At 43.1% G+C, this 72,089-nt stretch overlaps 2 long non-coding RNA genes across 4 annotated transcripts; one reads left to right on the plus strand and one right to left on the minus strand.

The window, feature by feature from the left end:
* Nucleotides 1-2,498: 2,498 nt before the first annotated feature.
* Nucleotides 2,499-7,168, minus strand: LOC142785220 (uncharacterized). Its single transcript, XR_012888874.1, has 2 exons — nucleotides 6,975-7,168; nucleotides 2,499-2,824 (listed from the first exon to the last, which is right to left on the minus strand). It is a non-coding gene; the product is annotated as an uncharacterized LOC142785220 (long non-coding RNA).
* Nucleotides 7,169-47,641: 40,473 nt separating this feature from the next.
* On the plus strand, nucleotides 47,642-49,437 carry LOC119162984 (uncharacterized). 3 transcript variants are annotated; one of them, XR_012888887.1, is made up of 3 exons: nucleotides 47,642-47,703; nucleotides 47,826-48,151; nucleotides 48,274-48,517. It is a non-coding gene; the product is annotated as an uncharacterized LOC119162984 (long non-coding RNA). The 3 variants fall into 3 exon arrangements; XR_012888888.1 differs by adding an exon at nucleotides 48,559-49,437 and having other exon boundaries at nucleotides 47,650-48,151; nucleotides 48,274-48,436; XR_012888886.1 differs by having other exon boundaries at nucleotides 47,650-48,151.
* Nucleotides 49,438-72,089: the final 22,652 nt, after the last annotated feature.

The raw sequence follows: 72,089 nt of genomic DNA on the forward strand, positions 1-72,089 counted from the left end.
AGGACACCAGGGCCGAAAGGGTTAAACGCTCTGGGAGCCAGACAATGGTTTCATAGGTTGCATCGAAAACGAAAGCGTATCTTTGTACGTACAAGAGCGCATTGCGTAGGCTTTCCAGACGTTTTGCGTTTCTGATTCTCTCCTTTTGACAGCAGTCCAAGCTCTTGTTGGTTTGCACGCACATGTGATCTATGATCTCTTCTAGCAGACACAATGACATGGTCGCTGATTATGCGTGAGTAAACCACAGCCGCACTTTCTAAACATACCCCACGAGCCACCATTCTGCCGACCGCCACTGCTGTACACAGTGCATTTTTGTATGGAAATAGAAGTAAAAAAAATAGAAAACTCTAATGCTTCGAATTTAGGAGTTGAACACGATAGCTACATCTTTTTCGTAGCTCGTACTTCAAACACTTAGTGCATGAAAACTTTTCGAATTTACTATTGATTCACTACGTGACCTTAAGGAAATAAGCGCAGTAGCGTGTGTGCCTTTTGTAGTGGGGTACTGGCTTTCAAGCATGGAGACATTACGATAATCGCATATTTTGACGCTCGTTGGCTATGGACGCTTGTACCAAGAATACTATGAATATTACTGCAATACTTCATGTTTCAGTGTCAAGCATGTATACAGGACGCGTGTGTTTTGAAGCATGCAAGCTGCCATCTCTGCATTTCCAAGCAGAGGAAGTTCTTTTCAATGTTTTCACCAGCAGAGGCGTGGCCGGGTGGTAGAACGTCCGCTGGCCGCGCAAACGACCCGGGTTCGATGCCCACTTAGACTTTTCGCAGACAACCAACGACGCCGACTCTGATGCCGAAATTTCTGCGAAACGAGGTCTTTTACGCTATACCTCGTTTAAAATGAACGTAGGTAGGCATCCAAATATCAGCTTGTCATCGTGAAATGTTTGATAATATTCTCAGCTTACGTATTTCCTTCATGGAAGCACGCCGCCAGTATCCACGGGAGAACATTTTTTACAAAAAAACTAAAACTTCTGTTGACCGGAGTAAAATTGACAATCTCTCCGTCTATAAACCCAGTGCGTTAGCATGGAACGCATGAAGAAAGCTTCATGAACCGCCCTTTTATTTCTAACATTCTTATTACGCAGTGCTCTTGCTCGTTGGACGGTGCTGCCACCTGGAAGCAGTAAAGGTAACACGTAGCCTCCACGATTAGTGGCGAGAACACGCTGTTGCTATACGGACATCACAGTCGGCGCGTTTCTAATAGGAGTAATGTAATTTTGTCAATGAGGTACATAACACACAGGTGCGGTAGCCCAAGCTTCGCTCCTAACATCAATCTAAATTAAAAAGTTGGCAGATCCCACGTACAGCGGCAATCGAAGATATGGGAAGCACGAATGAGAAAGGTTGGTATGTCACTTTAAAGTCAGCGCAACGTTACGAGGTGGAGGTAAATGACGCCGCACATGACTTCTGTGTCATGATTATCATGTTTGGATGTGTCGTTTGCCTTCGTCATCTATTCAGTCAAGTGATACCAAATTTAGTATTTGTGGAGCTAGCGAATTGACCGCGAGCACGCTATGAGCGTTGTATGTTGTCATGTTCTTACATGAAACGCATCTCATGATTATCATATTTGCACCAGTCACATACCTTCGTCATCCATTGAAGTCACGTAATACCAAATTTGGAAATATAAAGCTAGCGAAACGGCCGCGAGGGCATAATGTGTTTGGCATGTAGTCATGTTATTACATGACAAGAATGTCGTGATTACCATGTTTGTATGTGTCATTTACCTATGTCGTCTGTCTGCTTAACGTAATACCAAGTATGGTACATGTGTAGCTATAGAAACGGCCGCGAGCGCATCATGAGCGTAGCATGTAGTCATGCTGTTACATGACACGCATCTCATGATTATCATGTTTGCACTAGCCACACACCTTCGTCAATCATTCTTGCACTGTATTGCCAAATTTGGTATATGTGATGCTAGCCGAACGGCCGTGAGCTCATTATGAGCGTGGCATGAAGTCATGTTGTTACATCCCTACTGAAACGTTCCGTAAGATGCGGAGACCTCAAGTACGGAATTATTGGAATATGGAAGACGTATGATGCGGACTCCGCATCTTACGGAAAGACGTATCATGCAGAAATTACTGAAATGTGTGCATGTTACGTCTGAATCTAGTGCAAAGCAATATAATGTGTAAATTGAATAGACGTCCACATCTTCAGTACATGCAATAGTGTGTATAAATCACAATAATTCTTAAATGTGCATGATGAGGGATTGAATCATCGGCATCTTTCTAATTGTCGTGATGCGGAAGCAAAATTCCCTTTTAAATAAAATACAGTACAAAACTACTAAATTAACATGCTAGCGATCATTAATGGTGGTTACATTGCAACACATTAATGCAGTGTTCTATGCAAGACTTAAAGAACTTATAAAGTTATTATTATCAATAGAGAAGCATTATTATACACATCAGCCCTGCTACAATCAATATATTTTTTTTATTTGGCTGTATGCTCCAGCTGTGAATAGTGACATTGCAAAGTTGATCAAACATAAATGAGGTGACAGCACCGTAATTTCACGAGCTCCACCTAAGCCACAGGATGGTGGCACAAAACACAATTTAACAGCAATTTTAGAACGAAATGTTTAAACATAAATAATAATCAAAGCACTGTGAAAGTGTGGCGCTGTGTTTATCTCATGAATGCCTTGTGGAGATCGGTGAAATGCTGCTTGAGGCTCCGGCACCACTGTAAATTTCGAAGGTCACTGCCATAGAACTTATGTGTCCTTCATAGGCACCTGGAAATGAAAATAATTGGCACAAACAATGTCAGAGACACATGTTAGCACAATAGTTCACATGCACAAGAAATATAACACACAGAATGAAACTGAAAATGTAAGGCACACAATCCTTCATGTTATGCATATGTGAATAATAGAAGGAATGAGTGTATAAATTAGTTCTGCCACATCAAAAAAAAAACAGCATGCTTATCACAGTGAAAATACCTAGGTTGTCACGATTTTCAATGGTAGAGATAATCGATTAATATGTCCTTATGAAATTATGATTTAAATGCTTCCTGCACAGTAAAACTTTAGGAACTGCAAGTGAAAGCTCTCAATGTACATTTAATAGTGTGTGCATGTACATCTGCTGCCTTTATACAATACAGTTTGTGCACAAAATTGGCATCTTGAACAATTTTGAGAGTTAAACCTATGCAACTTATGAAGGTTAAAATCACCATGAAAGCAAGCAGGACCAGGCAGGTGCCATTAAAAATCTGTGCAAGCCAGATAACTATAACCGAACTGCACACATATAGGGGAGCAAGAGTAACAGAAATTCTGCTGCTGACCCGCATGTCGCAGTATCAAATCCCGGCTCCATTTCCGATGGAGGCAGAAATGCTGTAGGCACGTGTGCTCAGATTTGGGTGTACGTTAAAGAACCCCAAGTGGTCGAAGTTTCCAGTGCCCTCCACTACGGCGTCTCTCATAATCATATAGCGGTTTTCGGACGTGAAACCCCACATATAAATCAAGAATAACAGAAATAAACTTGCCAACAGAAAAGTTGGGTGCATGTGCTATCTGTAAGTGCTTACACCTTACTACATACAGCATGCTCATTCCATTTTAAATACCGATATTGAAAATAACTGCTCTATTAGGAATGTAAAAGGTAAGGTAGAACTGAACGACTCTACAAAAAGTGGCCCTATTATGACATCACGTTTTCTTATAACAAAATTGACTAAGACTCTCAAATATCATTATGCAAGGAAAAAATCTTCAAAAGAACAATCAAGTTTGAAATCATAATTTTTAATATGGCTACTATGACTATAACCAAGAAATCGACCTCAACATGGCTAATGTTAGTTTTTAAGGCCTATGTTCACTAGACAATGAACTATACCACAAAAAGCACAGCGTTCAGGCAAAGCACCACACAAAAAAGCAGTCCTTTTTGTTATTACCTACAATGCCTTTAAAATGGTATTTTTACCTCTACTTTCCGCTTTTTATCTAAGTAACTGGTGTGAAACAAGTTAGCTGAAAATGCACTGTGCCTCCAATACCTGTTGGTTGAATCTGAATTTTTAAAAAATGAAGCTTGCACTAAATTAGGCTCCACAAGCCTTGGAACAGCGAGACTACATGACTCTTAGGACTACTTTGGTTACTTGTGTTTTGTTTCTGGGCCTAAGCTTAAAAACAAGGGCTTAACTGAATTGCTGCTAACAAACAAATGCTTTCGAAATTGCCCGAGCATCAAAGGATGCTCAGCCATTTGTTGTTTTTCGCACTGGGCTATTCTACACCAAACATACAAACCATACTGCCTGGCGACCATCACAGATGTATAGTTTAAAAAATGACGGTAATTTACTCTTCTGAAAATAGTTATTTGCAGAAATGTTTTGAAGAGAAAAAAGTAGTGGTCACGTGGGCACCTTCAGAATTTCGCAGAATGTCGTGCGGGTGTTATTTGTGAGAAAAATTTCAAAGTACCGCTTTTTCTTGCCATATCAAATTCGATCTACATACTAAGTAAAGGTGCTTCTCAAAGTATTTGAAGCCGAGTAACATTAGTGCAATTTTTCCGCTACATAGGCTTTGAAGAATTCAGCCAAACTGTTTATCGTTTGCATTTCCTGTATGGCATTACTGCAGTTTGTATGAATATTTGAGCCACAAATACTCACTGCACAGAAGTTATATTTCGCGAAAAAAAAAATAATGTTAGGTCCAGATTACAAATATCACTATATAATCGTTTTTGTCCACATTGAGATGCAATTTGAGCTGTGTGTTTTTCTAATTAAAAATTACTTTTATGTGCAAGTTTAAAGCAAATAAACAGTTCTTGTTACATGGCAAGTGTTATCATTACAATTTTTGTTTAAATGAGGAAAATGATTTTTGAAGTCTCCTATTGAGGGCCATGGGGAACTTCAGAACGGAAGCTGTCGTATATCAAATGCAGAAAACAGCCATCATAAGAAAACTTCAAAAATTCATTTCTACTTTAAGACAAAGTGTAATCATATAACTTGCCATATAAAGAGAACTGCTTCCTTGCTTTTGATGTGGCAAAAAATTGCACTAATATTACTGAGCTTCATGCACTACACACATTCACCTTTACTTAATACCTAGACCGAATTCGGTGTAGAAGAGGCAGTATTTTTGAAACACTTTTTACTTTTTACAAACAACACCCAGACGACATCCTGGGAAGTCCAGAAGGCACCAACGTGGCCTTATATTTTGTTCTCTGCGATATACTTTAGCATTTTGCTGTTTTCAGAAAAATACAGTAAATGAGCACAATATTTTTTTTTCAAAACACATTTGGGACGGTTGGCAAAATGGCTGGGATGTTTGATGCGTAATTGCCTCACTGCCAGCATTTATTCTTCCGAAGCTCAAGCTATCACCTTTCTGTTACTGCCTCCCTCACATACAATGCCAGCATAGGAAAGGAAAAGAAAGGCAGGTCCGACAAAGTTCACAAGGCAAGATATTTTCATGTTGGATAAATTCATTACCATAAACAGCAGCAAAATAACATTCATTTTGAGTAGTCCAAGACACAAGCTATGTACCAGCATACTAAGAGCCAAGCACAAACTTTCCATTTGAACATGTGTGGTGATAGACAGGAAGCACTTATTGCAAGCCTGATCAGTCTGTAATTAACTGAATGAAGTACAATGTACTGTTCAATCCAACACCACATAGGCATCTTTGCTATAGCAAAGCCATGTGTCATTGATTCATGCACTAGATGGGACAATGCAAATGTAACAAATAAGGTGAAAAAGAAAACAAGGGAAAAAAAAGAAGAAAAGGGGGGATGCAAAGTAGGAGCAGTGTAGCACTACTTTTACTTTGCATTCCCCATTTCTTTCTTCTTTTTTCTTCTTTTCTATCATTTATCTTTTTTTTGCTTCACTTACCCCCAACCTCCGACCGGAGAACTCTTTGTATCATTGCAACCTAACATGAAAAGAAGCAAGGGCTGCACTCTTCTGCGTTATAGGTTTTTTTTTTTCAGACAAACATTTCCAACAGGCACACACGCCTACACCAAAAGATGATGTCATTACTGACCCCATTTAAACTAACACGCCAAGGATGACAAGGTGACTTCTAAAAAATAGGTCCTCCTATCGCAACATCGGCCAGCCTGTCTGAAGCACTTGTACTGTTCACCCTGATTACCCCACTAGATGTTTCCATCTGTCGACTCACATCTTCATTTTGGATAACACTAAGACGAGCTTACATTGATGAATATGCACGAAAGTTTAGTGATGTATCATGTATCAGATCAAGCAACTCTGTTAAAAAATTATTGATAGCTTGCTTTCAGGCTTTTTATACTGTAGCCTGAAACTTCGTAATGTCTTCTATGCACATGAACCAGATTGACAACGTAATGCACAGCATGCTTAAGAATACTGAGAGGAACAAGATAACGACAAAACGACCAGCCACCCAAATTTTTCGCTGTACATGTTTATAAAATGTTCATGTACCCCAAACGAGGTGCTTATGATACAAGCCGAAAAAACCTACAAGTAGGGCCTTGGAGTCTTCTGGAAGTAGACGTGTTGCATTTTTTCTGTAGAGGGCTTTACACCCATAAGTGAGGAACAAAACTCCTGTATAATGAAGAATGTTGGCAGCTATCAGTTATAGAAAAACCTAATGCAGCTAATCTTCCCCGACACATCTGTACATTTAGAGAGGTGACGTAGCTTCTGTGATTGTGGCAGTAACTCCAACAGGACCAGTGCGAAAATTGGCACTACTTGGCTAGACAAATGTCCAAACATGCCTGCCCGACTCCGTCTAGCCATCCTGGCTGAATCTGACACATGATTTTTTAACTGCTGGCTTGACAAAAAAAAACCACTGAAGCACTCACAATTCACAGCGTGAAGTTCCTCTGGAGTGGTCAACTTCGTCTTCTGCGATGAAAGAGCAGCACAGTGTACTGATAAGGCACTCCTTGCAATGGTTTTCAGTGCCACACAGTGACCTTGCTGCTCCTGTCGAAGAGAGCTTCGGGAGCTTGGAGGGTGCTTGCTCTTTTCTGGGGGCTGCGGCCGCTCCTCGTTTTCTGCCAAGGTCAACCTGCACAAAGTTGTAGACGAGGCTATAAGAGTTGTATATAATGATATACAAATTTTCGCTGAACACACATTTCCTCATGGCACACTGAGGAATTTCTTATAAAACTTAAGGCCTCGCATATGCAAACATTTACAATCGATCCGAAGATGCATTCGACTCTAAAGGAGCAAGTTTGTTATGTAGTGTATATAAAGAAAGGTCATTCAGCACAACCACAACTACAGTTGCACACGAAAACGACATTTTACACGATCCTGTTTATTTACATGGTCCATTTTATTTTATTTAGATCTGGTCTGCATAAACTCTTGAACCGGGCACCATATAGGTTGAAAACACACACAGAGTTTGAGACAAACCTAGTTTCCCGTGGAGCATCCTCTTGCACTATAACAACACATCTCAATCTAGTTAGTTGGTCAGAACGAGGTGAAAACAGCTCGCACTTGAAAAGCACGGGCAGAAGGAATGACGCCTGCACCTTGTGCTCCCTGTACATTCTCGTTGAGGGTGCAGTTTTCACCTTATCCTTATGCAATTTCGCATTTATAACATTGTTCGCTGCATAATCTTTGTGGCGTTAAAGTGTGTGATACCGTCATGTGTATCCCATGTAATATATAAAAATAGAATAAAAGATAGCTTGATTCAAAAATAACAAAGTGCATCCAGCGCCATGTCCTGTAGCCATTCTTTAGGCAAGTGGCAGAATGATTTATTCTTCAAAACATATCTTACTTGTAACCACTACAAGAGCTAACTCGTACACTGGCACATTCTGTTTGCCTCTTCAGATTGTAAGGTACCTTTTTTACACGAGAAAATCTTCAAGAAGAATAGAAGTGTTGTTATTGTGAAGAAAGAAAAGTAGAAGAAAAAAAAGATAACCTGCCCTGTACAGGGACCAAGCCTGCGAACTTCGAATAACATGTCCGATGCTCTATCAACTGAGCTACCATGGTGGCTATCCCTCTTCCATTTTGTACGGTATATATGTGCATTTATACACGGAAGAGTCAGTCAGCGCTGCCTGTTATCATTATGGCGAGTGTGGGGCACCTTTTTTGCCTACTGGCAATTACATTACGATTGCAATTACGTTACGATTACTTCCAATATCCCTACACTTCTTTGGCAGCATTATGCATCTGTCAGTTCTCAGAAAATCTGCTAGTCACAGGAGGAGGCAATAGTTCGCCCTCCCACCTGAATGCATGTACTTGAACAGATGCACAACTGATCAAAAAAAAAACAAGTTATACACTGCTAAGATTACTGAGATTCACTGTTTCAGATTCATGAGTAAAGGAAGGAACTATAAATTTAAGGGTTTGTTGTCTTTGTTGAACACATTATAATGAGAACTAGCAGAAAATGATGCCAAACAAACTATAGGGGAAGTTATCAAAAGTAACTTTAACAAAATTGTGAAAAGAAAAGTGAACAAAAACGTAATTTGGCAACGTTTTTTGACAATTGAATTGACATTACTTTTCATAACATCATTATATTTTACTGGGTAATGTTGTCGGATAGTTCTCATTATTAGAGTGGTCAGTAGGCTGACAAAGAAAGTATATGGCATTGATACTTCTTTTGAACACCTAATAGTTTGAGGACCTTAAAAGAGCGGAAGCTACTTTGAGTAGACAAGAATATTTAGTTGGAGCGAAAAAAAAAACGTACACACATTTTTACCCGGCTTTTTAACCTATTTTGAGACATAAAAGTGTATGCTGCCAGTAATGTTAAGTACCATTATTTTGTCGCACTATGCACGGTAGCAGGTGTAGTTAGAGTGGCGATAGTGAAGGATTAATCAAGCACGCCACCAATTGCGTTCACATCAATGGTCGCGTATTTTAAAAATAAACCTGCTGTATAGTAAAAAAAATTTAGAGCATTTATGATTTTATCCAAATCAAGTTAAACCGACTGGGTAAGCAAACCATTTGCATAAAATCAAAAGGCATAAAGTGATTTATGTATTATAACTATGTGAACAATTTCAGCAATGCAGGGCAAAGTGACAACAGTTCTATTAAAAACCCCTCTCATTATGACATGCATGAAAAGCACCACACCAGAATATTTTATAGTGCATGTAATATCGAGACTACTATACTGTCTATTGACCTTTTAGAAGAAGGGCATCTCCTTCACGTTCAAGGGGAAACCACTTAGCCTTTTCCTGAGCTTTTCTGTGAATATTTCCTGAATTTCAGATATCATTAGGATTGATTTAGAGTGAACAGATTTTGCTTACGCATTGAAACCTAGTTCTGTATGTAACTGCAATTATGGGTGCCAAACCACCTCCAATTAATTTTTAACATTTAACCCATTTTTTAACTGCAGCAGCACAACTAGCTGTGGGTGCCCAAAAAGTAGCTAGAAACAGTACCTTTACCTCTTTGAGCCTTTCGGAAGTGTTCAGCTTCTCAGTGCTCACCTTACAACATTTTTTTTTAAATACGTGTTTGTGTGCCCACTACTCTGGCTCGTTGTACAGTGAGGAGGAGCACATGGCAAGAAGAGACAAGAAAGAAGCATTGCGAAAAAAAGCGAAATAAGCGAGGACCTCTTTTGTATCGTACAATGTGTGTAACATTACTATTGCGACAACATATAGACAAATTATCACGGCTATGCATCCATTGTAGAGTTATACACAGCCACAACACCACGACTAAATTTTACCGTTATGTTGGTTTAGGATCCCTTTATAGTGGCAAGCTAATGATATCTGCATTTGTTTGGCACATACTAAGATGCAGTGAAATGTGATATGGCAATCTCATTTAGAATGCACGTCATGTGGCTTCATTGTATATGTGGCCACAAGTAACTCTGGTTGCAAAGCAATATGGCAGAGTCTAAACACACGTCACCGACCACTCCAATCGGAACTTGCCTTTGCTACTTGCCCATTATCATCCCAGCAAAAAATGAATAATTGAATATGCTACAGATATGTGCTAGCTTATGCTAAGGACCAAGTATGAAGGGTGTTTTGTCATTATTGAGATCAGTTATTTGTTCAAGAACACTTGCTGTCAAACACAAATACATTGCTGTCGAAGCATCAAGACTCAAATATAAAGCAAAAAGAAGTGCCTCTTTAAAAATTACAGGCCACAAGGCAAGATAAATATTTGATATACTTGGGATGTAAGGCACGCACAAGAGGTGCTTTATACTTTTCCTTGTGTTGAAACCTGCTTGCTTTACTCACCCAACACACCTGTAAAGATGCTGTGAAAACACCAAGGAGCTGATGCAGCAAGGTTGAACACATGTCCAGGGATTCCACCATTCCTAGGCAGCCCTACAGCCTCCACAGTCCTGCAACCATTTGTAAGATAAATATAGTTCTACCCAAAGTTCTTGGTTTACAGACACACATGCAAGACGCATAACCACTATATAGGAAGTGTGCATGATAATGCGCTGGGTAGCAAAACGGATACCAATATCAAGTATCCCGGCCTGCTGCTTCTTTCTTTCCGTTCTTCATTAATCCATGGTTAATAAATGTTTCCCCAATGTGAAGTGTACTGGCAGTCCGGTGAAGAATTGCAATGTATTTCAAACACAGTCCGATTCATGGCAAGTAAGCATGCAATAGGGTTTTGTCAGCTGTTCGAGAAAAGACCATGAAGTTTAGCTAAAACCCATGTTTTTATAAACACCATTCAATTTGATATAAAAGTTGTGAGCATTATGTAAAGGAAGACGGATTCATGTTTAATCAATGATTTCTTATAATGTACTTATATGAATGCAACTAACTGAATATGAAACGATAATTTTTGCTCGAGAATTTAGAGTTATGAACACTATCGCACTTGCCAGCTGCATCTTGTCCAAAACAGCGGCAAGATAGGCTAGTTTCTGTAGGTGAGCAGTAATGAGCAGTGCAAAGTAACAACAAGAAACACCAGTAACAACAGTATGGGGCAAGCACAGACTGCCAACTGTAGAATTTATTGCACAAAAGTTCGCTGAATATCAGTCAGACAACTCGTGCAAATGAAGGTCCAGTTGGGAATGAACAAGTTACGAAATCAACAATGCCTGCTTTCACTAACAGGACCCTCATTCACATAAAGTATGCAGCGATAGGCCCCTACTGAGGTACGTCAAAGCATGATGTCACTGGCACATGTAAAAGGTGTGGCTGGAAAACCACTCCCGCTGGTGGCTCAGCCCGGTACAGTCATGCGGTGTTTGGGGCAAGTTTTAATTTTTCAAAGCTTACACTTCACGTTACAATGTCGACATTAGCTGTAGTATGTGTCAGCAAACATTCAGCTGTGTGGTAAACTGTGTGGTAAAACATTTGCCATGCTGTCTGTTTATCTTGAAGTGAACACACGTGGTGGCCTGTGCGAGCAACAGCGGCATAGTCTTCAAAAATGTACACTGTTGATTGCGGCATGAAGTGTGCATTGAGAGGTATTGAGAATATCGGTTCACCTGAGAATACTGTGTGTGGTGTGTGCAGTGTCAATAACAATGTGTCTTGTTTGCGAAGACGTTAGCACTCATGGCAGGGACCGGTCGATGAAAAAACTTGATTTGACATTTTAGTCAAGGTAAATATGCACTTGACGCGACAATCTGCGAGTGGGTACATCTAGTTTGCGCTGTGTGCAGAAAAAAATTGCAAGGTCACCGGGCTGGAAGATACCATTTGCTGAAGCTGCATGTATGAATCGCCCCGACGAGTACACAAGCTCAATAAAGGTATAACTCATTTTATCGAAGGCCTCATATGTCTTCATGTAATAAGCAGAGATTCTTGTTTCACATATACTCAGTACCTTTACCGCTCGATATTCATGAAGTGACAATGCAAACAACAAGTTTGTTAGGTCCTAAGGGAGCAAGGTAATTATGCAAATAAGTTGTAGGTGTCAGACGCAGCGATGTAACTGCACAAAAGATTACGTATATATTAGGCTACAGGTTTAGAATCGCATACAACTCAGTGGTCTATCAGGAACGTCACAAACAACTTCCTTGCCAACCATCCCTTGGACAGAGGGAGGGAAAGGCTGGCACGGTGCTCAAAGTGACGTCACACTATTTGCAAACATAGAGAGGTTTCTTACTTAGGCAACATTTTGCACAATATATTTTTAGATGCAAGACTGTACTCATCCACATTGATCATACTGATGTCTTTTGTTGTTACTTTGTGCTGTGAGTTACTAGGCATTTAGTCTTCATGATCTTTAAAAGCAAATTTCAGTGTTCTCTCTCATATTGCTGAAAACTGTGTTGTTGCATAAATTGGGTAAAAAATCAACACAGAAAGGCTGTCACAATAAATACACCAACATGGGTATTCTCCTGCAAACAAAAGTCGGCACTGGTCCTGTCATTACCCGTCTTCCTTCTCTCTTTGCCTTGTTTTTGCTGAAACAGCCAAACACCTGATGAGTTAGATGAGAAATATTAACGCATCAAAATTATAAGTGCTTGCATCAGCAACTACACAACAGCGTGATAACCGCACCCCTGCCACACAGCAGCGAAACATATTTTGAACATGCTGGCAGTGTATTATTTTATAAAAAGCAACTCTGGCAGATTACAAAATCTCACATTGTGCATGCAAGTTTTCTTCAAAGTCAGGCGTACAATGTAGGTGCTGGCCGGTACATTATTAGTTAAAATCAAAGGCGTCTTGCAGGTACACATGCAGATTGCACGAACACCTCTCTCTCTCTACACTAGGCACACACATTATATCTTTTAACAAGCACACGCCACTGTTTAGGGGCATAATAACGCTCTACCGTGAACGTATGCTAATCAACCCCCTTAGGCGGTTGGCTAGGTGAATCGAGCCAAGTTACAAATTGTATCGCCCGCGAACGTAAACAAAATGCTGCTTTGCATCAAATGGCACTGCAGGCTTCGTTTAATCAACAACGTAGCAAGCGCCATGTGCGTCTTCCTCACTACATTGCACATATGAAAAAATCGATCACCATACACATGCATGTTGCCGTAGTTGTCTCGAATTAGCTCCAGTAAGGCCGCGCCGATGCACCATGGCTCTGCTGGCGTTAGCGTTATCAAAGCGAATCGGCAACCGCACTCGCAAAGGCGCGTAAGGTTGCCGTTTCACGACGCCTCGTTCGAGTGCAGCAACACACACTTGCACTGAGTGGCATACTTGGTCTACATAAAAAAGTGTCCCCCTTACCTTTAGTTTCTTTCACACTGTCCTGAGGGAAGCGACCACAGGCGTCAGCCGTCACCTCGGAGTCCTTGGAGCGCCCGCCCAACCCGCCGATTCCTTGGACGACTCGCACTTGATCCGCACTCGAACAACCGCGGGAATAGGGCGCAATCTTAGCACATCACACGAACGAGGAACGGCGCTTCCTTGCGTAAATTTAACATTTCGTGCTCTCGTGTGTAGCAGCGCGAACACATAGACGCACCGAAACGGCATGCCCATGAAAACAAAGAAGACAAACAACATGTGGCTTTAGCTGTGAATGGATTTGACTTGGATATCTGTGTGAGGAAAATAAAAAAAAACACCTGTCGCTACTATAAACTGAAAAAAAAGTATGTTATCTGGCAAAATAACTTTAAAAGTGATAAACGGTTATTCAAAAAACAAGTTACAACTTATGAATATTTTCCAGGTCTTTGTTTTGTTTTTGTTCTAGCAGACGACAGCTTCCTACTGCTTCTACGACAGACGTAGTGCGGTTTCACGTTCGGTGCGTGTCGCCGACGCAAAGCTCTACAGTAGTGATATCAGAGTTATCAATTCTCAATGAATCATAGGATGGCTACAAAGCAGTAACATTTTGACATAGTGCAGTACGGAATGTTTCAAGGTATGACATTTCTTTGCTCTGAAGCAAATCGAAGCAAGCCGGCCGGCGCAATCAGCTGATGTCGCCACTACGCGAGGCATGGTCGTGCGCAATAGCGTCGCGCCCCGCGCTCGATTTGTCATCAAGCGATAGAGCTACTAAGTGGAATACAGCTAGATGCAGGGATTAATGGCGTATCACTCTAATTCTCTGTGGTGGCCGACTCAATCGCAAGAGAGCCCTGGGAAACAACCTTCAACTGCTCAAGCTTGTGTGTGGGTGTAAAAATACTTGTTTTCATCCGCGGTGGGGCAGCAATCTGTAGTTGAAAGACATGCGAAAAGCATGTGACGTATATACAATCCCAAAACACATGCACACAACAATAGATACGATCGCATATCGTACATAAATATGCCAACACATAGCGTGTAAAAAGCAAAATTATATACATAACTTAAACTTAGTGCGCTCCTCAGCGCGAATAGCTTAGCAGCATTCTTTCGCCGGCACTCGCACGCGTCGGACGCAGGAATCATGGGCTCCCGCGGAGCGGCAAAGGTGGTCCTTGGTGGCCGCGGAAACAGGATTACAGACGAAAGTGACAAGGATTATGAGATCATCTTGCCGAATCTTCCAACAGGACGTATTGTTGTGAACACAGTGTTTTGCACGGTGATATTCGAGTGAGGCCTTTCAAGGTCGAAAATTTCCGAGACGCTCTGGACAAGGAACGACTGCTTCCTGACGTAATTGCATTGGGCGCCTACCAGATCAACCATGTGTGGGCCGTCACCTTTAACAGCCAGGAGGCGACGAAGAGGTTGACTGAACTGAAAGAACTCCAGGTCAAGGGACGTCGCTGCCTCGTTATCGACCCTCAGGAGCAGAAGGTGAGGCTGCGGCTTCACTGGCTGTTACACGGCGTTTCGGACGAAGATGTCCGCACGGCGTTGGCAGCGTTCGGGAAAGTTACAGAAGTGACCCGGGAACGCTGGCGTGTGGAAGGAGTCAATGAGAAGAATTCGACGACCCGCACTGTTTTCATTAAGCTGAAAAGCGGTATGAAAGTCGAGGACCTGCCTCATCAGTTACGAGTCGCCGGTGAATTAGCCTTAGTGGTAGCCCCAGGTCGGCCTATGCAATGCCTGCGTTGCAGCGGAGCAGGACATGTGCGTCGCGAGTGTAAGGTGCCTCGGTGCTCGCGCTGCCGGCGTTTCGGGCATGGGGACGCGGAATGCGTCCGTTCGTACGCCGCAGTGACCGCGTCAGCGGAGGCCGAAGATGCGTCAGAACACATTATGGACGTGACAGAAGCAGAGGACGCGGCTGAAGGTTGCGGAGATCAAGTCGCAGAAAATTTGAACTGCACATCTGCAACATCAGTAGACGAATCTACACCGGCACCTGTTGATACTCAACCAGGTTCTGCAGCTGTATCGACCGATACAGCTGACAATGCGGTGACAGACGCAGGCTGTGAAGTAGACGGAGCGTCTGCCCATGCGTCGGAGCAAAACCAAGTTGTCGATGGTGCCTCCTGTAGCGTTGGTTTCGACACGAAGATAGAAGGAAACACGTGCAACGCCAGCCGCGTCTCTTGGCCCAGCGGTGCCGTTTCAGCCATTAAAAGACCATTGGAAGACCCTGTAAAGACGGCAGACAAGAACAGTGCAAGTAGCGTGGAAGAACCACCGGCAAAAACGCCGACTGGCAGACGCACCAGCATGAGAGCAAGAGCTGGTGGCACCACGGACAAAAAAGCTGTAAACAATTCTCTTCTACTGTGCAGTGAAACCGGGCGGTCGGACGGTCCTGGAGGCGTCTAGCGTAGCGCTAGACGGGCAAGGTAAGCGCCATGCTCCGGGCCTAACTCCTCCACATGGTTGTAATGGCGCCTCAAGTATCATTTAGCTTCGCCACGCTGAATGTTAGAGGCTTGGCTTCAAAGAAGAAGCAAAGCCAAGTCTACCGGTTGTTATTGGAAGAAAATCTGGATGTGCTTGCAGTGCAGGAGACGAAAGTTGAAGGCGAGGAGGAGACTGGGAGCATGGTGCTTAAGTTTACATCACGGTATTTTGCCACTGTGAGCCAGGCCATAGGCATATCAGGGGGATGTGTTCTTTTTGTTAGAAAACTGCCAGGATTAGTCATAGAAAATGTCTTTTCTTGCTCTTCAGGCCGAGTAGTATGGTGTGATATTGTTTATTGTGACACTGAATGGCGCATTATATGTGTTTATGCTCCAACTATTGGCCACGAAAGATCGGGTTTGTTTTCCAATTTACGACAACATATGTGTACTGGTAGGAAACTCTTATTGGTGGGTGATTTCAACTGTGTCTTGAATGAAAGTGATAGATCAAGCAGGCGCAACGTTAAAGATAGAAGCAGTGATGTCCTGGCACAGGTGATTATTGAACACGAATTAGTAGATGTTGCGGAGTGTTTGCATAGCTCCCGAGATGTGAAGTATACCCACTTTCAAGGCACAAGTAATGCACGTTTGGATCGACTTTACCTTACTGCAGATGCGATAACCCAGTGTAGCAGTTATAATGTTGTCCCTGTTTCCTTTTCAGATCACTGTCTGGTAAAATGCATTATCGGGCCAAAAAAAGAAAGGAACGCCTTTTCTTGGGAACAGTGGAAAATGAACTCTAACCTCTTAAAGGACGAGTCGTTTAGCGCATCAGTTATTAAAGAAATAAGTAATATTAACAAAGAGTGTATGGACAAAATAGGAGAAGAATGGGAGCTATTCAAGCAGCGAATCAAAATAAAAGCAATAGAGAGATCTAGCGTTTTATCTTTTGAATCTAAGAAGAATGAGAAAGAGCTTAGACGAACACTTGAGAGACTAACGGCTCTTGAATGTGAAAAACCTGGAGTATATGGTGATGATTTGCGGAGTATTAAACAGAGGATAGAGGTATATGAGGAGGAACGCTATCGCGGAGCGCTAGTGCGAGCCAGAGCAGCATCAATGACTGTGGATGATCGCCCGACGAAGCGAGCGCTTGGATTAGAGAAGAGTCATGCCAGACGAAATCACATAGATGCCATTGAAGTCAACGGTATCGAAGTTTCGGACAATGAGAGCATAGGACGAGCGTTTGGCAAACACTACGAAGGACTCTTCGCTGCCACGCCCATTGATTCAGAGGAATTTAAGCAAGAGTTCCTTAGCAGAATGCCGAAGTTGTCAGATAACACCAAATCAGCTTTAGAGCTATCTATAACGCCGACGGAAGTAGAAAGGGCTATAGATAAAATGAATCCTGGTAAATCTCCAGGGCCGGACGGGCTTAGTGCTTCGTTTTATAAGGAGTTCAAAAATGAATTATCCCAAATACTTGCAGATGTCTTCAATCAAGCTTATAAACTTAATGTCCTCCCTAGGTCCTTTAGTGAAGCACATACAGTTTTGATACCTAAGACAGAACACTCGGAGAAGTTAAAATTAGTTTCTTCGTATAGACCGATATCACTAACTAATTGTGATTACAAAATTTTAATGAAAGTACTAGCACGGCGACTTCAAGGGGTAATCAAAGAATTAGTAGGGCCTCACCAAACATGTGGGATTATGGGACGCTCCATTGTGACTAATATACACAAGATGCGCTGTGTGCTCGAGTGTAGCGATGCCAATCAAGTAGGGGTAGCCATTCTACAGATTGATCTCGAGAAAGCTTTTGTTTGTGTTTCCCACAACCTTTTGCTTGCCATTCTTGACCATGTCAACGTTGGTTTTGTAATCAGAGATGGAGTATCTATGGCATACCAGAACTGCACAACCCGACTGGTAATCAATAAGGCGCTAGGAGATACAATTAACATAAAACGTTCTGTTCGTCAGGGCTGCCCGCTGAGCCCCCTACTTTTCAGTTTATATATAGAATCGTTGTGCTTAGCAATAGCTCAAAACAGTTGCATCCGTGGCTATAGATTACAAGAATCCGAAGTTAAAATTTTGGCATATGCCGACGATGTGGCTGTTTGTTGCATCGATCAAGATAGTGTTACCACTACCATCAGTGTGGTTAAAAGGTTCGGCAAGGCAACTGGCAGTCTAGTAAACTGGGGAAAGCGTCTGGGTTTCTGGCATGGAGAGTGGTCATCAAAACCAGACTATTTTGCCAATGTTAAATGGGTGACCACACCTGTCAAGTACTTAGGGGTGCCACTGGAATTTTATAAAGATAATGAGAACTACTGGCAAGAACAAGCGAAAGAAATCCGGACGAAAGCTAATAGATGCAACGGTAATCATCTTTCAGTGTTTGCTAGGGCGACTGTCTGTAATCTTTTCTTTGCCTCAAAACTTTGGTATGTGATGCAAGTATTGCATTGTTCAAGGGCAAACATACAGAAGTTCCATCGTATCTTCGCAGTGTTCGTGTGGGCTTCGAACTGGGAGAGATGCAGTCGAACTAATCTGTTTCGAAAAGTGAAACACGGAGGGCTTGGTTTAACACATCTTTTCATACGCCAAGTCGTAAATAGGTTCTTTTTTTTTCGCTACACAGGGGACCCTTTCTTACGTACAGTGTGCCAAATGAGACTGACGCGGGCTTTACCTGGATATGTGGTTAGCACGCATGACATGACCGGGGCTGTGCGCGGGTATCCTAAAGAGGTTATTCTAAGTGTACGGTTTTTATCTGTTAGATTTTCCAATGAATATTTGTTTTCAGTGACTCAAAAGAAGTTGTACAAAGATGTATGCGATGTTGTTTTACCTGAACCGCTGTACCGTGCCATGTACGCTGGAGGTGAAGGGAAAGATGTGCTTAAAAGAGTGAAGAGAATGCAAGTGGCTCCTGGCGCGAAGTCTTTCTTTTTCAAGCTGCACACAGGTACACTATCAGTCAGGACATTTCAAGCAGACCGTGGTTTTTACTTAACTTGGGAGACAAATTGCCTTATCTGTAAAAAACCGGAAAATATTGACCATGTTTTCTTACATTGTTGGGAAGGAGTATATTTTTGGGATGTACTTCAAAGGACGTTACAGAAAGAATTACCTTTAAATTCATATGGTATAAGATTTCTGCCAATAGTGGACGAAGAGGGAATGCCTTTTGATTTGATTATGCTATGTGGACTTCACTGTTTATGGCGGGCCCGTATGGCGGGTTTCTATCGCGATCAGGATGCACGGCCTGCACGAATGTATTTCCGTGAATGTATGGCCAAGTATGTTGAACTGCAGAAAACTCAGGAGATTTTACCTGAGTGGTTGTCGAGGATGGAGCCCTTGGCAGCACTTAGGGAATTTTAAGTTTCTGCCGGACTGTTACTGCTTGTTTTTGTTCTGCTTGTGGTTTGATGTATGCGCCTGTAAACAGGCAATAAAGCAAAAAAAAAGCGAATAGCTTAGCAGGTTAACGCATTCAGTTCACGTACGCGAGTACAACTGAGTTGCGCAGGTTCGAGTCCCGCCAAGTCTAATTTTTTTTGTTCTTTTTCAACGTTTTTATTGCACTGCTATCTTTTCTAATGCCTTAGGTTCTAAAACAAAATAAAAGCAATATTGCGTTCAAGTACGTATGTGGGACTGCGTTTTCTGCGCAACAGTTATTAGTATTTTTATTTTCATTATTAATTTTTTTATTTATTTTATAATATAACAAAATTAAGGACTAAGGGGACCATTGGGTCTGCTTGATTGGGAAGGGACTCGAGAAGTGAGAAAACTCAAACCAAAAAATTTATTTGAGAAAAACTGAGCATTTCACAGCCGGACCAGTTTCTTCAAGGGTAGGCCCTAGGTATGCGCGAGACTTGCTATATGACTCATCTCAAGTTGAGGGAAGGCAATATCACCGAGAAGCAGTTCCAAAATATATTTTGGTGGATGTTTTTTTATTCCTCCAAAATAAGGGCTGCACAATTGTGATCGAGCCAAACCAAGAATTGCGGGCACGAAGTCATGAGACAGAAAATGAATAATGTTGGTTGTTTGAAAAGTTGCCCTTAATAAAAGGAAGAGTTATGGAGTGCTACGTAGCTTAACTCGCAGTAGGAATTTTATATATACATATAGATAGTTTAAAATGGACAATGTTGCAAACACAGACATTGGTTAAATTTCTTTGCAGCACAGTTGAAGCATCTATGTAGAACTGAAGCATCAAGAGAAGCTCATGCGTCCGCACTTTATTGCGCTTTACATAGCTTGCATGCATTCATGCAGCCATGATATGATATATTTTAAAGCATTTGTTTAACCTATTATCTTCTTATTCATTAAATCTGGCCCATAAGTAGTGTCTTATGTAGCACTACAATTGAAGCGTAATCTGCATAATGGTTTGAAACAGTGCTTTTGAAAATCTCAAAACGACCCAGCTCTATACACGACCATCCGTGCATCAAACTCATCAGGTGTTTGGCTGTTTCAGCACAAACAAGGCAAAGAGAGAAGGAAGACGGGTAATGACAGGACCAGTGCCGCCTTTTGTTTGCAGGAGAATACCCATGTTGGTGTATTTATTGTGACAGCCTTTCTGTGTTGCTTTTTTGCCCAATTTATGCAACAACACAGTTGTCAGCAATATGAGAGAGAACACTGAAATTAGCTTTTAGAGATCATGGTGACTAAATGCCTAGTGATTCGCAGCACAAAGTAACAACAAAAGACATCAGTATGATCAATGTGGACGAGTACAGTCTTGCATCTAGAAAATATATTGCGCAAAATGTTGCCTAAGTAAGAAACCTCTCTATGTTTGCAAATAGTGTGACGTCACTTTGAGCACCGTGCCAGCCATTCCCTCTCTCTGTCCAAGGGATGGTTGGCAAGGAAGTTGTTTGTGACGTTCCTGATAGACCACTGAGTTGTATGCGATTCTAAACCTGTAGCCTAATATATACGTAATCTTTTGTGCAGTTATATCGCTGCATCTGACACCTACAACTTATTTGCATATTTACCTTGCTCCCTTAGGACCTAACACACAAACTTGTTGTTTGCATTGTCACTTCATGAATATCGAGTGGTAAAGGTACTGAGTATATGTGAAACAAGAATCTCTGCTTATTACATGAAGACATATGAGGCCTTTGATAAAACGCGTTATACCTTTATTGGGCTTGCGTACTCGTCGGGGCGATTCATACATGCAGCGTCAGCAAATGGTATCTTCTTGCCCGGTGACCATGCAATTTTTTTCTGCACACAGCGCAAACACCGAGATGTACCCACTCGCATATGGTCGCGTCAAGTGCATATTTTCCTTGACTAAAATGTCGAATCAAGTTTTTTCATCGACCGGTCCCTGCCATGAGTGCTAACGTTTCGCAAACAAGACACATTGTTATTGACACTGCACACACCACACACAATATTCTCAGTTGAACCGATATTCTCAATACCTTTCAATGCACACTACATGCCGCAATCAACAGTGCACATTTTTGAAGACTATGCCGCTGTTCCTCACACAGGCCACCACGTGTGTTCACTTCAAGATAAACAGACAGCGTGGCAAATATTTTACCACACAGTTTACCACACAGCTGGATGTTTGCTGACACATACTACAGCTAATGTCGACATCGTAACGTGAAGTGTAAGCTTTGGAAAATTAAAACTTGCTCCAAACACCGCACGACTGTACCGGACTGAGCCACCAGCGGGAGTGTTTTTCCAGCCACACCTTTTACATGTGCCAGTGACATCATGCTGTGACGTACCTCGGTAGGGGCCTATCGCTGCATACTTTATGTGAATGAGAGTCCTGTTAGTGAAAGCAGGCATTGTTGATTTCGTAACTTGTTCATTCCCAACTGGACCTTCATTTGCACGAGTTGTCTGACTGATATTCAGCGAACTTTTGTGCAATAAATTCTACAGTTGGCAGTCTGTGCTTGCCCCATACTGTTGTTACTGGTGTTTCTTGTTGTAACTTTGCACTGCTCATTACTACTCACCTACAGAAACTAGCCTATCTTGCCGCTGTTTTGGACAAGATGCAGCTGGCAAGTGCGATAGTGTTCATAACTCTAAATTCTCAGGCAAAAATTATCGTTTTATATTCAGTTAGTTGCATTCATATCAGTACAATATAAGAAATCATTGATTAAACATGAATCCGTGTTCCTTCACATAATGCTCACAACTTTTATATCAAATCGAATGGTGTTTATAAAAAACGTGGGTTTTAGCTAAACTTCATGCTCTTTTCTCGAACAGCTGACAAAACGCTATTGCATGCTTACTTGCCATGAATTGGACTGTGTTTGAAATACATTGCAATTCTTCACCGGACTGCCAGTACACTTCACATTGGGGGAACATTTATTAACCATGGATTGATTAATTAAGAATGGAAAGAAAGAAGCGGCAGGCCGGGATACTTGATATTGGCATCCGTTTTGCTACCCAGCGCATTCTCATGCAAACTTCCTATAGAGTGGTTATGCGTCTTGCATGTGTGTCTGTAAACCAAGAACTTTGGGTAGAACTATATTTGTCTTACAAATGGTTGCAGGACTGTGGAGGCTGTAGGGCTGCTTAGGAATGGTGGAATCCCTGGACATGTGTTCAACCTTGCTGCATCAGCTCCTTGGTGTTTTCACGGCATCTTTACAGGTGTGTTGGGTGAGTAAAGCAAGCAGGTTTCAACACAAGGAAAAATATAAAGCACCTCTTGTGCGTGCCTTACATCCCAAGTATATCAGATATTTATCTTGCACCTTGTGGTCTGTAATTTTCAAAGAGACACTTCTTTTTGCTTTATATTTGAGTCTTGATGCTTCGACAGCAATGTATTTGTGTTTGACAGCAAGTGTTCTTGAACAAATAACTGATCTCAATAATGACAAAACACCCTTCATACTTGGTCCTTAGCATAAGCTAGCACATATCTGTAGCAGATTGAATTATTCATTTTTTGCTGGGATGATAATGGGCAAGTAGCAAAGGCAAGTTCAGATTGGAGTGGTCGGTGACGTCTGTTTAGACTCTGCCATATTGCTTTGCAACCAGAGTTACTTGTGGCCACATATACAATGAAGCCACATGACGTGCATTCTAAATGAGATTACCATATCACATTTCACTGCATCTTAATACTGCATCTTAATATGTGCCAAACAAATGCAGATATCATTAGCTTGCCACTATAAAGTTATCCTAAACAAACACAAGGTTGAAATTTAGTCATGGTGTTGCCGCTGTGTATGACTCTACAATGGATGCATAGCCGTGGTGATTTGTCTATATGTTGTCGCAAAAGTAATGTTACACACATTGTACGATACAAAAGAGGTCCTCGCTTATTTCGCTTTTTTTCGCTATGCTTCTTTCTTGTCTCTTCTTGCCATGTGCTCCTCCTCACTGTACAAGGAGCAAGAGCAGTGGGCACACAAACACGTATTTAAAAAAAATGTTGTAAGGTGAGCACTGAGAAGCTGAACACTTCCAAAAGGCTCAAAGAGGTAAAGGTATTGTTTCTAGCTACTTTTTGGGCACCCATAGCTAGTTGTGCTGCTGCAGTTAAAAAATAAGTTAAATGTTAAAAATTAATTGGAGATGGTTTGGCACCCATAATTGCAGTTACATACAGAACTAGGTTTCAATGCGTAAAGAAAATCTGTTCACTCTAAATCAATCCTAATGATATCTGAAATTCAGGAAATATTCACAGAAAAGCTCAGGAAAAGGCTAAGTGGTTTCCCCTTGAACGTGAAGGAGATACCCTTCTTCTAAAAGGTCAATAGACAGTCTAGTAGTCTCGATATTACATGCACTATAAAATATTCTAGTGTGGTGCTTTTCATGCATGTTATAATGAGCGGGGTTTTTAATAGAACTGTTGTCACTTTGCCCTGCGTTGCTGAAATTGTTCACATAGTTATAATACATGAATCACTTTATGCCTTTTGATTTTATGCAAATGGTTTGCTTACCCAGTTGGTTTAACTTGATTTGGATAAATTCATAAATGCTCTAAAATTTTTTTATTATACAGCAGGTTTATTTTTAAAATACGCGACCATTGATGTGAACGCAGTTGGTGGCGTGCTTGATTAATCCTTCACTATCACCACTCTAACTACACCTGCTACAGTGCATAGTGTGACAAAACTAATGGTACTTAACATTACTGGCAGCATACACTTTTATGTCTCAAAATGTGTTAAAAAGCCTGGTAAAAATGTGTGTAAGTTTTTTTTTCGCTCCAACTAAATATTCTTGTCTACTCAAAGTAGCTTCCGCTCTTTTAAGGTCCTCAAACTATTAGGTGTTCAAAAGAAGTATCAATGCCATATACTTTCTTTGTCAGCCTACTGACCACTCTGATAATGAGAACTATCCGACAACATTACCCAGTAAAATATAATGATGTTATAAAAAGTAATGTCAATTCAATTGTCAAAAAACGTTGCCAAGTTACGTTTTTGTTCACTTTTCTTTTCACAATTTTGTTAAAGTTACTTTTGATAACTTCCCCTATAGTTTGTTTGGCATCATTTTCTGCTAGTTCTCATTTTAATGTGTTCAACAAAGACAACAAACCCTTCAATTTATAGTTCTTTCCTTTACTCATGAATCTGAAACAGTGAATCTCAGTAATCTTAGCGGTGTGTGACTTGTTTTCTTTTTTATCAGTCGTGCATGTGTTCAAGTACACGCATTTAGGTGGGAGGGCGAACCATTGCCACCTCCTGTGACTAGCAGATTTTCTGAGAACTGACAGATGCATAATGCTGCCAAAGAACTATAGGGATATAGAGTGGGCCAGGCAGCAGCACTACCGGCGGGATGCTCAGTAATCCCTTCTGCTTCGTTCTTCAGGTTTTGGCTGTGCTTCAAGAAATTTGGCTATCACAGCGCGGCTGCCTCCCTGGAATCAAGCAAGCCGAACTGCTACGCAGATATGGACCGCCGCTTGCCGACTACGGTATCAGCAGCATCAAAAGTCCTCACGCCGCAAGATGGCCATTGCGACCATCTTCGGTGACGTCACATCACGTGTCCATATTGGAAGCTACAAAAGGGCGTGAACCGGCGAGCCACCCCAGTGGGCCAGGCAGCAGCACTACCAGCGGGATGCTCAGTAATCCCTTCTGCTTCGTTCTTCAGGTTTTGGCTGTGCTTCAAGAAATTCGGCTATCACAGCGCGGCTGCCTCCCTGGAATCAAGCAAGCCGAACTGCTACGCAGATATGGACCGCCGCTTGCCGACTACGGTATCAGCAGCATCAAAAGTCCTCACACCGCAAGATGGCCATTGCGACCATCTGCGGTGACGTCACATCACGTGTCCATCTTGGAAGCTACAAAAGGGCGTGAACCGGCGAGCCACCCCAGTGGGCCAGGCAGCAGCACTACCGGCGGGATGCTCAGTAATCCCCTCTGCTTCGTTCTTCAGGTTGGTGATAACCGGCCATCGCATTATTTTCGTAGTGACAACCCTTATTTGTTGCTGCTGCCTTGCCCACACTTTGTACTAAATGTTGTTACTTATATTTTCACCCTAGCAAAAAGTTTATTACTTTGTGGCGACATTGAAACAAACCCCGGTCCCTCCCAAAGTGATACGTTGCGTGAGTTACTGGCTGGACAACAAAAAATAATGGAAACCATGGCATCTATGCAATCTTCTCATGAGAAGATAGAAAAGAAATTGTCATCAGTAAGCGACAGAATGGAGGCAATGGAGAAACAGCTGTCTAGTCTTGCCACATAGGGCGATAAGATTAAAGACTTAGAAGACCAAATGTTCCACCTTGATAGAAACTTCGTGGCGCTTAGGGACAAAGTATATGATTTAGAAAATAGGAGTCGCCGAAATAACCTAATCATCTATGGTCTTTATGAACCCAAAAATGAGACACATGAAGAATTGGAAAAGAAATTTAATAAGGACATTGTAGAAGAAAAACTGGGACTTAAAGCGGTCAGCATTGAGCGAATTCATAGGTTAGGCCGCAGTATGGAAAATAAAAATCGTCCAAGTGTAATAAAGTGTCTGGATTATAGAGAAAAGCTGTCAATTCTAAAAGTTTCGCATAAACTTAAAGGCACTTTATTGTCTATTGCGGAAGATTTTTCGCATCATGTCCGTGAGCAGCGAAGGATGCTTTGGAAAACTGCTCAAGACGAAAAGGAAAAAGGGGCTAAGGTAAAGCTTATCTATGATAAGCTAAGTGTAAACGGCGTTATGTACGGTTGGGACAGTGACAAGAAATGCCACTTTCAGTTGAAAAGTGATAGGCGGGTTTGACAAAGGCAAAATGATGATCGATTCTTGAAACTTCTTAACATCAATTGTAGGAGCGTAGTCAATAAAAGCACAGAGCTTGAGGGGCTAATTATTGCTAACGATCCTGATATTGTTATACTGACTGAGACATGGCTCAGTGATGAAATATACGATAGTGAATTCGTTCCATCAGGATACCGAGTTTAAAGGAAAGACCGTGGTAGTAGGGGTGGTGGAGTTTGTATAATCTACAAAAGTGCGCTTAACGTATTCTTGATGCCTGAAGTTGCCTACATTGAGTGTTTATTCTGCAAAGCCTATAGTGGCGGCCTTAGGTATATTGTTGGTGCCATGTACAGACCCCCTAACTCTGATGCTTCTACCATGGATGTGTTGAAGGAGTATTTATGTGACCATGTCAAACCTGATGATCGGATAATCCTATCTGGTGATTTCAATTTGCGTGATGTTGACTGGCTAACAATGTCCCCCAAAATTCGTAATGACAAGGTAGGAGAGGCAATGCTTGATATTGCTTTTGCCTTTGACCTTACTCAAGTTGTTGAAGGCTTCACAAGAATTCAGGATAGCAGTAAGACTCTACTAGATCTTTTCTTCGTAAGCGGTAGCATTTTCGAGAACGCCACATCTCAAATCATGCCAGGAATTTCCGATCATCAGGCCGTCCTCCTTAGCCTCAGCAATGTTAAAGTCGACAAAGCTAACGAAGCTTCGTATTTTCGAAACTTTTCCAGAGCCGATGACGAAGCTATAATAGACGTGCTTTCGTTTCATCTAGATAATTTCTCTCGCAGTGATGCAAATGTTCAATCTTTGGGCTTCTTTTACGAAACTTGTACATGAATGTATTGAACAATTTGTGCCATTGATACGCAAGAAAAACAAACGTGTGAATGCATGGATAAGTCGTTCTACTATACATTTGCAGAGAAAATTAAAGAGGCTAAAGAAAAAACGTCGATCTGTAGGCGACTGCGTATACCTGGAATCCAAAATTTCAGATTTGTCTCACAAAGTTAAAACACAAGTTGCAGCTGACAAAGACAAATATTTTTCAGTTTCATTACCTAGTTTCATTACTAGTTCGCCGCAGAAGTTTTGGCAAGCAATTTCCCCATCCTATACTGATGTGGATGCTTTTACCATTAATGGTGTCCAAATTACTGATGCCACAAAAATTGCAAATGCATTCAATAGACAGTTTCAGTCCTGCTTTACTAATGATGATGGCAAACTGCCTAATTTTGTGTCACCATTACCGCCGATGCCCGACATTACCGTAAGTGAAAAGGGAATTTTCAACATGCTCTTGAAACTTGATGTAAAAAAATCTGGTGGTGCTGACGAAATACCCAATGCCTTTCTCAAAAGGTACGCTGAATGGGTCGCCAAATATCTTTGCATTCTTTTTACAAAATCGTTGAAAGAAGGACAGCTGCCAATCGATTGGAGGACAGCCAAAGTGAAACCACTTCATAAAAAGGGTAAGAAAGATGAAATTAGTAATTATAGGCCAGTATCACTATTGTCAACAGTTTGTAAGTTGCTCGAGCATATAGTTCATAATCATATTTCGGAATTTCTAACTGCTCATAATGCCATATCTGAGTCTCAACATGGATTCAGAAGAGGCTACTCTACTTGTACCCAATGAGTTCAGACCGTTTACGATTTTGCTTTGACAATTAATAATGGTGAGCAGACTGACGCAATTTTTATGGATTTTTCAAAGGCGTTTGATAAGGTTTCTCACAAAAAATTAATTTTCAAACTAGACAACATACTCAAAAACAAGCAGTTAACTAAATGAATTTTATCTTACCTTCATAGCCGGCAGCAATATGTTGTATTTAAAGATAAATGTTCTGAGAGGGTTTCTGTGGAATCTGGCGTCCCCCAGGGTTCGGTACTTGGACCGCTTCTTTTTCTTTTATATATCAATGACATTGTGAATGACATACCCGTTAACATAAAACTCTATGCAGACGACTGTGTTATTTACTCCGAGGTAAAAAATTCTAATGACCAAATAAAGTTAAATGCCGCATTTCAAAAAGTTAAATCTTGGTGCGACAGTTGGCAGATGCCCATAAACTTTGAAAAAACCGTATTTATGCGCATTTCACACAAAAAAGAGCCCCTCTTGTTCCAATATTGCTGTAACAATATATACCTTGCTGAGGTGCAGTATTACAAGTATCTAGGGGTTTACATTACAAACAACTTGACGTGGAACAAACATATCGATTATGTTGCAGCTTGTGCTAACACAAGACTTTCATTTCATAGGAGAGTTCTCAAGCACTCCACTCCCACTGTGCGCTTGCTGGCGTACAAATCAACAGTTCTACCCATTCTAGATTATGCAGTCGTTATATGGGATCGTTTTACGTTGACTAATAAAAAGAAGATTGAAAAAATACAAAGAAAGGCAGCCCGTTTTATATACAACAGTTATGGTCGCACATCTGTTAGTGCACTGCTAGCGAGAGCTAATCTTGCACCAATAACTGAAAGAAACCGAATTTCTCGTCTCAAATTTTTATATCAACTAATTAAGAAGCACTATAAGATAGACACTAGCAAATTATTGTCTTTCTCCTCTGGGTATCCGACAAGGCATCGCCATAACCTCTCCATTACGCCCTTTCAAACACGCAATAACTGCTTCACGTATTCATTTTTCCCGAGAACAGTCGGGGAATGGAACAACCTAACTAATGACGTTGTTTTGCAGCCATCACTTGAAAAGTTTGCCTTGTGTTTAACTGCATAATATATATGTGTGCATATGTGTGTATGTATATGTATGTATATATGTGTATATATTTGAAATTGAGTAGAATTATCACCCGTGTTTTTTCCAATCCTTGCGTATGTTACTCTGTTTCTGGAATAATTATTATCGTGTACATTTTGAATTGTATTTTGTCGCCATGGTTGATCATGTATTCGTGAATTTTGTATATCAGTTTTTCCCTTTTTTTTGCAATTCCGAGAACTGTACTTTGCTTCCGTATTTTTTGTTCTTGTTCACCTATGAATATTTATGATTGTACTTCCCACCCTGCTATAATCCCTCATGTGGGATTGCAGTATCTACAAATAAATAAATAAATAAATAAATATTGGAAGTAATTGTAACGTAATTGCAATCGTAATGTAATTGCCAGTAGACAAAAAAAAGGTGTCCCACACTCGCCATAATGGTAACAGGCAGCGCTGACTGACTCTTCTATGTATAAATGCACATATATACCATACAAAATGGAAGGGCGATAGCTGCCATAATAGCTCAGTTGATAGAACATCGGACATGTTGTTCGAAGTTCGCAGGCTCGGTCCCTGTACAGGGCAGGTTATCTTTTTTCCTTCTACTTTTCTTTCTTCACAATTACAACACTTCTATTCTTCTTGAAGATTTTCTGGTGTAAAAAAAGGTACCTTATAATCTGAAGAGGCAAACAGAATGTGCCAGTGTACGAGTTAGCTCTTGTAGTGGTTACAAGTGAGATATGTTTTGAAGAATAAATCATTCTGCCACTTGCCTAAAGAATGGCTATAGGACAAGGCGCTGGATGCACTTTGTTATATTTGAATCAAGCTATCTTGTATTCTATTTTTATAAATTACATGGGATGCGCATGACGATATCACACACTTTAATGCCACAAAGATTATGCAGAGAACAATGTTATAAATGCGAAATTGCATAAGGATAAGGTGAAAACTGCACCTTCAACGAGAATGTACAGGGAGCACAGGGTGCAGGCGTCATTCCTTCTGCCCGTGCTTTTCAAGTGCGAGCTGTTTTCACCTCGTTCTGACCAACTAACTAGATTGAGATGTGTTGTTATAGTGCAAGAGGATGCTCCGCGGGAAACTAGGTTTGTCTCAAACTCTGTGTGTGTCTTTCAACCTATATGGTGCCAGGTTCAAGACTTCATGCACACCAGATCGTGCAAAACAGGACCGTGTAAAATGGACCATGTAAATAAAATAAAATGGACCATGTAAATAAACAGGATCGTGGTAAATGTCGTTTTCGTGTGCAACTGTAGTTGTGGTTGTGCTGAATGACCTTTCTTTATATACTCTACATAACAAACTTGCTCCTTTAGAGTCGAGTGCATCTTCGGATCGATTGTAAATGTTTGCATATGCGAGGTCTTAAGTTTTATAAGAAATTCCTCAGTGTGCCACGAGGAAATGTGTGTTCAGCGAAAATTTGTGTATCATTATATACAACTCTTAAGCCTCGCCTACAACTTTGTGCAGGTTGACCTTGAGCAGAAAACGAGGAGCGGCAGCAGCCCCCAGAAAAGAGCAAGCACCTTCCAAGCTCCCGAAGCCCTCTTCGACAGGAACAACAAGGTCACTGAAAACCATTGCAAGGAGTGCCTTATCAGTACACTGTGCTGCTCTTTCATCGCAGAAGACAAAATTGACCACTCCAGAGGAACTTCACGCTGTGTATTGTGAGTGCTTCAGTGGTTTTGTTTTTGTCCAGCCAGCAGTTCAGAAATCATGTGTCAGATTCAGCCGGGATGGCTCGAGGGAGTCGGGCAGGCATGTTTGGACATTTGTCTAGCAAAGTTGTGCCAATTTTCGCACTGGTCCTGTTGGAGTAACTGCCACAATCACAGAAGCTACGTCACCTCTCTAAATGTACAGATGTGTCGGGGAAGATTAGCTGCATTAGGTTTTTCTATAACTGATAGCTGCCAACATTCTTCATTATACAGGAGTTTTGTTCCTCACTTAAGGGTGTAAAGCCCTCCACAGAAAAATTGCAACACGTCTACTTCCAGAAGGCTCCAAGGCCCTACTTGTCGGTTTTTTCGGCTTGTAGCATAAGCACCTCGTTTGGGTGTACATGAACATTTTATAAACATGTACAGCAAAAAATTTGGGTGGCTGGTTGTTTTGTCGTTATCATGTTCCTCGCAGTATTCTTAAGCATGTTGTGCATTACGTTGTGAATCGGGTTCATGTGCATAGAAGACATTACGAAGTTTCAGGCTAGAGTATAAAAAGCCTTGAAGCAAGCTATCAATAATTTTTTAACAGAGTTGCTTAATCTGATACATTATACATCACTAAACTTTCGTGCGTATTCATCAATGTAAGCTCGTGTTGGTGTTATCCAAAATGAAGATGTGAGTCGACAGATGGAAACATCTAGTGGGGTAATCAGGGTGAGCAGTGGAAAAGCCTCAGACAGGCTGGCCGATGTTGCGATAGGAGGACCTATTTTTTAGAAGTCACCTTGTCATCCTTGGCGTGGTAGTTTAAATAGGGTCAGTAATGACATCATCTTTTGGTGTAGGCGTGTGTGCCTGTTGGAAATGTTTGTCTGAAAAAAAAAAACCTATAACGCAGAAGAGTGCAGCCCTTGCTTTTTATCAAGTTAGGATGCACTGATACAAAGTGTTCTTCTGTCGGAGGTTGGGGGTAAGGGAAGCAAAACAAAGATAAACGATAGAAAAGAAGAAAAAAGATAGAAAAGGGGGATTCAAAGTAAAAGTAGTGCTACACTGCTCCTACTTTGCATCCCCCTTTTTCTTCTTTTTTTCCCTTGTTTTCTTTTTTCACCTTTTTTGTTACATTTGCATTGTCCCATCTAGTGCATGAATCAAGGACACATGGCTTTGCTATAGCAAAGATGCCTATGTGGTGTTGGATTGAACAGTGCATTGTACTTCATTCAGGTAATTAAAGACTGATCAGTCTTGCAATAAGTCCTTCCTGTCTATCACCACACATGTTCAAATGAAAAGTTTGTGCTTGGCTCTTAGCAAGCTGGTATATAGCTTGTGTCTTGGACTACTCAAAATGAATGTTATTTTGCTGCTGTTTATGGTAATGAATTTATGCAACATGAAAATATCTTGCCTTGTGAACTTTGTCGGACCTGCCTTTCTTTTTCTTTCCTATGCAGGCATTGTATGTGAGGGAGGCAGTAACAGGGTGGTGATAGCTTGAGCTTCGGAAGAATAAATGCTGGCAGTGAGGCAATTACACATCAAACATCCCAGCCATTTTGCCAACCGTCCTAAATGTGTTTTGAAAAAAAAATATTGTGCTCGTTTACTGTATTGAAAACAGCAAAATGCTAAAATATATCACAGAGAACAAAATATTAGGCCACGTTGGTGCCTTCTGGACTTCCCAGGATGTCGTCTGGGTGTTGTTTGTAAAAAGTAAAAAGTGTTTCAAAAATACTGCCCCTTCTACATCAAATTCGGTCTAGGTATTAAGTAAAGGTGATTGTGTGTAGTGCATGAAGCTCAGTAATATTAGTGCAATTTTTTTGCCACATCAAAAGCAAGGAAGCAGTTCTCTTTATATGGCAAGTTATATGATTACACTTTGTCTTAAAGTAGAAATGAATTTTTGAAGTTTTCTTATGATGGCTGTTTTCTGCATTTGATATACGATAGCTTCCGTTCCGAAGTTCCCCATGGGCCTCAATAGGAGACTTCTAAAATCATTTTCCTCATTTCAACAAAAATTGTAATGATAACACTTGCCATATAACAAGAACTGTTTATTTGCTTTCAACTTACATATAAAATTAATTTTCAATTAGGCAAACACATAGCTAAAATTGCATCTCAATGTGGACAAAAACGATTATAGAGTGATATTTGTAATCTGGACCTAACATCATTTTTTTTTTCGTGAAATATAACTTCTGTGCAGTGAGTATTTGTGGCTCAAATATTCATACAAAGTGCAGTATTGCCATACAAGAAATGCAAACGATAAACAGTTTGGCTGAATTCTTCAAAGCCTATGTAGCGGAAAAAATTGCACTAATGTTACTCGGCTTCAAATACTTTAAGAAGCACCTTTACTTAATATGTAGATCAAATTTGATATGGCAAGAAAAAGCGGTACTTTCAAATTTTTCTCACAAATAACACCCGCACGACATTCTGCGAAATTCTGAAGGTACCCACCACGTGACCACTACTTTTTTCTCTTCAAAACATTTCTGCAAATAACTATTTTCAGAGGAGTAAATTACCGTCATTTTTTAAACTATACATCTGTGATGGTCGCCAGGCAGTATGGTTTGTATGTTGGGTGTAGAATAGCCCAGTGCGAAAAACAACAAATGTCTGAGCATCCTTTGGCGCTTGGGCAATTTCGAAAGCATTTGTTTGTTAGCAGCAATTCAGTTAAGCCCTTGTCTTTATGCTTAGGCCCAGAAACAAAACTCAAGTAACCAAAGTAGTCCTAAGAGTCATGCAGTCTCGCTGTTCCAAGGCTTGTGGAGCCTAATTTAGTGCAAGCTTCACCATTTTTTAAAAATTTAGATTCAACTAACAGGTTTTGGAGGCACAGGGCATTTTCGGCTAACTTGTTTCACACCAGTTACTTAGATAAAAAGCGGAAAGTAGAGGTAAAAATACCATTTTAAAGGCATTGTAGGTAATAACATAAAGGACTGCTTTCTTTTTTTGTGTGGTGATTTGCCTGAACGCTGTGCTTTTTGTGGTATAGTTCATTGTCTAGTGAACATAGTCCTTAAAAACTAACATTAGCCATGTTGAGGTCGATTTCTTGGTTATAGTCATAGTAGCCATATTAAAAATTATGACTTCAAACTTGATTGTTCTTTTGAAGAATTTTTCTTGCATAATGATATTTGAGAGTCTTAGATAACTTTGTTATAAGAAAACGTGATGTCATAATAGGGTTACTTTTTGTAGAGTCGTTCAGTTCTACCTTACCTTTTACATTCCTAATAGAGCAGGTATTTTCAATATCGGTATTTAAAATGGAATGAGCATGCTGTATGTAGTAAGGTGTAAGCACTTACAGATAGCACGTGCACCCAACTGTTCTGTTGGCAGTTTATTTCTGTTATTCTTGATTTATATGTGGGGTTTCACGTCCGAAAACCACTATATGATTATGAGAGACGCCGTAGTGGAGGGCACTGGAAACTTCGACCACTTGGGGTTCTTTAACGTACACCTAAATCTGAGCACACGTGCCTACAGCATTTCTGCCTCCATCGGAAATGGAGCTGGGATTTGATACCACGACCTGCGGGTCAGCAGCCGAATTTCTGTTACTCTTGCTCCCCTATATGTGTGCAGTTCGGTTATAGTTATCTGACTTGCACAGATTTTTAATGGCACCTGCCTGGTCCTGCTTGCTTTCATGGCGATTTTAACCTTCATAAGTTGCATAGGTTTAACTCTCAAAATTGTTCAAGATGCCAATTTTGTGCACAAACTGTATAGTATAAAGGCAGCAGATGTACATGCACACACTATTAAATGTACATTGAGAGCTTTCACTTGCAGTTCCTAAAGTTTTACTGTGCAGGAAGCATTTAAGTCATAATTTCATAAGGACATATTAATCGATTATCTCTACCATTGAAAATCGTGACAACCTAGTTATTCTCACTGTGATAAGCATGCTGTTTTCTTTGATGTGGCAGAACTAATTTATACACTCATTCTTTCTAATATTCACATATGCATAACATGAAGGATTGTGTGCCTTACATTTTCAGTTTCATTCTGTGTGTTATATTTCTTGTGCATGTGAACAATAATAAATGTGCCAACATGTGTCTCTGACATTACTTGTGGCAATTATTTTCACTTCCAGGTGCCTATGAAGGACACATAAGTTCTATGGCAGTGACCTTCCAAATTTACAGTGGTGCCGGAGCCTCAAGCAGCATTTCGCCGATCTCCACAAGGCGTTCATGAGATAAACACAGCGCCACACTTTCACATTGCTATGATTATTATTTATGTTTAAACATTTCGTTCTAAAATTGCTGTTACATTGTGTTTTGTGTCACCATCCTGTGGCTTAGGTGGAGCTCGTGAAATTACGGTGCAGTCACCTCAGTTGTGTACCATCAACACTGCAATGTCACTATTCACAGCTGGAGCATACAGACAAATAAAAAAAATATATTGATTGTAGCAGGGTTGACGTGTAGATTAAGGCTTCTCTATTGATAATAATAACTTTATAAGTTCTTTAAGTCTTGCATAGAGCACTGTAATAATGTGTTGCAATGTAACCACCATTTATGATCGCTAGCATGGTAATTTAGTAGTTTTGTAATGCATTTTACTTAAAAGGTAATTTTGCTTCCGCATCACAATTAGAAAGATAACGATGATTCAATCCCTCATCATGCACATTTTAGAAATATTGTGATTTGTACACAGTATTGCATTTACTCAAGATGTGGACGTCTATTCAATTTACACATTATATTGCTTTGCACTAGATTCAGACGTAACATGCACACATTTCAATAATTTCTCCATGATACGTCTTTCCATAAGATGCGTAGTCCGCATCATACGTCTTATGCGGAGTCCGCATCATACGCCTTCCTAATTCCAATAATTCCGTACTTGAGGTCTCCGCATCATACGGAACGTTTCAGTAGAGATCATGCTCCACCTCAGTAACCGGCCACTTTTAGGCGACGATACCTATGCGGTACCAACAGCTGCTCATTTTTGCGACGTTGCGCAGGGGAACAACGATACGGCTTGCTAAGGATTGGCTCCTCCGTTAGCTCGATATTGTGCTCGATCACCGTCGTGTTTCCGGGACGGTTCAAAAACACGTCTCCAAATTTGGAAACAATCTTTCTCAGGTTGTCCTTCTGGACTTCACTTAACCTAGGCTCTTGGTTCAATTGCTCTAAGATTACCTCCGATCCACTTTCGATTACATCACTAGTGGTCAAATCTTCAGCTCTCTCTTCCTCTGAAGCATTCAATAGCAGATTTACGACCGCTTGACATTGAACGTATGGTTTCATCAAGTTACTGTGGTAAATTTTGTTCGACCGCATTCCTAATTTCACTTCATAATATGTATCAGAAAGCTTCAAGGGGGCCTTCCACTCGTCCGCGGATTTTCCCGCTCTCTGACAAATGTCGCATGAGCGTACAAAGTCTTCGATATGCTTCCAAAATTTCGGCCAATAAAACTCAAGGGAAACTCTAGCCTTGGTCTTTTTTATGCCGACATGCCCGGCCCACGCGTTTTCGTGCGCCAGTTCCAATAGTTGGCGACGATACTTTTGTGGCACCAAGAGCTGCTCATACCTGCGACCTCGCGCATTTGTGTAACTCCGATACAGGAGCCCTGCTTTCTCAAAGAAAAGAAACCTTCTTTTTCTTTTTTCCCAAGTTGACGCTTTTCATTAGCGCTTTTATCGAGAGGTCCTCACGCTGCTCTCGAATGAGCGTTTTTCGATGAACCCTCGACAGCTCACACCAACTTTCCGCTACTGGCGAGAGCGTTGCACCTCTCTCGCTCTGACTCAATGGCGCCATGTCATCTCCCCCTGCTACGGGAACCACGCCAGTCGCTTCGGCAACGGGCCGCTCGAGTGACTGCTCACATGACTCACACGGAGAATTTCCTTTCTGAGGTTCCGTTGACTCGCCGCCAAGGTCACACAGATCTGCTGCTTTTGAAGTGGTTTCTCCACATTGAACAAAATCAAGCTCCCGCGAAAGCTTCCGCGCTTGCGATCGCGTGAGGGCCATGTACGCTAGGTTGGAGAAGAACGACTTACCCTGCTCTTTGAGAAACTGCTCTGAATTATTAGAGAAAAGATAAGGAAAACGATCGGGAAGCGTGGCAGACACAGCCGCTTCGGTGCGAAGCTTACCGGACGGGCCTTCAATGACAACCGTTGCGACTTGTAAGCAAGCACTCTGCTCCTCGGCGACTTGCCTAATCCACGCGCATTCTCCTGTAAAGTCATCCGGAGACAACAATGAAGGATGGACAACGTGCATGCTTGCCGCTGAGTCTCTATGTGCTCGACACGTTTCCCATTCACTCTAATTTCTTAGAGATTCGGCTCTAACAACCGCGTGTTCTTTTCCGATTCTCGGATTGTTGCAAAAGCCAACTTTTGCTTGCAGTCTATTGCGATGTGCCCTACTTATTTTCAGTTGTAGCAGATTAGCGGCTTCCGTGATTGAACCGCCCGCGTGGTATCAGTGCGTTGTTTAGGAAACTCACTCGATTTCTCCGCTTCTGTTTGCCCTCCCCCTACAGTGTCCTTCGTAAGAGACGGGTTCTTCTTGAAATTACGGTGTTGAGTGGGTTTCCGTTGATCAGTGAGGGTGGCGATTTGGGCTTGTTGGTATGGTTGCATGATGATGGATGGTAGCGCAGACAACGAACACGGACAAGAGAAGGCACATAGACACAACACAGCGCTAACTTTCAACAACAGTTTATTACACGCAGATCTCCGTGGTGTATGCGATCCACCACGCCAACGTCGCACGTGCGTAGCTCTAAAAACCATCAAATATAACCAACGCGCGTGTTCCAATACTTTACAATTTTATATTTTTCAATCTTTTTTTACTTTTTCTTTCTTCCTTTTATCCCATGTTACCACAAACCCTATCGCGAATACATGTAATCAAGTTCCTTATCTGTCAACACCACTGATGGGCTGCTCACACACGTGTCACCTAGCTCTGCAATTCTGCCGGCCTCCAATACCAACCGCGTCATCTCGTGCCTACTTCTATTGATTATAACCGTTTCCTTGAATTTCGGTGTGCACTTACATCTCTGGCAATGAAGGGAAAGAAAACCATCAGGAACAACACTATTTACTTTGTTATTGTGCTCGCGCAAGCGATCGTTTATGCATCTACTGGTCTGACCGATATAACACTTTCCACAAGTAAGTGGAATGAGGTATACAACACACATGATGCACTCCACAAATAGGTTTCTATGTTTCTTTTGGCATACATTTGATTTTCCCTTGTCTGGTCTTGTGCTTCTGCAAAGACTCACCAACTTATTGGGTGCCGAGAAAACTACGTTAGTGCCACATTTTTCCGCAATCTTTTTTATCCTGTGAGAAACCTTATGCATGTATGGAATCACGGCAAAACTTTCCTTTCTTGAGCTCACCCTATCCATCCCTTCACATCTTTTCTCCAGCACTTTTCTGTGCAATCCTTCAGCAACGGACACGACGAGGCTCTTGGGGTACCCGGCATTGCTTAGCCTCGAGACCTGTTGTCTGAAGCTTTCATTCATGAGGCACCGGCAGGACTTCTTTAGTGCCTCACTCAAGCACATCTTCGCAATGCCTCGTTTTACCAGTTTAGTATGCGCTGAGTGAAACTGTAGTAAAGGCTTACTTGCTCTGGGCTCGTAACACCAGCATGTCTTTTCATCTGAGAATTGAAAGTTAATGTCAAGAAATCTGAGCCTTCCGTCACATGGCATTTCAAAAGTCACTTCAAGTGGGTTAAGCCCCTCACGAAAAACGCTACACACGCTATTACATTGAGTAGCAAAATCTGCAGTTCTGTCATTGATAAACACTAAAAAGTCATCGACGTACCTAAATACGTGCACAACATTGTATTCATTTAGGCGTCCCGATAGCCTCCTGTCCATTTCAGCCAAAAACAAATTACTTAAAACTGGTGCTAAGCACGAGCCAATGCATACTCCTTGTTTTTGCAGATACGGGGTACCATTGTTTTCAATAAACGTTGACGACAAGTAAAACCTAAGTAATTCTAAGAAATTGCCGACGGACGTACCTGCTTGTGAGCTAAATCTAACGGCACCGTACTCATCGATGCATTCGCCAACACTTGTTAATACTGCTGATTGTGGCAGAGAATAGTACAGATCTTTTATGTCAGCCGAAAACGCTTTTAACCCTATGTTTTTTCGTTCCCTGACGAAACTTATCACTTGTTCCGAATTTTTTGTCAGGAAGGGGTCATTTATGTCAAGCAAGTTTAATGTTCTTTGCAGATACACAGCTACAGCTTTTTGCCACGTGTCCTTCTCCGACACTATCACTCTGAACGGTACTCCTTCCTTATGCGTTTTAGCACTAAAGAACACATCCAGACTGTCATTTTTACTTTTTCTGATACCGCTAAGCACACCTTCTAGATTCATCCTCTTACAAAGTTCTATTGCTTTTCCCCTCACTTTTTCAGTCGAAATGCTTTTCTTTTCGCTGAACACTGCCGTAATAGCACTTTTAGCCTTTTCTTTAAATTCATCATGCGAGAAAACCGCAAACCCTCCTTCTTTATCGACTGGAAGTACACTCAGAGCATGCTGTGTCAAGTAAGTTTCCACGCGTTTGAGAGGCAAACTGCGGCATGGAGGCCTACACAATTTTAAAGCGTCCACACCTTCGTTGATGATCCTGGTGGCTTGATCCTCGGGAACCCGCTTCGACACTTGACGTACAATTGATACGAGTTCCGGCTTGTTCTTTTGAGGTTGCACGGCAAACTTTGGCCCAAGTCCCAATACTTCTAGTACAAAGTCCGGTAGGCAGATGCCTTCTGCCACATGAACGTTGGAGGTTGCACTCACGCGCACTTTGTCCACCAAATCACGTAACAGTCGTAATTGAAGCTTCCAGTGGAATTCTATCATTTGGTCTGCCAGACGTAGATGCTTTCGAAAGTGAATCTCCGCTGCATATGACTCGTAAGTTCGATGCATCTGCGCCCGTAGGTAGGCTCTGAAAAGGCGTACCTGTCGAAGCCATTCTGAGCGCTGAATTTTCATGATCCTCGTTCTGTGCCCATCTGAAGGGGTACACCCTCCGAAGAGCGCTCGAACATCCTCTGGTAGAATCTTGTTCCTTATGGAAAAACTGAGCGTTCTTGCCTTGCACACGGCGTTGACGATGAGGGCTACAACACCCGAAGGATCTCGCAGTACATGAACGAAAGAGCCCGTTGAACGAGAAATGAAGTCAATGAGGGTGGCGATTTGGGCTTGTTGGTATGGTTGCATGATGATGGATGGTAGCGCAGACAACGAACACGGACAAGAGAAGGCACATAGACACAACACAGCGCTAACTTTCAACAACAGTTTATTACACGCAGATCTCCGTGGTGTATGCGATCCACCACGCCAACGTCGCACGTGCGTAGCTCTAAAAACCATCAAATATAACCAACGCGCGTGTTCCAATACTTTACAATTTTATATTTTTCAATCTTTTTTTACTTTTTCTTTCTTCCTTTTATCCCATGTTACCACAAACCCTATCGCGAATACATGTAATCAAGTTCCTTATCTGTCAACACCACTGATGGGCTGCTCACACACGTGTCACCTAGCTCTGCAATTCTGCCGGCCTCCAATACCAACCGCGTCATCTCGTGCCTACTTCTATTGATTATAACCGTTTCCTTGAATTTCGGTGTGCACTTACATCTCTGGCAATGAAGGGAAAGAAAACCATCAGGAACAACACTATTTACTTTGTTATTGTGCTCGCGCAAGCGATCGTTTATGCATCTACTGGTCTGACCGATATAACACTTTCCACAAGTAAGTGGAATGAGGTATACAACACACATGATGCACTCCACAAATAGGTTTCTATGTTTCTTTTGGCATACATTTGATTTTCCCTTGTCTGGTCTTGTGCTTCTGCAAAGACTCACCAACTTATTGGGTGCCGAGAAAACTACGTTAGTGCCACATTTTTCCGCAATCTTTTTTATCCTGTGAGAAACCTTATGCATGTATGGAATCACGGCAAAACTTTCCTTTCTTGAGCTCACCCTATCCATCCCTTCACATCTTTTCTCCAGCACTTTTCTGTGCAATCCTTCAGCAACGGACACGACGAGGCTCTTGGGGTACCCGGCATTGCTTAGCCTCGAGACCTGTTGTCTGAAGCTTTCATTCATGAGGCACCGGCAGGACTTCTTTAGTGCCTCACTCAAGCACATCTTCGCAATGCCTCGTTTTACCAGTTTAGTATGCGCTGAGTGAAACTGTAGTAAAGGTGTAGTGTTTATCAATGACAGAACTGCAGATTTTGCTACTCAATGTAATAGCGTGTGTAGCGTTTTTCGTGAGGGGCTTAACCCACTTGAAGTGACTTTTGAAATGCCATGTGACGGAAGGCTCAGATTTCTTGACATTAACTTTCAATTCTCAGATGAAAAGACATGCTGGTGTTACGAGCCCAGAGCAAGTAAGCCTTTACTACAGTTTCACTCAGCGCATACTAAACTGGTAAAACGAGGCATTGCGAAGATGTGCTTGAGTGAGGCACTAAAGAAGTCCTGCCGGTGCCTCATGAATGAAAGCTTCAGACAACAGGTCTCGAGGCTAAGCAATGCCGGGTACCCCAAGAGCCTCGTCGTGTCCGTTGCTGAAGGATTGCACAGAAAAGTGCTGGAGAAAAGATGTGAAGGGATGGATAGGGTGAGCTCAAGAAAGGAAAGTTTTGCCGTGATTCCATACATGCATAAGGTTTCTCACAGGATAAAAAAGATTGCGGAAAAATGTGGCACTAACGTAGTTTTCTCGGCACCCAATAAGTTGGTGAGTCTTTGCAGAAGCACAAGACCAGACAAGGGAAAATCAAATGTATGCCAAAAGAAACATAGAAACCTATTTGTGGAGTGCATCATGTGTGTTGTATACCTCATTCCACTTACTTGTGGAAAGTGTTATATCGGTCAGACCAGTAGATGCATAAACGATCGCTTGCGCGAGCACAATAACAAAGTAAATAGTGTTGTTCCTGATGGTTTTCTTTCCCTTCATTGCCAGAGATGTAAGTGCACACCGAAATTCAAGGAAACGGTTATAATCAATAGAAGTAGGCACGAGATGACGCGGTTGGTATTGGAGGCCGGCAGAATTGCAGAGCTAGGTGACACGTGTGTGAGCAGCCCATCAGTGGTGTTGACAGATAAGGAACTTGATTACATGTATTCGCGATAGGGTTTGTGGTAACATGGGATAAAAGGAAGAAAGAAAAAGTAAAAAAAGATTGAAAAATATAAAATTGTAAAGTATTGGAACACGCGCGTTGGTTATATTTGATGGTTTTTAGAGCTACGCACGTGCGACGTTGGCGTGGTGGATCGCATACACCACGGAGATCTGCGTGTAATAAACTGTTGTTGAAAGTTAGCGCTGTGTTGTGTCTATGTGCCTTCTCTTGTCCGTGTTCGTTGTCTGCGCTACCATCCATCATCATCCGTTGATCAGGTTTCTTTAAAAAACTCTCTTTTCTTTCATTCTTTTCAACGCGCACTGCCCTGCTATGCAACTTTCGGCGAGTATAATACTCCTCAGCTAACTCCGCTGCCTTGTTTAGCTGTACTTCACCAAGTTTGTCCTGCAGCCAAAGCTTTACATCCTCCTCGATGCAGCGGTAGAATTGCTCCAATGCAATGCATTCTACCACTTTATCGCGATCGTCATAAACACCTTCGCCCTTGAGCCTTTCAATTAAATTGGCTTTAAGACGAAATGCGAAGTCAACGTGTGACTCATTCCCCTTTTTAGCATACCTGAACCTTTGCCTGAAAGCCTCGGGTGACAACTTATAACGTCTCAAGAGCACTTCCTTAACCTCGTCATAGCTCTCAAACGCTTCCCTCGACAAGCAAGTTATCGCGTCGGACACTTCGCCGGGAAGAAGGGCTAACAGGTTATGCGCCCAAAGAGACCGCTCCAAAGCATTTCGCTCACAGACGTGTTCAAATTTAACGAGATACTTTGCCATGTCCTCGCCTACTACGAACGGTGGCAGTTAGTGCGAAATTCTATAACCGCTGACCTGAACTGACGGAGAAGCTACATTAGGCGCCTGCGAACACTGTAGGATTGCCAATTGTATTCCTTTCAACTCACGGCGCTCCTGTCTCTCGGCCTCCTCACGGCGTTCTCGCCTTTCAGCTTCTTCACGTTCGCGAACTTCTCACCTTTCAGCCTCCTCGCGGCGTTCTTTGATATTCACCCAGGCCTTATCGACTTCCTCAGCCGACAATCTTTCACGCTTCATAATCTCAAGAATCGCTGCTTTCGTTTCGCACGGCCCGAAGTATTGCCGAGTTCCTCACAAATTTCGATGGGTTATTTCACTTTAAGGTTCTCCATTGTTCCCACTAGCCTCTTGATGTTTGCCCTGTTAAGAATCTACTTGCCGGACGCACTATAAGTCTACTAGCAAGACGCGCAAGCAATTTTTAGCACTGCCGTGTTTACACCCTCCGCATTAACTTTGGTTTCAAAGCGCTTCGACATTGCTTGAAACGATCAAACTTACTCTAATGCTTCACACAGCCCTTCACTAAACTACTATTAGCTGTGCTAGAGTCCTAGCGAACTAAGGGGAAAACATCAGGCACTCACCGCATTGATGCCGCTGACGCTGGCCGATCCCGCAGCTGTCAACCACTGTTATGAAGGCGAGACGCCTACATGGTCTCGAAGGCGCCACTGCTCCGAACTCTGCCGACACGGTCACCAACCGTTTCGTGGCGTGTGTTACTCAGCTCGGGACTGTTTCTGCGCAGAGCTGATAGACGAGTGGGCGAGGCGACTGTGAGTTAAACAAGGTTTATGTACAGCATATATACAGAGGCGTTACAAATTCGGCGCTGGGGCCGACAGCTTAGAGACCCGAAGAGCCGAGCTCTCCTCTCTAATACATAGGTCTACTGCTAGCGATGCGCCACTGGGATTCTTTTATATGCACCGGGTGAATTCTTTGAGTAACCAAATGTCCAACCAGAAGCGCCGCTGGTTGTGAGGTCAGAATCCTCCAATGGGGTCGCCGCTGGGCCGAGTCATTCTCATCGAATCTGAAGCCGCTGCGCTGCACGTGGCTGCACCCAAGGACGAGTGACGTCACCGCACATTGGGTCAGACTCGCCAGACAGGAAGGCGCTGGTTGCTTCGACGCGCTCTTGGGTTGAGGAGCTCACTGTCCGTTTCCCGACAGTAAGGCACTGCCACGTGAGGACGCCGTTGAGTTGTTCGCGTCAGGCCGGCTGACGTGCTGGCCTTGGCACAGATTGCCTTTTTCAGAGGCATGGACGTTCGCTGTGGACTCGCAGGCATAACAGTGGGCGACTTATATCAAATTTTAGAAATAGCACAGTCAGGCGACAAAAATACGCTTTGCAAACGGTTATTTGGCAGGCGATATATATCAATAGTGTTATCTGTAAATTTATTCAAAAGATGGGGCAGTGTAAAAGTTATCGATTGAGAAGCATAGTTATTCCGTGGCGTTGGAACAGACCACGTTTCTGGGAAACGTGTATCGTGCAAGTGAGATTTCTTTTGTAGCATCGATAGGTCATTATAAATTGAGTTATTCTTCTTATTAGCCACGCAGTAAGACATCGTCAAACGGTAGTTGTAAAGATGTTTTACGGTCATTACTCGGTACCGATCAAACAATTCCTTGGTGTGAGAATAAAAAGAAGCATTTGCTGCCACTCTCATTGCCCTTTTTTGTAAAAGTAACAACTTGTTAATATTCTTTTTTGTTGTTATTCCGCAAATTAGGTGCGCGTAACCAAGCTGAGGGGAGATGAAAGAATGATATACCAAGAGCTTTATGCACTCATGCAGAAGGTATCTATTTCTATTGATGAGGCCAATTGTTTTGCGAAGTTTTTTGTGTATTTCATTAACATGGTAATCCCACGTGGGATTACTCAAAAAGTACTTTTCTAACACCTTCATACATTCAACTATTTCTATTTTGCATTGACGAAGGCCGACATGAAGCAGAACAGCTGTGGTATTTTTCGGTCGGAACAGTACTGCTTTAGTCTTTTAAATAAATAAATAAATAAATAAATAAATAAAATATGGATTACCAGAGAATTTTTCTCAGCCCAGGAAAGTACAAGTGGTAAATCTTCTGCGCAAATTTTTTCTATATCTTTGGTTTTCTTACAAGTCCCTAACAGGGTTGTGTCATCTGGGTAGCAAATAAGAGATATTCGGGAGTGTGAGACAGCGCACTGCAAGTCATTCACATATATGGAGAACAGCAGAGGCCCTAGTATGCTTCCCTGGCGGACTCCAGTCCTAATGCACTTAAGTTCAGAGTGGAAGTCACCAAGGAAAACATACTGTTTTCGGTGGCTTAGATAAGACGACATGAGGTTATGAGCAATGCCATTTATACCATAGGAATGCAACTTACTGAGCGAAACTCTATAACCTAATGAATCAAATGCCTTTTCATTTATTTCATTTCATTTATTTACTCTCAATGCCGTACGGCGTTACAGAGAGGAGGGGTACAATATTAAACAATCAAGAGAAAAGACAACAGCGGGGCGGTTACAAAAAGTGATTGCTGACAGTGGACCTGAAGTGCGCAGCGTCGCTGATGGAGACAATGGAGGCTGGAAGGTGATTCCACTGCACACTGGTCGTTGGGACAAACGAGTTGAGGTAGAGGTTTGTTCGGGAGCTTGGCACACCAACTTTTAACGGATGATCAATGCGGGATGACACGTATGATGGAACTGAAAAAAGGGATTGTTTGTAGGTCTGATTGGTGTAAAATATTTTATGGAAAACACATAGGCGGGATATCATGCGACGGGTTGCAAGGTCAGGTAGTTGTACTACTTGTTTCATGTTAGTGACACTGGATGACCGGGAATAATCAGAGAGAATGAAACGAGCGGGCCAATTTTGGATAGCTTCAAGCGTGGAGACAAGATTGGCAGAATGTGGATCCCATACAGAAGAGGCATATTCAATCTTCGGCCGTACAAGAGTTTTGTAAAGCTGAAGTTTTAATGAAGTGGGAGCTTGAGAAAATTTTCGTCGAAGGAAGCCGAGCATGCGGTTCGCATTATTGCTAATATATTCAATGTGCGAGTGCCACGAAAGGTTATCTGAAATCTGAACGCCCAGGTATTTGTAGGTGGTAACCGAAAATAGAGGGGAGCCATTCAGGAAAATTGTGTTTACAGGGGTGTGCTTGATTGTTCGAGCTAACCTCTTATATTTGCACTTGTCGACGTTTAGTTTCATTAGCCAGGTGTTTCACCAGGCTGAAATTGTGTTAAGGTCGGTTTGAAGTTGTGAGGGATCAGAAAGTTCATATATTTTTATATATAACACAATCGTAAGCGAAAAGACGTATTGATGAGGTTATGGTATCAGGAAGATCATTATTATAAATTAGGAAGAGAAGAGGCCCCAATACTGATCCCTGAGGGACACCAGATGTAACAGGACCGTGAGGAGATTCGTTATCATTAACGGCTACACATTGAAAGCGATTCTGCAGAAAACAATCAATCCACCTTAAAATGTTAGGGTAAATGCTCAGTTTGCTAAGTTTATAAAGTAGTAGTGGGTGGGAGACGCAGTCAAATGCCTTCGCGAAATCAAGGAAAATGCAATCGACTACTGACGCACGATCCAACAAAGAACAGAGATCATTAGTAAAGGTGATTAATTGAGTTTCACAGATATGATTTTTGCAAAAACCGTGTTGGTAGACTGTGAAAAATGAATTAGATTCTAGAAACCTCATCAAGTTAGTGTAAGTGACATGTTCGAGTAGTTTGCATGGGATTGATGTAAGAGAAATGGGTTGATAGTTAAAAAGAAAGAAAACTTCACCAGACTTGTACACTGGAATCACCTTTCCACCCTTCCAGTCGTCGGGCAGTAAGGAACACTGTAAAGACTGTGAAAAAATATAGGAAAGGATCAATGAGGAGTTCACATTGGTACTTTTCAGAAAATTATAGTTAATTTCATCTATTCCAGAAGATGAAGAAATTTTAGCCCCCTGTATCAGCTTGAAAATTCCAGCACAGTCAATAAAAATAGGTTCTATTGGTTCAAGACATAGGCTTTCTTTAACAGGAAAAGAAGTAGGAATTGTTTCAGTAAAAGATAAAGAAAACGTATTGTTGAGCGACACGCAGCACTGCTCTCGTGGAACAAGTGTTCCATCCGGTGTTTTTAATTTTACGTCTTTAGATCTGCTCATATTAACAGCGCTTCAGAACTTGCGGGTACCAGTCGATAAGAGGCATGGGAGCGTTCGCTGATAAAACTCGGTTTTTGCACGAGAAAGGGCTTTTTTATATTCTGATGCGACGCGCGCATAAGCCGCCCACCTTGCCCCGCCGCGGTGGTATAGTGGCTAAGGTACTCGGCTGCTGACCCGCAGGGCGCGGGTTCGAATCCCGGCTGCGGCGGCTGCATTTCCGATGGAGGCGGAAATGTTGTAGGCCCGTGTGCTGAGATTTGGGTGCACGTTAAAGAACCCCAGGTGGTCTAAATTTCCGGAGCCCTCCACTACGGCGTCTCTCATAATCATATAGTGGTTTTGGGACGTTAAACCCCACATATCAATCAATCAATCATAAGCCGCCCACCTTTCAGCAGAACTTGATAGTCTACAGCGCGCTTTTTTCATTAAGCAGTCGTTTCAGTGAGACGTTGTACCACGGTTGGCGTTTAGGACAGGGTATTCGTCTGAGCGGTATGTACTTATCAGTCAGCCATTGAACACACGGGTGGCGGCGGCGGCGGTGAAAGGACGTTCGCCTAATCAGCTCTTTTTGCTTACCCAGGTTGGTGTCCTGCATTTCGGCGGCCGGTGCTTTAGGGTTCCTGCCTTGTTGGAATCGTTGCGCTGGAGCCATTTATCAAAGCGGCGCTCCTTTACAACGTTCAAATTTCCCCCATTTATTAGACTACCTGAAAACGGTTGCCGTGGCTACGGAATCACATCTTGACGTCACTGAGCCTGCGGAAGTGTTTACGTGTTTCCGGCGTCGACATCGTACCTGGACACACGGGTGGCGGCGGCGGCGGTGAAAGGACGTTCGCCTAATCAGCTCTTTTTGCTTACCCAGACTACCTGAAAACGGTTGCCGTGGCTACGGAATCACATCTTGACGTCACTGAGCCTGCGGAAGTGTTTACGTGTTTCCGGCGTCGACATCGTACCTGGACACACGGGTGGCGGCGGCGGCGGTGAAAGGACGTTCGCCTAATCAGCTCTTTTTGCTTACCCAGGTTGGTGTCCTGCATTTCGGCGGCCGGTGCTTTAGGGTTCCTGCCTTGTTGGAATCGTTGCGCTGGAGCCATTTATCAAAGCGGCGCTCCTTTACAACGTTCAAATTTCCCCCATTTATTAGACTACCTGAAAACGGTTGCCGTGGCTACGGAATCACATCTTGACGTCACTGAGCCTGCGGAAGTGTTTACGTGTTTCCGGCGTCGACATCGTACCTGGACACACGGGTGGCGGCGGCGGCGGTGAAAGGACGTTCGCCTAATCAGCTCTTTTTGCTTACCCAGGTTGGTGTCCTGCATTTCGGCGGCCGGTGCTTTAGGGTTCCTGCCTTGTTGGAATCGTTGCGCTGGAGCCATTTATCAAAGCGGCGCTCCTTTACAACGTTCAAATTTCCCCCATTTATTAGACTACCTGAAAACGGTTGCCGTGGCTACGGAATCACATCTTGACGTCACTGAGCCTGCGGAAGTGTTTACGTGTTTCCGGCGTCGACATCGTACCTGGACACACGGGTGGCGGCGGCGGCGGTGAAAGGACGTTCGCCTAATCAGCTCTTTTTGCTTACCCAGGTTGGTAAATTCGCTTATTTCTCAATACCGCCTTACCGCCACCGCCGTTGCCACCGTGTTTCAGTGCTTTGCTGAGTTCTCTGTGCATAATGTGCCTTTTTCCTAATTGAATGCTCCCGAATTGAGTGCGAACTGAGTGCTACTGTGAATGCCTGGACAACGTACCATGACAAGCACGTGCCAGTCTTGTGATGAGCCCCTCCCCTGTGATGGGCGTGTCCTGAAGTGCAACGAATGTGAGTCCTCTTACCATGTTGGCAGTTGTTCTGGCTGGTCGGAGACGACATTTAAGACTAAAGGAGAGAGCGGTCGCAGGGCATGGCGATGTGCTGCTTGCCGTTCATCTAAAGCGAAAAGTGGGGAGAAAACTAGCATGGACTCTGAGTTAACCATTTGCCTGGCAGATATAACTAGGAGGCTTGATGCTTTAGCAGGGCTGCCGGCTCAGGTTGGTGAGATTAAGGTCTCAATCCAGCTGTTGTCACAAAAGTACGATGACATCTTGAACTGTCAAGCTAAGCAGGAAAAGGACATTAGTAGCTTAAACAGACGCGTTGGGAAATTAGAGGCGGACTGCACCTCAAGTGATATTCAACAACTGAAAGCTACGGTGAATGATCTCGAGTTTCGTAGTCGGAGACTAAACATAGAAGTTCACGGCATCCGGGTTACGCCAGACGAGAATTTGCTGTGTAAGTTGAATGATGTGGCCAAGATTGCTAACCTGCCAGAGCTGACTGGGAATGACATCGCCGCTATCCACAGACTTCCGGCAAAGCCAAACAAAACACCCGGAATTATAGTTCGATTTGCCCAGCAATCAATTCGTGATAAGTGGCTAGGAAGGCGGAAAGCCCTAAGAGATGCTTCGAATGTTTCGATCACTGAAAACATGACCCAGCAAAACAGGGAGCTGCTGCGCAACGCAAAAGACTGGGCACAGAACAATGGCTATCGTTTTTCATGGCACTGCAACGGCAAGATTCTCGTTAGGAAAAGAGAGGGTGATAGCGCGGTTGTCATTCGTCGTTTGGGTGACCTTGATAAGCTGTGATACTGTTACCCCGCATTGCATTGTTTACTTCCTGATATTCTTTTGATACTCGTCTTAACATGTTTCCCTTAACCGTACCTATAGACCTTATTAATCTTAAAAACTTGTATGACACTTGTTGTGAAAAAAGCCTCAGTTGCATTCATTTCAACCTTAGATCGGGAAGGAATAAACAGGATGAGCTCGAATATTTTTTTAGTGAAGCACAAGTAAATTTTGACGTTGTGATGTTTTCGGAAACGTGGTTTGCTTCGGAAGATGATGTATTTACGTTTCCAACTTATAAATCATACTACATGAACCGCACAGGCAAAAGGGGTGGTGGTGTAGCTATGCTAATCTCAAGTAAAATAGACTGTGAATTGATGTCTGAATTCTCCTGCATTTCTCCTCTATATGAAATACTCACTGTTAGATGTGGTACATCAGTGTTTTGTGTATGTTACCGCCCTCCATCAAATAATGTCCGTTTGTTTTTTTCTTTTTTAGACTCACTGTTAGAATTTGTGAGTGAAAAAAAATATGCCTTGATTTTAGGTGGTGACCTCAACATCAACATGTTAGCTGAGAGCAGTGTTAAATTAGAACTTGAATCAATGTTAAGCTCGCATTATTGTCAAAATGTTATAACGGCTCCTACGCGAATCACTTCACAGTCATCAACACTCTTAGATCTTTTTATAACAAACTTTGATACTTCCCTTGTTACGGCTGGCACTTTGATTCACAATATTAGTGACCACATGCCTATATTTATGTTTGTTAACCAACTCAATAACGTACCCAAACAAGTGCGTGCAGAATTTTCCTATAGACTTATAAATCCTGAAACACTAACCCTCTTTAGAGAGCGCTTAGGCAGAACCGACTGGAGCAATGTGTTCGCAGCGAGTGCCGCCAATTTGGCATACGATTTATTTATGAACAAGTTCACCGAAATATACCTTCAATGTTTTCCCCTAAAGTCATTTAAAACATTTAAAAAAAGTCGGAAACCTTGGGTAAATAAAGAATGCCTTAAGCTTATAAGAAAGCGGGACCAATTGTTCAAGGCATTTATTGTGAGTAAGTCCCCTGAAGCCCTCAAAGCATTTAAAAAGCACCGAAACTTTGTCACCAAACGCCTTCGTGATGAAAAGAAACTATATTATTCGAACCTGTTTAACTCAACGCAAGGGCGTACAGAAAACGTTTGGAAGGCAATTAACAGTACGCTTAATAATCCACCGGAGGAATTAACCAAAATTGTGAAAGATGGTACAGAAATTCAAGGGCCTGATTTAGCTGATGCATTTAACGACTTCTTTTTGTCAGTTGGCGGCCCTACAACCAGTAGTACTTCTTTAAAATATATGAATATTCGAAATAACCAAACAATATTTCTAGAGCCAATTTCAGAGAGTGAATTAGTAGCGACATTTTTGACACTCAGTAATAGCAAAGCCACTGACGCGGACAATATTCAGATGAAACCTGTTAAGTATGTTATTGACATACTAGCACCCTGTCTTGCCTACATTTTTAACATATGTTTGTCCACAGGACATTTCCCGCGAAACATGCAGATAGCAAAAGTGACAGTTATCTATAAAAAGGGTCCCAGAAATGATATGTCCAACTACCGCCCTATATCGATTCTACCTGTATTCTCTAAGGGTCTGGAAAAAATAATTTTGAAACGTTTGAACTCTTTTACTGACAAGTTCAACTTGATTACTTCAGCGCAGTATGGCTTCCGGAAAAATAAATCTACTGAGCTCGCGCTACTGGCACAAAAAGAATACATTCTAGAGAATTTTGAATCCCGAAATATGGTACTCGGTCTTTTTCTTGATTTCTCAAAAGCCTTTGACCTCATTAATCATAAAATTCTCCTACAAAAGTTGGACCATTACGGTATAAGAGGCGTTGCACACAAATTAATCACTTCATACTTGCAACACCGAACTCAATTCGTCGTAATTCAAGGCAAACATTCCGCAACAAAATCCATTAAAACAGGCGTCCCGCAGGGAAGCATTTTGGGACCGTTTCTCTTTATACTTTACGTTAATGAGATAGTTCGTATTGATGAATCTGCCCATTACATTATATATGCTGACGACACAAGTTTGTTTTTTTCAAGCAGATGTAGCAGCGATCTAGGTAGCCGAGCGAATAACGCACTGTCTAAAATTAACACATGGGCCCAAGAAAACTCTCTAAAACTAAACATAAAAAAACAAAAGCTGTTTTATTTCACCCCCGCCACACACAAGTTCAGTTTCCCATCATTTCGTTAAATAATTTAGAAATTGAAGTCGTCAAAAGTTTTAAATCATTAGGCGTGTATTTTTCACAAAACATGACATGGGATGATCACGTGAACCATATTATTACTAAACTATCTCGTATAATCGGCGTCATGCGCCGTCATTGCTACTATTTTCCTGTTTCTGTAAACATGCTCATATATAACTCGTTGTTTTCTTCATTATTGAATTATGCCTTTCTTGTATGGTCCACAACGACAACTGTAAACGTTTGCAAACTTACCATCTTGCAAAAGAAAGCTTTGCGTCTTGCCTCTAAATTACCACATCGCAGCCACACAGCAGAATTGTTTAAAAAACACTACATCATTCAGGTTGCATCAATATATGATTATAAACTAAGCCGTTTATATAAGTTCGGTTTATTGGAAAATAATGATACGATTGCTAGAATAGCCAGGTTAGAGAAAAATTTTCCTGCTTATAATGTACGTCAACCTGAAGTGTGGCACATATCAAAATGTAGAACGAAATACGGAAATCAAATGTTAAAGTTTCAACTGCCTACACTTCTAAACCGCATAATTAGGGAACATAACATTGATATATCTAGCATATCACCAAAAAAATTGCGATTAGTGTTTATATAATAATGTGATCTAGCGACTACCTCGGTGATCTTTCACTGTAATCTTTCATTGTTTCTTTTTTTAGTGCACATTGTGAAACACTTTTATTTGGTTGTCCTTAGCCGCACGTCTTTCTGTGCTACCCTGTGTACTAGGGGGTCAGGGCTTCTCAAGCTGTTCTCACAGCTTTTACCTGCCCTCCTCGTAACATGTATTTTGTTGTTGCGGAATAAATTTCAATTTCAATTTCAACCTTGTTTCGAAAGAAAGCCCAATTAACATTTAGCGGACGCTCCCAAAATTCAGGAAAGAAATAATCTCTAAAAGCTTCCAGTTCCCTATTTATGGCTTGGAAATCAGCTTTAACGTAGTCTCTAATTTGTTTAAACTGTTTAGCGGGGCACGAAGAGGATGACGGTATAGTGAAATGGGCAACTAAGTGGTCACTCAAAGCAGGCAAAAGCGTTAAAGATGAAACAGACTCGGGAACAGTGGTCAGTAAAAGGTCAAGGGTGCTGAAAGACGACTGGGTGATGCGAGTAGGTCCTTTAACATGTTGACTTAAGTTAAATATAGAGCAAACGTCAATAAAACTTGAGCATTCTTTAGAAGGACTGGTTGTTACAGGAAACGGCTCGTTCCACAAAATTGCCGGAAAGTTAAAATCACCCAAAACAAACAAGAGGGCTTTAGAACATTTAACGACGACTTGATTGAGGCAATCGTGGAATTCATCGCAAAAAGTAGACGAACTGTTCGGCGGACGGTAGCAAGCACAGAACGAGAAATCTGCGTAGTTTCTCTGGATACAAACACAAAAAATTCTAAATGTGATGCAATGCTGACGTCATAAGCCGCAATCTCATCGGATACCACAATAAGAATTCCACCTCCTTTCCGCTCAATTCTGTCGTGCCTGTATATGGTGTAATCTTTTTTGCAATTCAGCAGTTCTTTATTATCCCCATGTTCATGCAGCCAAGTTTCGGCGAGCACAACAACATCAGCTGAGCACGCGTCAATCGCAGACGATAACTCATCATGTTTAGGAATCAAACTTCAGATGTTGGTGAACAGAAAAGAATAGTCGCGTTTGGATTTCGGCCGCACGGCTGAGGGTTGCTAGATAGTGGTTTGGTGCGGTAACAAAGAGTTGGCTGTATCACCAGTGGAAAGAGGGGCACTGTACGTCCCAATTCCGCAGACACTATCGGTTACACTGCAATAAGCATAACATTGTTTGCCGACGTACAGCTTGTTATAGCGCAAGCTGTACTGTTTCCCTGTAGCCTTGCCAAAATCGTGAAGCTTTTTGCGCGAGTAGCGAGTGGCCTTGCAAAGGTCTTCCTGGATTGTGATACCGGTGCCCTTAAGTTTAGCCCTTTGAGATAAAATTCGGTCTTTTGTTTTGGAAGACGCAAACTTGACAATTATAGGTCGGCACTTGTTCTTGACAAAGGAGCCTAATCTGTGTGCCCGAGCAAGGCCATCAGTGGGCACTGGTTCAGAAAAGGTTGTGGACAAGAGCTTCCGTACTTTCTCTTCAGCTGACGCCCATGTATCTGAATGACTATCGTCAAAGCCGTAAAAAAGCAAGTTGTCCCGCCGAGCCCTATCTTCTAAATCATCGAGGCGAGACAGCACAGCCGAATTTTCGCAGTTGATAATTTCAGCTACTGTGCGGCGAGTGTCAGCGTCGTCAGTAAGGCGTTCCAGGGTGGAAACCTTGTTCTCAACCGCTGCTAATCTCACGGTTACATCTGTTACTCGATCTTCGAGCAATTTCTGGCTGGCTCTTACTTCGTTTAGCGACGACATTACTTCGGCGTGGCGTGATGCCATTGTACCTGCGAGGAATTTTATAGCTTCCAGTACTTCACTATTGGTAATCTCGGCTACCGGTTTAGGAGGCCCAAGGTTAAGTTCTATATCCCTAGACATAATAAGCAATTGCATAGCATGAACACAGTCAGTGCAAACCATGAAAAGCACATGGGGGCATGAAACAAGCAGCAGACAACGGTTGCTCGTTTTTGTGCAATGCAAGGAAGGTGAACAACTAACCTGTATGAAAAACAGGAAGGGCTTAAGCAACGCCATCTTTACTGCTGCTGCCACATGCCCACTGATGGAAGCTTGTTCACGCTGGCTCTTTATACTGTCCGAATCCCCTGGCGGCTGTGATGCGGTGGTTCCTCCGGTGTAGGTGCACAGTGGAGCCGCGTCCACGCATGGCCGCGCATAGTCGACTCGTTGAAGATACCAGCTGGTCACCGGGGTTGACCAAGAACACACAAAGCAGCCAGGCTGCGGCGTTGATTCCGGAGACGAGACAGCCAGTATCTGTATGCAAAATAGGAAGGGCTTAAGCAATGCCATCTTTACTGCTGCTGCCACATGCCCACTGATGGCAGCTTGTTCACGCTGGCTCTTTATACTGTCCGAATCCCCTGGCGGCTGTGATGCGGTGGTTCCTCCGGTGTAGGTGCGCAGTGGAGCCGCGTCCACGCATGGCCGCGCATAGTCGACTCGTTGAAGTAAGCAGCTGGTCACCGGGGTTGACCAAGAACGCACAAAGCAGCCAGGCTGCGGCGTTGATTCCGGAGACGAGACAGCCAGTATCTGTATGGGAAACCGGAAGGGCTTAAGCAACGCCATCCTTACTGCTGCTGCCACATGCCCACTCATTATTGATAAGTCAATAAAAATTCCCAAATTTAAGCAGTGATTCGAGAAATTATGTAATATTATTTCTTTTTGTTTTAGCAAGGCAGTTTCAGTAGAGCAGTGTTTTCTGAAACCATGTTGAAAGTTGCGAAGAAACGAGTGTTTAGAAAGATAACTGGATAGCCTAATGTGTAAAAGTTTCTCGATGACTTTAGAAAGAACTGGCAGAATTGAAATAGGTTGATATTTCCTAAAAACATTTTTGTCCCCACCTTTAAATATCAAGACAACTTTTGAAATTTGCATTCTCTGGGAAAATGTTCCACTGGACAAGAATAAGTTAAATATGTGTGTCAGCGGAAACATGATTAAGTCTACAACATATGTTTGACAGGTCTAGTTTGCACTGTTTATCAGGTCTAATTTGCAAGCTATCGACATCGCAAGTGCTACTATTGTTTAAATTTAGGTAGGTACTGCGCACCTCCTGCACATCGGTAGGAGACAAAAAAAAACGGATGTAGCGTTGAAGTTTAAATCAATGTTGCCCGAATCGTAACAGTCTGAACGCGTTTCAGGAAATTCTTGTATAAAAAAATTGTTGAAAAGATTGGCCAACGGTAAGCCAGATAGAGCTTGACCTTCATAATTAATGGTTGTAGTTTGTTGACAGTTTCGGGAGTGGCCAAGTACGGAATTTACTTTCTTCCACGTTAGGTCAGATTGTTTGACATCTAGAGAAAATGAATTATTATAGTAGCTATTTTTAGCCTTTTAACAACGTTGACTATTTGGTTTCCAACGGACTTGATTCTTTGAATACGTTGGGATCTCGACTAGTGACGAACTTTTTGTACAAATGGTTTTTGTGCTTCATATTTTGCAGAATGTTTTTCGTAACCCATGGTTTGCGAGTCTGGCGCAATTGTGTTACGGTTTTAGTTTGAAAGCAAACTTCATAACTAGCGCAAAAAGTTTTTAGGAAGTTTCGTAGGCTTGGTCAGGGTCACGCTCAATGTAGACTTGTTGCCATGTAAATGCACACAGCCTCTCTAAACCGTACTAAAATATTATCCGAGATATCCTGGAAAGTGTGTTTCTCCCTTTTTTTCTTGGGTTGATCTGTACTAGCCAGACGCATGAAAACTGCTAAATGGTCACTCAAATCTGTAGCAATAACATCTGATTTTACCGGTAAGTGCAGTGCATTCGTAATAAAAAAATTTAGTAACGTCGACGATGTTGCCGTAACTCTGGTTGGTCCAGTAGATATTATGTCAATGCCATTCAATGCCACAAATGCAGCCAGGGACGTTTGCTTCAAACCATTGTCGAGTATGTTGGTATTAAAGTTGCCTCCAAGTACAAGTTCAAATTTGTTTCGAGAGGCAAAATTAAGAATCTTCTCAAGAAACGTAAAAAAACTGCCGAACGAACCGGTTGAGGGTCTTTAGAGCCCTACGAACATACTTGCTGCATTACACAAGGTTACTGCTTAATAGTCCTCTGTTACAACGGTGAAAAAGGGTTGAAGGCTACATTCAAAAGACTTGTGAACCCTCCACCACGTTTGCTCTGTCGTGTTACGAAAAAGTGCGAATATGCTGAGGGTGTCTACATTTCTGACCCTTCATCATACCACGTTTCTGTTAGCTTATTTGCTGAAAATGTAAAACTTGGTGTCTGAAAAAGCATGTCTAATTCACCGGTTTTGATTTCGCGGAGCGGTAGTTCAGGTTTGTAAAAGAGAGGGGATGTTTACATGCCTTTGCAATGTCTAAGAATTGGTGTGGGGTGATTACCATGTTGTACAATGGTGAGCACTGTTAGGGTGAACACGCGAGCGCGTGACCAACGGCACTATCAGAGCCACGTAACAGTCAGCGTTGGAAACATTGCACATGCACAACATGTGCTTTGCGAAACACTCTTTTCACCACGCGCATCACGTCATCGATACGCTTGATCGTCGTCTGCTAGCCGCATTTGTGTTCGCTGAGCTAATACCTTCTGCATTTCAAGGTCCATCTGGATTGAAGAATGGCAAGTGAAGGAAAAAGGTTAGTGTAAGAGGGATAATTATTAAACTTTTTATCCAAGAAAATTGCACTTCTGCAATTCAATTTGAACACTACCATGAGAACAAATATAAAAACATGAGCAAATCTAATAGCGAGTCATGTGACCACTTACAGCAACGACTGCAGCTATTCTGGATGGTAACGAGTCGTAAAGTGATCGAACATATTCGCGATCGGCTTTCAGCCTTTCCCACTCATTGCTGACTTGCGCCCACAACTGGTTCAAAGTCGCGGAATAAAGAGCTTCCTTGCCAAAGAAGCTTTCAGGCGGCCCCACACGTTTTCTATCACATTCGGGTCCGCTCCTTTCGGCAGCCATTCCAGTAGCTGCATGTGCTGCTACACCTGAACTCCTTGACAGCCCGCGCCGTATGTAACGGTGACTGGTCCTGTTGGAACAGGTAATCACCATCTGGGAATGAACTACTCGCATATGGCAACAGCGCATTGTTCAAAATGTTGCAGTATTGTTCCAACGATAAGTGTCCACGTATACGTTGCAGGGGCCCTAAAACATATCTTGAAACAGCACCCCACACGCTCACACTCGATCTCCTACTGGCAGAAACACCTTGCACGTTGTCTGGGTCGTTCCTGCGTGACATTTTGACGTTAACTAAAACAATTGCTTTTCAAAGCAGGAAGTTTGCCTCACCGTGTGCCTCGTAGTCTCCAAACACGCAATCTTTGGTATTGTCGCGTCTAAAACGTCGACTCATCCGAAAAGATGGCGCGACCCCACTCTTCTGAAGTCCATGCTTCGTGCAACTCAGCGAACTGCCGTCTTGCGTACTTGTGTGCCGCCGTTAGTAGTGGCTTCTGCGCTGCGACGCGACTGCGTAGGCCCGCAGTACGCAGGCGACGTCGAACAGTGGTGTCGGAAACGTCCAAATCTATGTCATCGTGTGTTGCTGGGGCTGGCAAGAAAGGGTTACGAACAGCAGCTGCAACTATGAGGGCGTCTTCATCGTCTGTGGTAGCTTTAGGGCGGGGCGCGCGCGGTACATCCTGAATGCGACCTTCATACTTATAGGCTTGATGATGATGTTTGATGTTTTGTGGCGGAAGGGCCATTTCATGGCCAAAGAGCGCCAGTTCTTGTTACAAGAGATATGGGCAATGGTTGTGATAAGCGGCTGTATATTGACCATAAATGATGATGTGTAGAGCTTAATGGCGCAAGGACCCATTGGTGGCCCAAAAGCGCCATTTCAATGACTAGATATGTGGGCAATGATATGGTGCGTGCTTGTATAGGGGCCTTAAAACTCCTCACGCTAATGCGGGTAAAAACATTACTAATAAAATCATGGCAGTGTCGTGATATGAATAGTAAAAATGGGTGACAAAAGGTTTCGATAATAATAGCATGTGTAAAAATATTTGGCACTAGCACAGATGCCACATCAGCGTTCTTGTGTCCAAGGGCCGAGAGGCATGTGCTTCTCAATGTAGCCACTGCAGCAGCAACCTCTCTTGAGAGGTCACGCTACGCAATGCCTGGGTATATTACATGGTCAAAACCGACATTTCTTTAAAAAAGCTAGCAATGATTTATGGGTGAAAAGTGGTTCCCTACCGACAAACAATACGGGGTGTAACGATATATGTTGTCGGTAGGGTAATGAAAAGAAATTTCTTCTTAGAGTGTCTAATTGTTTACACTGGATTAAAACGTGAAGAACTGTTAATGCCTCACCACATCTGTCACACAAAGGTGGATCGCCACCGGACAAAAGATATGAGTGTGTCGTGTATGTTTGTCCTATCCTGAGCCTTGTTAGTGTTACCTCTGTTAGACGTGATTTTGATACTGGTGGCTAATGGGCAAGATGTGGCTTGATAACGTGTAGCTTGTTTTGTGTGTGTCTATCCCACTTGCTCTGCAGGTAGTCCCTGAGCTTTCGTTTGAGAGATGGCTTAAGATCAAGGGGCGGGATCGAAATGGGTGTAGTGGCACTGATTTCGTGGACGGATGCAGCAAGCTGATCCCCCATCACGTTGCCTTGGATCTCCCGGTGCCCTGGCACACAGCACACTACAACATGTTGTTTGAGTGTGTAGAGTGTGCATGGAATAAAGTAAAGTGAGACGAGGGCAGGTTTTTTTGTTTTTTTAGATTGTGCAGAGCCGTAACCACACTGAGGGAGTCCGTATAAATTACTGCTTTTTGTATTTGCGATTGCTTGATGTGTTTAGCCGCCACAAGTATCGCGTAAGCTTCCGCTGTGAAGATACTTGTGCCTGGATGTAGAGGGCCAGCATCCGAAAAGGATGGGCCGACAGCAGCGTAGTACACAGAGGAGTTAGACTTGGAGGCATCTGTAAAGAACTCAGGACTTGTGTATTTGTGTTGAAGTTACAGGAATTAGTTTCGGGTATGGGCAATAGGTGCATGTTTTGTAACTTCTAGGAAAGAGACATCGCAGTCTATAATCTGCCACTGCCACGGTGGTGGGTATACTACAGGAGCCATTAAACTGTGTTCAAGTGACACTCCAGTTTCCTCAGCTAGACCCTTCAGGCGAACTGAGAAGGGCTGCCTCATCGAAGGCCTGTTTCTAAACAGAATAGAGCTCGACAAATCATTATTAGAGGAGTATGAGGGGTGCGTCTTGCCTGCTTTCACCTTAAGAAAATATACAAAGGATATGTAAGTTTTTTGTAGATGAAGCGATCATTCATTTGACTCAACGTAAAGGCTTTCTACAGGGCTGGTGCGAAAAGCACCCGTAGAAAGGCGGATGCCCAAATGGTGCACGGGATCCAGCATCTTGAAAGCACTTTGAGTCGCAGACTGATAAACAACGGCCCCATAATCTAAGCGGGTGCGAATGAGGGTTCTATACAGGTTCATGAGACTTTGCCTGTCACTACCCCACGTAGTACCTGACAACACTTTCCTAACAATCATGGCTTTTAAACATTTTGTTTTTAAATACTTGATGTGTGGTATGAAGGTCAACTTGTCCAAGATTAAGCCCAAGAATTTATGCTCCGCATTGACAGACAGACGTTGACCGTTCAGTTCAATGTCAGGTTTTGAGTGCACGCCTCTCTTTCGGGAGAACAAGACACACGTGCTTTTTTCTGGGTTCAGCCGGAATCCGTTTTCCTCTGCCCATTTGGAGACCTTGTTTAAACCTATCTGAACTTGCCGCTCACACATTGCTAGGTTGCATGACTCAAAGCCAAGCTGGACGTCATCGACATATGTGGAATGGAACATGTTGCGGGGGACGGGCAGGTGCAAGGAATTCGTTTTGATAACAAAAAGTGTACAACTAAGTACTCCACCTTGCGGTACTCCCGTTTCTTGCACAAATGTTTGGGAGAGAATACTGCCCACACGGACACGGAATTCCCGATTGGACAAGTAACTCTAGATTATAGCAAGCATTCTACCGTGCACACCCAGGTAAGACACGTCTCTTAATATGCCAAAACGCCATGTTGTGTCGTAAGCCTTCTCGATAACGAGAAACACTGAGAGGAAGTATTGTTTGTGGCTAAAGCGTCTCGGATCTGTGCCTCGATACGCACCAGATGGCCGGTGGTGGATCTACCCTCTCGAAACCCAATCTGGAGCTGGTTAAGTAGATTGTGTGTTTCAAGGAAATGTAAAAATCGGCGGTTTACCATTTTTTCAAAAAGTTTACGAAGGCAGCTTGTAAGTGCAATGAGCGTATAACTCGCAACTAAGGAAGGGTCCTTGCCCTGCTTCAAAATAGGGATAACAGTAGCCTCTTTCCAAGAAGAAGGGATGGTGCCAGAAAGCCAGATAGCATTGTATAGGGATAGTAAAGTTTTTCGCGTTTTTCGCGGCAGGTTTTTAAACATTTTATATATGACACGGTCGTAGCCTGGGGCAGAATTATTGCAGGAGTTCAGTGATATTTGTAGCTCAGCTAAGTTGAAAGGTTCGTTGTATGCCTCGTAATTTATGCACTTGTATTCTAGTTTCTGCTTTTATATCCTTGCTTTGTATCTTTGGAAGGCTTCAGTATAGTGTGACGAGCTAGACACCTGCTCGTAGTATGCACCGAGGAAGTTCGCCTGATCTTCCAGGCTATCACCTTGTGTGTTAACGAGTGGGAGTGAATGTGCTTGTCTTCCTGCTACCCTACCATCATGTTCCAGACTTTAGCCTCCTGTGTGTATGAAGTGATCCCTGACAAGAACTTCTGCCAGCTTTCTCTTCTGGCCTGCCGACGCGTTCTCCTGCCTTGAGACTTTATTTTCTTGAAAGTGTCAATATTTTCGGCTGTTGGTGAGTTCCGAAGCAACCTCCATACCCTGTTCTGTTCCTTTTGCGCACTACGACACTCTGTGTTCCACCATGGAACGTGTCGTTTGCCGGGCATTCCAGATGTTTGCGGTATGCACTTGGCTGCTGCGTCAGTTAAAAAAGCTATGAAGTACTGCACAGCTTCATCTATGTTCAATCTACATATGTCTGTCCAACTTAAACGTGTAGTGTAATGAAACTGTTCCCACTCTGCTTTGTTTATCAGCAATTTGGGAACATGTAGAGTACATTCATATGTTGTTTTTGAACTCAACACTACAGGAAAGTGGTCACTTCCATACGGAATATTTATGATTTTCCATTTCCGTAAAGGTAGGAGTGAAGGTTATACGATGCTGAGGTCTATGGACGAATAGGTTTTGTTGGCAACGTTATAGTATGTTGGGTCTTTCCTATTGAACAAACAGGCACCGGAAGAGAAGAGAAATTGTTCAATTTGACGACCTCGTGCATCACAGCAAGAATCGCCCCACAGTCCACTATGTGCATTTAGGTCCCCAAGAAGGAAATAAGGTCCAGGCACTTCGTCTATTAAAGACTGGAATTCACGTCTTTCAAGACGGTGGTGGGGAGGTACGTACAAAGAGCAAATGGTGACGAGTTTGCTTAAAAGTACCGCTCGAACAGCCACCGCCTCAAGGGATGTCTGGAGTGGTAAATGTGTACACGCTACTTCTTGAATAATGATAATGGCTACGCCACCGGATGACGCCACAGCATCATCTCGGTCCTTTCGGTATATGACGTAAGCACGTAAAAAATTTGTATTGGAGGATTTTAGGTGTGTTTCCTGTACACACAGCACTTGAGGTGAGTGTTTGTATAAAAGCTCTTGGACGCCGTCGAGGTTTTTAAGCAGTCCTCTGATGTTCCAATGTATAATTTGTGTTTCCATATTGGAAGTAAAGTAGTGCTGTGTGTACAATAAGGGCGTGACTTGTTTAAGCTGAAAGGTCTAGCTCAAGTAACAGGGCTATAATCAGGCCCTGTTATTTAGTTCTCTTGGGGCGCTCCAGAGAGCCGCGCCGCTCTTTTGGCACCAGGGGTGCCGCCGTATCCATTGCCTCCTCGGAGGCAATGGATGCCCGCTCATGCGAGCTGGTTTTTCGAAGCTTGGGCCTCGCCTGGCGAGGTGAGGCCTTGAGATCCGAGAACCCTGGAGTCTCTGGTCTCTGTTCAATAGTAGGCGGAGTAGACTCAACCACTGCCACCTTGGGGACAGGCACCACAGCCAATGGCTCCCTCTGCGCAGGCCGAAGGAGTGGCGAGGGCTGGTGCGACGCTTCCCCCTGGCGCGCCGCATCAGCATATGTGGGGCCATAAAATGGTGAGACTCTCCTTCTTGCTTCTTTAAATGTAATGTTACTTTTACCTTTAAAGTGATGATCTCTTCTTCTGTTTTCCAGAAAGAACAGGAACGTGAGTACGCGGCATGATTACCGCCACAGTTCACACAGTGTGCAGGTGCTTTGCAGTTGTCGGACGCATGGCCCACGACTCCACACAGAGCACAAGTTTTCCGGCTACGACAGATTTGCGAGCCATGGCCATATCTCTGACATTGAAAGCAACGGCGGGGGTAGGGAATATATGGCCTCACGGATGTCTTTATATACCCAGTTTGAGTGGTTTCCAGCAAATCGCTCGAAGCAAAGGTCAGTACTTAGTGTTTGGTTGGTATTTCCTTTTGATCTCTTCTTATCCTAATACGCTGTACGTTTGTCACGTTCTGGCTCTTCCATCCTTCCAGAAGTTCAGCTTCGGTCAGGTGAAGCAAATCTGCGTCTAATACTACCCCGCGAGCAGAGCTCATGGACCTGTGCGGCGTAATACTGATGGGTGTGTCTCCAAACGTTGCGAGGGTGTTCCGTTTTTCGAATTGGTCTTTGTCACGTATCTCAACACTCTTAAAAAAAATGGAGTGACGTACTCTCCATTTAGGGAGGAACGGCGATGTCCCCAATGTTCGTCTTCAAATAGAGAAACGTTGCTCCTTCATCCACGGAGAAACACGTTCCTCCTTAGGAAAATCAACATGGCTGCCCGCCGGCGAAGCGAGTAGGCTTAGCAAATGCAACGATTCTTGACTGGTAAGGAGTACACGGCACTGAAAGTTACAAAAAACGGTCCCGCTGAGCTTGATATTGAATGAAATATTTATAAAAACAAGCAGACGAACCTGTGGCGGTGAACACATCGCGAAAGAAAACGATCGAGCAAGTACGTTTCGTTCGGTCAGCGAAGCCACGTTCACTCCGAAAGACACGGTTTCTGCAGAGCCCTCACCTGAAGAGTGCATGCTAGGCTTGCTGTATTTATTTCTCGCAGATTCACATAGTGTAGCGACGTCATCCATGCGCTTACGGGTCCACAGGTCACGAGTAGTGCCTCCAAACCGTACACACGATCGCAGCGAAACCATTCCGAATCCGTAGTGCAGCTTTGATAGATAGATGTTCAACGATATATAAATGGCTGGAGGTGTGAGAGCGTCATAGCAATGAAGTAGGTGGTGGTAGGTGGCGCCATCTGGAGGGATTGAACAAAAATAAAAAAAGTTGACTGCTGCGACGTTTGTTGTTATTACCCACTATCACGGCTCCCTTGCGGATTTTACGCATCAACCCATTCAAGACCACTTACGGACACCGAAAGCCTATTATGTGCTGATGCAATCCATATAGCTACACATGCACACATGGTCACATAGTACACAAATAGTACGCAGCAAGTACACTAGCGTATACGCTAACAAGTACGCAACAAGAGCACAATCAACCATTCAAACCAATGGCTCACACCTCGACGTGTTTACTCTTTTTTTTCTTTATTACCGGTTTCGCACAAGGTACACACATCAATATAAGTCACTGTAAACAGTAACATACAAATAGAAGTGATGACAAAAAAGCCGTGGAACTATTAGTGATTACAGTGCTAAAATTCCTTCAGGTTCACCAGGGGTTCGACCCTGGAGAGCCATTCCGGAACAAAATCTTGTTGCATGAGTATATCAATGTACTGAGCAATGCTTTCGCGGAACAGCATACGGGCCGGACGCCTGTCAGGGTCACAGTAGTAACCGGCCATTCTCGCCCGCCATAGACAATGGAGGCCAAGCAGCATTATAAGATCGAAAGGCAGTCCCTCATCTTTTTCTACTGTTAAAAAACCTGATACCCAGTGAATGTAAGGGAAGTTCCTCTTTTAGAGTTCTCTGTAAAACATCCCAGAAGTATACCCCTTCCCAACAATGCAGAAAAACGTGATCTATTGTCTCCGGCTTTCGGCAGATCAAACAGTGCGAACGCCATGGCATATAAAATCCCCTATCTTCTAGAAAAGTTTTAACCCACAGTGTTCCGGAGTGTAACTTAAAGAAAAAGCTTTTTGCACTAGGCTGAATTTGCATTTTCTTAACACGCTTAAGAACATCATTGCCTTCTTCCCCGCTATTTATTAACCTATACATAGGAACTGGAAAAATCATGTCGCATATGTCTTTATGTAATTTCTTTCGCCCGACCGAAGAAAGGTATTCATTGGAAAACCGAACTGACAAGAACCGGACACTGTCTGCAACTTCCTTAAAAAAACCCCGCGTAGCTCCCGGCATGCTTGCGGTGCTAACCACAAAGTTAGGCAGAACACGACAAAGGCGTAACTGACATACTGTTCTTAAGAAGGGGTGTTAAACATCTCGAAAGAAAATAAAACGATTAACTAGTCGCACGAACAGATGCGACAGGCTTAGTCCCCCCTGTTTTACTCTTCGGAACAGATTTGTCCTACTACATTTTTCCCAAGTTGACCCCCATATAAACACAGCAAATATCCTATGCAGCTTTTGCGCATGCACCCGTGAGCAACACAAAACCTGCATCACATACCATAATTTGCTCATTAAAATATGTTGCATACTGTGGCTCTGGCGAACATTGAGAGACAGTTGCCATTCCACTGCGCTGTCCTTTCGCGCGTTTCTTTTTTTTTTGTTCAGTCCAGTAATAATTGGTGTCTTTGTAGTGCTGGAAAGGCACGCCAAGATATTTTACTGGAGTATTAAACCAGTGAACGTTAGCATAGGTATCTGGGGTTGATGTCCAGTCACCGTGCCACAACCCCAGACACTTCCCCCAATTAACCCGACTTCCTGTAATTTCTCCAAAAATTTTAACAACGGGAACTGTCTCTTGTACAATCTCTTTGGTGGTGCAACACACTGCTACATCATCAGCGTATGCCAAAACCTTTACCTCGGCGTCAAGCAGTCTGAAACCACGGATGGTCTCGTTTTCTATTATGGCCAAGCATAAGCTCTCTATGTACAATGCAAACAAGAGTAGACTTGCCGGACATCCCTGGCGTACAGAACGTTCCAGCCTAATGGGAGACCCCGGGATCTTGTTAATAATTAGTCGTGTAGTAGAGTTTTTATACGCCAAAACTATGCCCTCTGTAATCACTGATCCGACATTGACATGTTCAAGTATGGAGAATAACACATCTTGCGGAACACAGTCAAAAGCCTTTTCTAAATCAAGCTGGAGAATCGCAACATGAGAATTAAAAGCATCGCAACTCTCAAGGACACATCGCATTGTGTGTGTGTTCATCAATATTGAGCGCCCCTTGATGCCACACGTTTGGTGCTCCCCAACTATTCCAGTGATTACGGACTGTAATATACCTGCCAATACTTTCATGAGTATTTTGTAGTCAGTGTTGGTTAGCGAAATGGGCCTATATGAGGAAACTAGTTTTAATTTTGCTTTGTCATCCGTCTAAGGTATTAGAATAGTGTGCGTCCCGGCAAATGAAGGTGGTAACTTTTTGATTGCGTAGGCTTCCTTGAACACAGCTTGTAACACTGGTGAAACTTCTGTTTTAAAAGCTTCATACCAGATCGCACCGAGACCGTCAGGCCTCGGCGACTTCCCAGAGGCGAGACTATCTATTGCATATTCAATTTCAGAAACGATTATAGGCCTCTCTAACGCTTCTTTCGTTTCGAGTAATAATTGCGGCATCCGGCTCAAGAAAATGTCCTTGAACTTCGTAACATCTACTAATGCGGCTGCGAAGAGACCCTTGTAATACCGAAAGAAAGCTTCAGCGATAGTGGTGTTAGTATTTAGCAGAATTCCATTTTCCTCTATTTCGTCGATGTGATTACGACGCGCTCGTGATTTCTCGATTTCAAGTGCGCGCTTGGTAGGAGTCTCCCCCATAGCCCACGCCTCTGCTCTCGCTCGAATGAGGGCTCCTCTGTAGCGTTCCTGCTCTACTAGCTCAATTTGTCGTTTCACCGTTCGAATATCTTCTTTATATGCACCGGGCTCCTTGCTTTCTAATGCTATCAATTTCTTAAGCGTTGTTCTGAGTTCATTTTCTTTCATTCTTTCTTGATATTTTAGAGTACTAGATCTCGATATGGCTTTCATTTTAACGCTTTGCTTCAAAAGCTCCCATTCCTCGCCAACATTACAGGCTCCGATCACTTCAATGTTCTGAATTCCTTCAATCACAAAATTATTAAAAATGGCATCCCGAAGTAGTTTAGCGTTAAACTTCCATAAATCACAACTAAGTTTGTTTTCTTTTTGTTTAAGTCCCACGTTGCATTGTACAAGACAATGGTCAGAGAAAGAGACAGGTAAGACTGTGTAACTATTGCTTTTAGCTAGCGTCTCCCCTGCCATGTATATCCTATCAAGACGTGCGTGACTGGTTCCCTGAAAATGCGTAAATCAAACTTCGCGACCTGCTTCGAGGCACTCCGCAACATCATCCAGGTCGGATTCATTCAGCAAGTCATAGAGCACTTCAACACTTCTGTCTCGCACATGGCGGTTATTAATTCTACCTTTCGCTCTCAATACACAATTGAAATCTCCCAATAAAACAAGCTGTTTTGGTGTCCGTAAATGTTGCTTAATTAACGAAAAGAAAGTTTCTCGGTCTGCATCCACGTTCGGCGCATAGACACAAATGACGCGCCATTCAATTTCGCTAGTACTAAAATCACAAGTCACTGTTCTACCAGAGTCACAAGAAAAGTGACTTTCAACAATCAATCCCGGAATCTTTTTAAGAAAAAGAACACAACCGGTCGAAGTTTCATTTGCGTGACTAACTATGGCATAATATTTAGACGTAAACGACAGCATCATGCTCCGGGTCTCCTCCTCACCTTCCACTTTTGTCTCCTGCACGGCTAACACGTCAATATCTTGGTCAATTAACAGGCGATACACTTGAGCCTGCTTTTTCCTGGAGGCCAAACCTCGGACATTTAGGGTTGCAAAGCTCAATGCCCAGTGACTAGCCATCGTTACTCGCAAAAAAAGGAGGGGGTAGGCCCGGAGCATGGTGCTTACCGTGTACGTATAGCTCCCTGCTAGACGTCTCCGGGGCCATCCGGTGGTCCGGCATCAGTTAGCTGGTGGTCTCTTGGAGTGCCAACCGGTCGGTCCACAGGTAGATTGGACCTCGCTCTGAGGCCCGAGCGCCGCCCCGGTGTCACCTTCGCAGGTGGTCCCTCAACTTTGCCCCCGTGAGCAGTGCCCGCAGATAGCTCCAGCGAACGCTTGACCGCCGAACTCGTGTTGATCCCGCGGGTCATTCCATGCGCTGGCATGTCGCGTCCTCTCGCCGCTTGCGTCGACATGTCCACCAATTAGCTTTGTGCGTCTTCAGTGGAATTCTCTTGGCTGGTGTCCACCTCAGCTGTTTCTTTCTCCTCGGGTTCCGACGCTGTATCGTAAGCTTCAGGCGAAACCGGCCCGCGTTCAACCAGAGAACTAGCCGCGTCTCCTGCCCCCTTAGCCGCGTCTTCCGCCTCAGTGGCGTCCATTGTCTGCTCTTCGATCTCATTGCACGTTGCAGCGCTCGTAACTGCTGCATACGACCGGACGCACTGAGCGTCTCGATGTCCAAATCGCCGACAAATTGAACACCGTGGCACCCTGCAGTCTCGCCGTACATGACCAGTCCCTTTGCACCGCAAGCATTGCATAGGCCTGCGCGGCGCCACAACTAGGGCCAATTTCCCTGCAACACTCTACATGAAAGCGCGCCAGCTTATATAGCGATGAATTTCAACTGACCTGAGTGGCACAAGTTACAAGTAGATTTTCTTACACTTTTTTTACGTTTTTTATCAATACCACAACATGCGCACGCGTAAATATATTGTATCTGATGCTTAGGCAAACCTTAGTTAATCAATGGTTGCACAATAATGAACAGAATAATTACTAGAGCTTATCAGGTTTTCACGAAGGCGGATGCCCCAAACCGTGCTTAGAATGCCCACGGCATTTCGAACGCTGCGCTATCTGTCGACCACTGCCACAGTTACTTTTTTTTTCTTGAATCCTCTGAGAGCGCAAACACTTGCCGCGCGTTAGCCATTTCGGAGGTCACGTTTTTTTTCTTCTTGTTTCTTGGAGAGGGCGCAGCATGCAGACCAAACTTTGTCTCCGTCGTGGTAGGTGTTCTGTGGTCACGTCGACCTCGTTTAGTTGTTTCGTCTTAACGTTTGCTTATATTCTTTTTACGTGCGTACCACAAGTGTGACCGTTAGCCATGGATATAGTACACCACTAGCCCTTCAATGACAATGTTTTTGATGCGGTAACGACCGTCCTAGCAGTGTATACGTACGTTACAACGCGGGTCTTGCGAGATAAATAAGCGATGACCTCGCATCCGACGGTATTTTTTCGTGAGTCATGACAGTGGCTGTTGGCGTCGCGGCAGCTCTCATACTTGAGTGGAGGAACTATCGCTGCAGTGCGCAAGTTTACTTTAACTTTATAGAATGTTGTGCCTGCATACTTTTCTGCTTCAGATGCCTCTCGCGATTCGCCTCGCGTGCCAACTTGCAATCATAGTGCATGCCACAATTTTGTTGTTAGCGCTGTGGCTGTGGTGGTTATTACTCTGGATTCGGAATACTCTTTTCACAAAGGTGAGTGAGCGTTAGTACTTACTTGCTGTGCACAGCTGCTACTAGAAGTGCATTTTGTGTTGGGTTTCTCACGACAAAGGAGAATCATGGACGAGAAAGACATACTGCTCGCGTGCATAATTCCTTCCTACTTCTCAGTGCTGGCATGGGTAATTCAAAACGAATGCGATTGAGAATTTGGTTTAACCTACTGAAGTCATTGGTTCACTTTTCACAAAAGTTTAGTTATGATGATGTTTAAAAAGTTTCTGATGGTTGTAATCTAGTCTGGCGAATAAACGCTCGGTGAAACTTCGCAGCCTGTTTCCCTTTGTGCTTTCACCTGCCGTGGTAGCATAGCATTATTGGGTGTCGTGTGACTATGCTGATGGACGCAGGTTCGACTTCCGGCCACGGCGGCCGTATTTGAATGGGGGTAAACTGCAAAGAACATCCATATGGTTGTAGTGGCACGTATAACTCTATCAATTGTATATGATCGTACTTTCACGCATGGACTGTAGAGTGGTATCAGGTTTCCTACACTATTGAAAAAATAAGTGTGATGCTTTTTTACGCGCCTCGTTGAATTCAGGAGTGCTGTTGGTGCCGTGCGAAACTGAAAATGCGTGGGCTTACCAAGTATGTCGACACCGAAAAAAATCATGATTTTTTTACACTCTAAGGTAATCGATGAAGCAAAACTGCTTGGGAAGCAAAGCTCCTTGTATTCGTGACAAATTGGTAGTATGAAACAACACGAGACACACATGGAAGTGTGCGGAGCATTGTGCGAGTGCCTGACAATAAAAAAAAGAGAGGCTTTTACTCTATACTAATAAAACAAAAGAAAACGTCATTCCTGCATTGCTTACAACAATCTTAGGTAAAAGCAATCGCTCGCGACTGGCCGCGGCCGGCTATAGGCTTGGCGTGCGCATGCGCGCGAGCAAGACCCCCGTGATTGAGGAGAAACTTGAACGCTGAAGGAGGAACGTTGCTCCTTTGGTCCTTGCCGCGAGAGGGCGCGACGGGTAAAGCGCCCGAAAAGGAGGAAGTCACTGCGCCGAAGGAGGAACGGAGCCCGTTTCTCCATTCTCGCTCCCTTTTTTTTAGAGTGAAGGAGTAGATCTCCGCTGGCCATTTTGGTAACGTTGTACCCGGCACCCAGAGTTTCGGTTAAGCACATAGCCACTACGAAGGGGGATACAGTTCTGGCTTGCTTTTTAGTTTTCTCGCAGTTTATAACGTGGATATGAGGAAAGATTTGTCTTGGCCGGATGAAAAAATTGATATCTTCGGTGCGTACCCGCCTTCAGGAGACACGATCACTAAGTAAAGGGAATGCTTTATGCATGCTAATTGTATGTTGTTCAGCAGAGTTGGCGGCCCCCCACCACAGAGCCCAACGAGGGGAAGCTCCAAGTTTGCGGATGCTGAAAGCTTGCAGACGTCAGCCGTAGAACTCTGCTATAACCCAATGCGCCTAGGCCAAGGTAGGCTATTTGCACAGGGTTAACCCTTGCCGCCGAGAAAATTGGAAGTAAGCAGAAGAGAGAAGCAGACAGGAGAGCTAAAAAAGTAAGAAAGACGAAGATGTAGGGAGAGAGAGATAGGAAAAGGCAACCGCCGATTTCCCCTGGGTGGGTCAGCCCAGGGGTGCCGTCTACGTGAAGCATAATCGCCCTCCTTTTTCCTTAACAATATCTTGCTGTTTGAGTGCCAAGCAAAGCGGAGTCCGTTTTCTGTGGCCCAGTCTTTCGTTTTCCGAAGAAGGTTGCGGTTGTGCGTGGTCATGTTTTCGAGAATTGAAGCCTGCTGTTTAGCGGCCCTCAGCTTCTGGCGTGCAGCAAGCCACAGATCTCGATCTGACTGACGGCTGTAGCGGATGATTATTACCGGTATCTTATCTGGTTTTGATGGAAGCCGGTGGATCGCTATGACGTCATTTGTTGAGAGGCGTGGGACAGCAAGAATCGGCGTGAGCGCATTCAGCTTATCCAGCAAATCTTCAGCAGGTGTCCAGGGATTCCGTGTACTTCCAAATTTAGACGCCGGCTGCGCCATTCAAGGTTATGCACGGCATCTTGCAGTTTCTTTTGTGTTTCCACAACTTCAGCTTGTTCCACTGCATCTAGACGCTTTTTGATTGACTGAATTTCTTTGTCGTGTACGTCTAGGCGCTTTATCGTGGCGTCAAACTTGTCAGACATAAGTCGTACCGAATGCTTCATTTCCGTCACCGTTGCTGACAAAAGCATAAGTTGTTCAAGTATTGCATTAGCCATGTCAGGCCTCAATGTAATATCGTCCGATGTGGGGCTATATATTGTAGGGCAATATTCTGGTGTGGGGCTATTTTTTCCTGTCTGAGTATCTCCGCGGCAGGCTTTACACTTCCATGTTTTGCAAAACGAATCAC

The sequence above is a fragment of the Rhipicephalus microplus genome, unplaced genomic scaffold, assembly GCF_043290135.1.
Source record: "Rhipicephalus microplus isolate Deutch F79 unplaced genomic scaffold, USDA_Rmic scaffold_19, whole genome shotgun sequence".
NCBI classification, from domain to species: Eukaryota; Metazoa; Arthropoda; class Arachnida; order Ixodida; family Ixodidae; genus Rhipicephalus; species Rhipicephalus microplus.